This window comes from Zalophus californianus, chromosome 2 (assembly GCF_009762305.2).
Source record: "Zalophus californianus isolate mZalCal1 chromosome 2, mZalCal1.pri.v2, whole genome shotgun sequence".
NCBI classification, from domain to species: Eukaryota; Metazoa; Chordata; class Mammalia; order Carnivora; family Otariidae; genus Zalophus; species Zalophus californianus.
The window spans coordinates 58,472,662-58,525,153 of NC_045596.1; the positions used below are offsets into that span (position 1 = coordinate 58,472,662).

Below are 52,492 nucleotides of genomic sequence, written 5' to 3' on the forward strand. Positions count from 1 at the left end.
GCCTAAAAGAACACCATCAGAAGCATCTCAGGTAACTATACTTTGGATTTTTGTTTTAAAAAAGTAATTATAATAGTTACTATTAAAATAGCAAAGGTTGACCAATCATTTACCAAGAGCCATATAGACCAGTGCCAATCACTGTTCTAAGAACTTTATATGTATTAACTTATTTAATTCTCAAAATAGTTGCCTAAGTTGAGTGTCATTATTTTTCCCATTTTTCAGATGAGAGCATGAAGGCACAGATAGAAATGAGTTCCATAATTTACCCAAGGACCACCCAGCTCGTGAGGGGTGGAGCCACAATTTAAAATTCAAACCAAAGCTTGAGAGTTAACCAGTGTCCTGTTCTGACCTAACGTGACACAGTAGACAGAATCATTCAACTGAGCAATGGCTTAACAGTGAGGTTTCTAGGTATTAGGCTGGACCATACGAAAGTACATTTTTTAAGGTAAAAAACGGTTGAATAGCAATGATTTCACACGGTTCAATCCAACAGCCCAGTAACAAATTAATTTCATTGGAGAGTATGACAGATCTGCCTTATGTGAACTTGCACTTTATAGTGAATAACTTGCTCCTGAGGCCCACTTTAAAATTTAAATATTTGAACATAAACATGTTTCACCCATTTTGGTTGTAATATTTTGTGGGAAATTAAAAAAGATAGTATCAATTCTCTTTTTTAAAACAAATTGTCCGACTATTTTCTAGCATGAATTATTTTCATATTTTCCGAACTATGAGGTCTGTTCCCACTATGAAGTTTTCACTTACTCTTTGCCCACCTGATAATACCTACAAATTGTGCATTCAAGTGAGGAAGCAACTTCGTATCTCCTGTAAATTTGATCTTTTCAAAATGTGATTTGTTTTCATCCTAAATGGCAAGATTTTCTTCTGAAAGGTCTAAATTTGAGAGACACTTGTTGTATTGGTAATTAATTTAGGTAAGAAGTAGGTGTTAGGCAAGTGACTCTGAGGAGTGATGATGAAAAGCTTGGGACTTTGAAGTCTGAGGAGCTGATGACATCAGTGACAAAGAGAGGACTTGACAATATTATTGATGTGTCCTCTCCCCCAGCCCAACAGAAGAATTCAGAGTCCAGGACAGGCTGAATGATTTTCTTTGGTGGAAATTGCAGGAAGACAATCTAAGCAATTCAACATTCATTTGAATAGATTTCAAAAACTCATACCATTTTACAAACAGTACTTATATTTGTCTTTTTGTCTTTCAGCCTGCCCTGAGAATAAGAGAAAGAAAGAGAAATGAAGACCTAGAACTTATTCATCTGTTTTTCTTTTCTGTTGGTATAAAACCAACCCTCTGTCTAAAGAACACAAATTTCTTTAAACATTTTGCTCTTTTCTCTGTGCTGTAATTAATAAAAAATGAAAAGAATCTAATATTATTGTCCAGGACTGTTATTTTTCACAGATGTATTGCCATCCTGGAAATTTTGTAGGTTCTGTGAATGTCCCACTGTTCTCTCTTTTTCCACTTCTCTCTAGTTCTTTAGGGGCTAGTTGATTAAAAGAAACATTAATGATCTTCTGAGTTATGGATCATAAACATGCAAAGGAATATTTTAACATTATCATAATTCTGATAAAAGAATGAAAACAGGTATAGGCTTTTCCTTGCTAAGGACTAAGAAATGTGAGGGACAAAGAGGGTAGAGATGATTGTAAGGATGGTTAATTGAACTGGAAAAAAAAAACTGAGCCTCAAAAAAATGTAAGGCAGTTTAGGATGGCAATACATGAACAGTGTAAGAAGCTTAACCAGGTTGGAGAAGCCTTGTTGGAGGAGGGAATCAGGAGATCTGGATGAAGGTACAATAGAGAGTGAGCAAGATACAGAGGACTGAGGGAGCTCAAGAGTTAGCACGTAAAGTGTTCTTGTAAGAACTGAGATGTTACACTCAAAACTGAGCCTCTTGTCCCTGTTCCCAGAGGTAACCACTGATATCAGACAATTATGTATGAATTTACATACCTAAAGTCATTTATAGCCTTATTAATTTGTGTACTTTAGAAATTTTTATAGAATTGGTTTCATATGTACCTGCCATTGACAACCTGCTTATTTTCCCCTAATAATGATGCTTTATAGTTTCATTTTAGGTATGATGCTTGCAAAAGATTTTGGTACCGAGTTAAAAAAGTCTCCTTCCATTTTTGGAATGTTGCATCCCCCAGGCCCCCAACCCCCTAACCCTACCCATTCCCACCCGCCACCCACTTTAACCTCTCATCGCTGACTATATCAAATACTTTTCCACTTTGGATGCAATCATCACAAAGGTGGGAGGGATTCTGGAAGGGGAGAAGTGGAGATGGTAGGCACTGGCTCATCAAAGACCCTGGAGACAGATCTAGAAAATTTTGAGTAAGATGTTTTCACAGAACTGGACCCACACAGGACCAGGTCTGGGTGCCCTGTCTGGATGGCATTGTCACTCAGCCAGCAAAGGGGGACTTAAAACTTTTGGAGAAAGATGCTCCAAAACATAGAACTCTCAGAGTTCAGCTTCCCTGCTTCCTGAGGGGTCAGATTCCCCTGGGGAGCTCAGACATTTGAGTCTGAGTGGTCTAGGAGCCCAAGGCCTGCTCTACATCTGGCAGGGCAGCCTGGCAAGCACATTATTCTGGCTGGGTGGCTGTTGCAGTATGCCTTTGCTGCACAGTGCAGAAATTTGGGCCACCAGAATGGCGCAGACACACTAATGAGTGAGTGTGTGTGTGTGTGTGTGTGTGTGTGTGAGAGAGAGAGAGAGAGAGAGAGAGAGAGAAATGCTCTTCTCTTCCTTTCATATGAAGGAGCACATGATATTCATATGATTTATTGCCAGGGATGTTAGGATTGAGCACTGGTTAAGGTAGTGTTTGCCAGGTTTTTCCACTCTAAAGTTACCATTTTTCCCAAATCTAGCTTACATTCAAACTGAGGGAGGGAGAAGATGAAGTTCCGCGAAGGGGGAGTGTTGACATATATTATTTAGAATCCTTCTGTAGGAAAGATTTGTCACATCACTCCATTTATTTATTTATTTATTTATTTATTTATTTATTTATTTATCTATTCATTCATTCATTCATTCACTTTATATTAGTATGAATTCATGTATATTTACTTTGTACTTTGGGTTATAATTCAATGCTACATAATGTATTTTTTTGCTCAAATTATTTCAGCTTTGGCCTTTGTGAGTGCTTTTAGTTTGGCTTCTGTGTCCCTCTGACCTGCCCCCCATATTTTGTTTCTTGAGCACTTCTTTACTTTCTGGCACTTTGAGATGATCCAAGCTCATCTTGTTCTTTTCCCTTCCCCAGACCTGGAAACAGCCATTTCTTCAAGGAGCTCTGGTTCTATTGAATAGATAATGGTATTTAAACAATAATCTGAGCACTGTTGTACTTGTTAATGAGGTCTCACTGCTTCTAGACTCTTTCAGGGAAGAGAGCTAAGAAATGTGGGTTTGTGTATTAACCCATGTACACACACATACCTGTAATTATTCTGTATCATCTATCTATCTATCTATCTATCTATCTATCTATCTATCTATCTACCTAGAGTTCATACTGATGTCTCTGACTATTCCCAGAACACAAAGTTCATCCAACCTTTCCCTTTTTTTTAAGATTTTATTTATTTATTTGACAGAGAGAGACACAGCGAGAGAGGGAACACAAGCAGGGGGAGCTGGAGAGGGAGAAGCAGGCTTCCTGATGAGCAGGGAGCCCGATGTGGGACTCGATCCCAGGACTGGGATCATGACCTGAGCCGAAGGCAGACGCTTAATGACTGAGACATCCAGGCATCCCTCAAGACTTCCTTTCTTGCATATTTATTACTTCCCTTTTTGATAGTGAGAAACTTGGCTCCCATTACCTACCATGCATGTACTTATTTATTCAACCCCAGAATACAAAATTATTGACCCATACCTCCATATAAAACAAATTTACCAACTAGAGTACAGTGTCTATATGTCTTATAATTTCCAGTCAAAACCCTATTTTTCAAAGTCACTTAGTTCCATTTTTCTCCTACCTTCTTCAGTGAGGTTGTGACTGGCGAGTTTTGGGTGACTCACTCACTCACACTGGACACAAGATGAATATAGGGTCTGGGAGGTTGACTGATTTTTGGCTTGAGCTGCATGCATGGGCTTATCCAGCAGATTTTTCCTGTATGTGTTCCAATAGGATAGCCTCTGTCTACTATACGCAAAGGTGGTAGGTGGTGACAGGAGTCCTTTATGTACTCCCTTCCCCTGGCACCCAGGATAGTCACTCCAGTCCCTCCACAAACTCCACATCAAGTGTCATGTAGTCTTCAGGAGTGGACATGTCTATTTCTTCCAAGGGCTTTGGAGACAATTGTTCTGCAATGCCACTGGGCCTTTCCAGTTGATGTCTTCTCTTGCCTCTGTCAGTTTGGTTATATCATGCTCCCCTGCCAAATATCTTAAACTCTGCCAAATATCCTTTATAGGAATGGAATCACTCTTCTTGCTTCACCACAGGGCCCTCACCTATCATCCCTGTTTGTGGCTGTGTGTGGAAACCAGGAGTGCAGTTAACATTGAAAGAGATTGCATTCTAGAAATGCAGTGATTATGATCTAAGAGTTCAGTAGAAAATATGGGTGGAAGATGGGCTGATCTATGTTTATGCTAAGACAGTCATAATGATAAGTTTAAGGTGACCAGAGACTTGCATTTGTGGTTATCATCAATGAAGCACAATGATAACATTCAAGAGAATCACTGGAAGCCAGAATTCATGGTGACATGATGAATAATGCATCATTGTGAATAATGATGTAACCAATACTACATTAAATAGATGATAGTTGAGAACTACAGAGACAAGGAGGGAGATTTATTTGTTCCAATACAAATAGGCTCTAAGGGGCCATCACAATATGAATAATAACAGCACTGCCACCTTTTTCTTGAGATGGCAGATAGAAAATTAGCCAGGAAGGAGATGAATTTGAATAAAGAAGATAAACCAACGAAAAGATGGTATCTGGACCTGAACAGGAAGATATGCTCTCTGGACATTAGGAAGAATCTTCTTGTGCACTGACTGGACAATAAACAAGCATGTAAGTATCACTTTTCTCTCTATTCACTATTTTACATCTTAAGTAATAAATTAATATAATCACATGGGCTCATGCTGGTGTTGCATAAGTCCAGAAGACATCATTAATATGGACTAAGATGTGAAGAGTGCCACCTGGAGTTGAACAGCATGGGTCCAGTTATTTTTATCACTATTTTTAACATTATAGGGATTTGGTTTCCAAAAGGGTGGTTGACAGCGTGATGAGCACTGTTTTATACCGGATGTGTGGGCTAGGTGGACATTACACATGGAATCACACAGTTTTCACCCTTGCTTCTCACCTGACAACTCTCTTTGCTCCTCTTCAGGCACCTTATAAAGTGATTATCGTTCCCATCTCTTTTTTCACCTTCCATTCAAGATTCTAAGCAGTTTGAACTTCATGCTATTCCTTAACACGCCATGCTTTTTTATGGATGCTTTTTCCTTCTACCTGGGATGTCTTTCTCTCTCTTCTTTATCTGCTTAAACTCAAAGGTCACCTTCTTTGAGGAAATTTCCCTGCATTAAGTTAGTCACTTCCTTCCCTGATGTCCCTTCATTTTTTGAACTTGAATTATTATAGCATTCATCCTTTATTATAATTATGGTAGATTTTATATATTTTTAATAATATCTTTTATTTAAAACAGTATACTACTTTAAACATGTAAAATCTGAGACCTAGACTTGGAATTTGAACACACCTGGTGCTGACTCTTGAGAGCAAGCCCATTTAATGGTATCAGTTCACTTCTGTATCTCTCTTCAACTAGATAGTGTTTCTCACCAGAAGGGACATGAATTGGAAGTTCATGTGTCTCTCTTGGCACTTAACATAACCTGGTACATAATGCATATTCAATAAAAATTAGAGGAATAAATTGATTTATGCTAAGGGCTATAAATATTCTAAACTACAAATTATGGAATTCTGGCTTACAATAATTTCTCGAACTTCCAAAACAGTAGATACAGTAAAATGAATTTTATGCGAATTTGAATCATGCAAGTTTGTGCTTTAAGATAATAATAATGATACATTTTACTTAAAAATGTGAAATAAGGGGCACCTGGATGGTTCAGTTGGTTAAGCAGCTGCCTTCAGCTCAGGTCATGATCCCAGGGTCCTGGGATCGAGCCCCGCATCAGGCTCCCTGCTCAGTGGGGAGCGTGTTTCTCCCTCTCCCTCTGCCTGCCGCTCTGCCTACTTGTGCTCTCTCTCTCTCTCTCTCTGTCTCTCTGTCAAATAAATAAAATCTTTAAAAAAATGTGAAATAATGAAGATTACCCCAAATTATGATACCTCAAGAACTGAAAGTTCTAGTAATGTCCCATATGATGGTGTCAGTTTTGCATCAGCTCAATTGATCTAAAATTATCCAAATTATCTCTCAGGTGAGTAACTGAAAAATAAGTACATGAATACTTGTATGACACCAAAGAAAGTGCTTTAGCATTTTGAGATATGTCTTTTGGGAAAAGTAGAATATCTTTTCTGACTAATAAATTTGTTTTTGTTTATAAAATGTTACATATGATGGTTGACCTATAGATAGATGCGTTTCGTCCACTTAATTCATGTGAACCTCGTGTAATTTCTTTAGCACTGGACTATTAGCAGTTACCAGGACAACATCTGAAAAATACCTCATGTAAATGAACAGATTCTTTTTCCATATTTACCTTTTGTCTACACTCAGGTCTTACTCAGTTCTGTCTGCATATTTCTTCCTTTATTCACTTAGTCAATTGATACCTGCACCCTAAGGGCTCGTTCCTTAAAGACCTTGTCTTAAGAATCTCAAGGGAGGAATTGAATTAAATACAGTGTCACTGGAAACTAAGGAGCATTATCCCTGGGGGTGTAGTAAGTGGCAGAGAGGGGAAGTCCATCCTGTTTGGGTGGATGAAGGCTCTTACCCACTTCTGGCAAAGTAATTAGTTTGGTGATGTGAGGGGCCACACAGCCGTGTATCAGGAGTCACAAGCCCTTCCAGTGATGGAAGGAGACATCAACAAGGCAGAAGAACACTCTGAAGTCTCAGATATGACTAACCCATGCCTTTGGGCTTGGCCTTTGGGCACAAGAGTAGAGGCTATGAGGGAGTAGCATGCAGAGTTAGCTCCAGTGGCTATCAAGCAGAATATGTGCCAAAATTAAGATGACTCTGCATTACTGGAAAGACGATCCCTTGATTTCTGTTTTTTAAAATTGCAATAAGAAAAAAATGTAGATCACCACCAAAAATACCCAGATATTGGATCCACTGCTTCCTTTTAATGCTGAGGGATTAGCTCTTCTATATTCTGAACAGTCTTGGATAAGAGAGCTGACTTCTCTAACTTTGTGATGGGGTGGACTACAGAGTCATTGCCTGAGACAAAACTGACTCAATGCAAGGATGATTGTGAGATATTGAGGAGGAAATGGGAGGTCTGCTCTGGTCTGTTTTATTACCTTTCTCATGACAGAAATTGCGGGGCCACAATGCAATCCGCTCACAAACTCCTTATCTCCTCCACAATACTGGAAACACGTATGTTCTCATTCTTTTTTAGGAACATCAAAATCAAGCAACATTGCCTTAAATAAAGAGGACTTGTTTAGAAATACAAAGTCTATGTTCTGGGAAGCAGTGTGATTTGCTTAAGAACAATAGATAATAATTCTAGGTTTTTTATTCCATATATTTTCTATGAGAAGAATGTATATTTACAGGTGTGTGTGTGTGTGTGTGTGTGTGTTAGTCTGCTCAGGCTGCCACACAAAATACCATAGCCTGGGTGGCTTAAACTGAAATTTATTTTCCTGTAGTTTTGGAAAGTCCAAGATTCAGTTTCCAGTGGGTGCTCACTTCCTGGCTTGCAGATGGCTGTCTTCTTGCAATGTCCTCACATGGCAGGAGAGAGAGAGAGAGCTCTCTTGTGTCTATTCTTATAAGTACACTCACCCCATGATGAATATCCTACCCTCATTACCTTGTCTAAACCTAATTACCTCTCCATCTCCAAATATCATCACATTGGGGTATAGGGCTTCAACATATGAATTTTGAGAGGACACAAACATTCAGTCCATAACAGTTATATGAAATCTCTGGATCATGTAGATGATTTTTCTACATTTCCTATGACAATGAGCCATTTCTCAACCTTGCTATGGAAAGGAAGTATCTAACAATTACCCTGATGATGGCAGAAGGCCGAAGACTCCCTTTGCTATTACTCATAATGTACCATGGCTATAGCAGCTGGGAAGAGAGGGGCCACAAGTCTTTCTTCATCAGAGAAAGTATATGCCATTGCCAGAAAGTACATAGAAAGTGCTTTTTCTGTACAAGTTATTGTGCTGGGACTTTTGGGAGATGGTCTCAAAGTACGATGGTTTCCCTCCAGTAGTTTATCATCTGTTTGAGTATGTGGGCCAGCTCAGCTGTTTCAAGGACCCATAACTAGCCTGGCAGGAGCAGCAGACCCATATAAGGAGAGATGCTTTTAATGGAACATAAGTTTTTGTGAAATGTATTTCCAATTGACCCTTAACTGACTTTGCTCTATCTCTGCTTGAGTCACACTGATGTCTTACTTCAACTTGCTGACCTTGTGACACTGTGATCCTTTCAAGCTGGGCAGGCAGATTGCCAGGTTTTTCTGACTCTGATCCTCTCACTTTGTTCTTGGTCTAGGAGGGAAGGAAAACATGTTTTCTCCTTGAAAACCAGAGGCAAAATCCCTTTGATGAAGGAATGAAGGAAAATACTTTGATAGCTTCTTGGGGCGTGCATGGGCAGAGGGAAAGCAAATGTGAAAGGTGGCCTCCTCCTTCCAAAGCATGATTTAGACAGGCTCAAATTAAACACAGGGAGAGATGATATGCTCTGCCTGAAAACAGCAATAAGAAGGGGAGTAGGAGGCAGAGTTAGATGAGAAAAGATAAGAAAGGAGCAGGGGAGAGAGCACAAGAAAACAGGAGGTTGGTCAGGGCTCTACGAGGAGTCAGGTGGTGTTGATATAGCTGAAAAGTCCTTTTCATGTTTGATTTCAAGTTCTTTGATACAAACTTGTGTTGGGGGCTCTTTGAAAAAGCGATCGGGGGATACGCAATATGGGGTGCAAGACAGGGAAGAGACAGCATGTACAGGAGAGAAGATAAAGTACAGGGAAAGAGCATTTAGCAGCACCAGGGGATAAGAACCAGAGGTTTCAAGGATAAATGTAAGCAGTCTTCCCCTACTCTTGGATTCTTAGAAAACTGGGGAGGGTGATGGTGGCAATTCTGGTTGCTCGCTATAGGTAGGATAGCATGGGGCTAAATGTAATTAAGTCTGAAGGGACAGGAGGACCCAATTGGACTGGAGGTCTTCGAAGACATTCCTCCTACTGGAATGTGGGTTGTGTCTGCTCCGTGGAGTTTGTTTTAAGCTACAGGACTTGCAGCTAGACTCATCAGCTTCCTCCCGAGACCCTAGGTATTGTCCTCTCCTTAGATCTGTCCCAGGGCCTCTAGACTCTAAATATCAGAGAAAATATAAATGCCAACATAAGAAGGGTATTTGAGTCAAATGAATGAGTGAGGACAGTTAGTACATAAATCCTGGCTGCAACAATCTAATTCAGTGCCATGCATTTCCTACTTATAAAGGTCTGCTTTGTGCCAGACAGTGTCCTAAGCATTGTAGGAGTGACCAAGAGGGGTCCTTGAATCCAAGAAGGTCAACTATTTAGGAAGAATCGCATAAGCTTACAAACATGATAGAAGGTCAAAGGAGTCCCATGTGAAAACAATCTAAAGGTGAGAGGTTTTTTTTTTTAAAGATTTTATTTATTTATTTCAGACAGAGAGAGAGTGAGAGACAGCACAAGGAGTGGGTGGGAGGAGGGGCAGAAGGAGAAGCGGACTCCCCGCTGAGCAGGGGCTCGACCCAGGGTCCTAGGATAGTGACCTGAGCCGAAGGCAGACGCTTAACTGCTTAACCCACTGAGCCACCCAGGTGCCCTGAGAGGGTTCTTTTCTAGTTAGGGAGGAATCAGATATACATTCATGGAAAATTATTTGATACAAATCTTAAAGGATGGATAAAGTTTTTACAAGCATTGATGAGGAGGGGAAGTGACATAAAAGATAAAAGATGAAAACCAAACTTTCAAACAACTACCCACTCAAACCCACAAAGATCAAAATAGATCCCAGAAGAATAAGGCATCTGGTATTGTCTGAGGGGAAGGCATTTTTCTAGTAACCACATGTACAGCTTAACTGCTTGGCAGAAGAGTACATCTAATACTTAACACTGATAGCAATGGTAATCACGATAATAATTATGGTTATTGAAAAAGTGTCTTTAGGTATCAGATATTTTTAATACATTATTTCATCTATATATAAAAATTCAGGGGAAATATTATCATTTCATTATAAAGAAAATTAAGAATCAGAAATTATTTGCCTAATGTTATATGACTAATAATTGGCACAGCCGAGATTAGAATCTGTCTGATACCAACATCCAGTTTATCATGCTATGTTTCTTCGGAGCATTTTCATAGATTTATGAAAAAGTAAACAGAATCAGCAATGGAAAAGTGTTTAACCTGAACTGTGTACTCAGGGCTACACTTTGAGCAATGACACATATAGATCAAGGGTTGTTTGCAGTTAGTAGGCAAACTGTGGTTCAAAGCTCTTCTTTTTTGTTGTCTCTTAAAAGAGAGGGTACCTCTCTTCACGATGATCTCATTTTCTCCTCCAATCACATGGCTACAAAGACCCTCTACAAGTTGATGATTCCTGAATCTCCATCTCCAACCTTGATCTTGTCCCAAAGGACAAGGAGCACTATTTAACCGCCCATCAACTTCTCCATCTGGAGGTCTTCAAGATACCTCCACACGCAAAACCAAGGTGTTCTGCTTAATAATTACACTAAGTCAACAGGCTAAAACCCTGACTTTTTGAGTAAACTGGCCACTCTGTCTTAAGCTCAGTAAGCTCATCCCAAACTGAACGTGTGTTCAGTAAGTAAGTCCCTGTGGTTTTCTCTCACTCATATCACTTGACTCTACCCACAACTGTCATTTTCCATTAGCACTACTCTCAGCCAGGCTGCTTCCTGGACCACTTTATTGCACTTCCTAAGTGGTCTCCTTCATAGTCTTGTTCCCTTTTATAACAAGAGATGGTTTCAAAACACAAATGTGATTTTTATCAGTTCCCTCTTTAGTCTGTCGTTCTCTTAGGATGAGGTGTAAACTTGATATAAAATGTCTTTGAGATGGGACCCTGCAAACTGTGCCAGAAATTCCCTTTGCAGAGTAAATTTCCCCATCTTTAAACCTTTGTGTTTCATTGGAATTGCATTTTGGGATGCCTGGATGGCTCAGTCGGTTAAATGTCTACCTTCGGCTCAGGTCATGATCCCAGGGTCCTGGGATCAAGTCCCACATCAGGCTCCCTGCTCAGCGGGGAACCTGCTTCTCTCCCTGCCTGTGGCTCCCCCTGCTTGTGCTCTCTCTCTCTCTCTCTCTGACAAATAAATAAATAAAATATTTTAAAAAAAGAAATTGCATTTCTTCCAGTTCCTTAAATACGCCACGCTCCTACCTCCGGGCCTTTGCACTGCTCTCTACATTTGTCCGGGACATTCTTCCCTCTCTTTGGCCCACCTCCATTTTTTCCTCCTGGTCTCCCCTGAGAGGTTACTCATTCTGTGAAGCCTTCCCTAACCCCCCTGAAAAATATCAGGTGTTCCTCTTTTCACTCCACTTCTCACTGTATCCATCACCATGTTGTGATTGCCGACATAACTGTCTGTCTCTTCTATTAGGTGTAGTTCAGTGAGAGCGGTGATGGCGCCTGTTACTTGTCAAGTAAACTTCCCATTCATTTGATGGTTTCCGTTCATTTTTTGTTCCCCATGGCCACCCTAGGTTTCATCTCCTAAGGAACAGGCTAACAGAAACAGTCCTTGCTCTTTACTCCTCACTGAGAAGTTTTGCTGATTATTCCCATCAAAGAACAGTGTCTGGTATGCAGACTTCACTTTTGAATGAATACATAAAACTTCCATTTATTAAGTTCTACTCGGCGCAAGACCCTATTCTGAGCCATTTACATTCATTAATTAATCTTCATTCAGTCACGAAGGAGGCATTATCACTACCTTCATTTTATGGATGATGAAAATAAAGCTCAGAAGGATTAAATAACTCACTCGAAGTCATGCTGGGCTAAGGGGTAGGGCAAAAATTCAAACCGGGTGCCTGAGCTCGCTTGTCTAACAGTGACACTGTACTCCCTTTCTGATCACAGGGCAGGGAAAAGCAGAAACCTGCTCCGGAAGGCAGAACATGGAAGGAGATCAAAGGACGGCACCAAACCAGCTCATTATCACAAGAAAGATTCAAATAGGACCTGGACTGACAGTGAGTTGTTAGTCCTGGTTTAGTCTTGTCAGTCCTGATGAGTCAGTGGCTGACAGAATACGTCTCAGCTTGATGTGCACCTATTATTTGTAGCTATGTGTCTGTTTATTATATTGAAATAACCATGTTTAGTAAATGCCTACTACTTGCCAGGCATTTTGCATATGACCCTCTAATCTTTTGATGAAAGAATGAGATTAGATTGTCCAGCCTTGCAGATTATATATATATATAATATATAGTATCAGATAATAATATAATAATAATCAGATTATATATAATATATAGTACACATTAGCATAAAACTTGAAATATGGTTTGCCAAGTCACAAAGATATCAGAGCTTATAGAATCTGAGATTTGCCAGATGCACTTGCATCCTCTACCTTCAATTCCTGTCTTTGAACAAATACATTCAGCATTCATTCAGTAAATGTTATTAAGGGTGAATTACGGACCAGGCACTGTGAAAGGCTTTGGGATATTTTGCCCCTGCCTAGCAACACTGTTTACAGTTTGTTCCATAAAATGCGTTCAGTTCTTCATAATCGATGCTGTTTCTTTCATATATTTGAGTAAAGAGTCCTCTTCAGGGTAGTAGGGGAGTGGGGACCCACTCATACGCAAATGGGCAGACAAGGTCAGCCATGCCTTTCACTACGGAGGAAGGAACAAGGTTTGTTCCCGTCAGCGTGTTCCTTAGGAGACAAAACCTAGGGTGGCCACATGTAGCAGAAAATAAACAAAAATTATCAATCAAACAGGAATTTTACTTGACCAGCAATGAAGAACTTATCTTGCTATCCTAAATCTTTGTATCTCCTACCTCCCACCCACCTCCCCTCTGGTGACCATCAGTTTGCTCTCTAGAGTTAAGAGTCTGCTTCTTGGTTTGCCTCTCTCTCTCTCTCCTTTTCCCTTTGCTTTTTGTTTTGTTTCTTAAATTCCATGTATGAGAGAAATCATATGGTATTCATCTTTCTCTGACTTATGCAATATATTTTTTAAAAAATTCATTCAATTTTTTACACTTTATTTTTAAATTTTATGATCAACCTTTCATTGAACAAGTTTTGAAAGAGAAAAAGAGTGAGGAAGAGAAATTCACTTGTAATTCTACCATTTGGAGAAACCCAGTGTTAAAACTTTGTGATCTTCTATACTGTTTTTTTTTTTTTGGAGCAGGGGGAAAGACAGAGGAATTACAAAAAATGGGATTATTTGATATCTTTTCCCTGTTTTTTACTTAGCGACATACTATGAGCCTATTTCCATCCATATCATTAAATATTCTTCCACAAAATTATTTTGATGGCTGTGTATTACTGCACTCAATGAAGGCACCATATTATTTATTTTTACCTGTAGTTCATTATTTTTTTAATCTTAACTTTGGAAGAGTGAATAATCTGTGAAGTTTTTAGAAAATACTGACATGTAGGTCTCACCTCCAAAGGTTCTGATTTAATTGGTGTGGGGTGCAGTCTAGGCAATGGGGATTTTAAAAGTTCCTCTAGTGATTTAAATGTGCAGCTAAAATAGAGAGCCCCTGACAGACAGGGCAGATAGGGGAACTGCTCCTGGAATGAGGCAGGTGTTCTTAAGTTTTCCGTAGTATTAACATAATCATTCTGAGTTGCTGAATGAACAGTGCAACTGATCTACTTCAGTTTGAATATACATGCAAAATTATTTTGTAACAAATAAAATTATTATAGGGCTTCGTTCACCAGAGTGTGTGCTCAAAGTTTTCTGTTAAGCCATACACAGTATACTATACTTAAAAATGGACCTTACTGATATAAAATCAGGTGGAAAGGATTTTTGAGCTAAACAACATAATAATCAAGCAATGTATTCTTCGGTGAAATCTGCGTTGGTCAAATATGGTGTCCAGTGCTTGGCATATGATAGGCATTCAATTAATATTTTTTAAATGAATGATTACATTTAGTTGAATTTCATGAGAAGTCTGGAGATTTTATCTTTATGGCTCCATTAACTTTTTAATTTGAAAGGAATTAATTATTGTGCAATTTAGGAGAAAAAGATTTCTTTAAACATGCTGTAGATTGAGAAGAGTATTTGTTATATTTGCAAAATGGGATGAACTTGCAAGTATTTTCCCCCTTTTTCCCCTCCCAAAAGAAGTCTGTGTCCTTGAACATAAAATGCAAATAATCCCTGTGCTGTTAATTATCGACAAGTTGTCCCATTTGCAACCTAAGGAAATAAAGTAACAGATATCCCCATACACTAACAAAAGATTACTAATTAACAGGCATTGCTTGAGAAAGGTATAAAAGAGTTACAGCATGATTTTCAATATTCTCCCCCCCCACCTTTGCCAACAACAAAATAGCAATGAAGTGGGTGGTATCAATTTCTTTAATTTTCCTACTAAATTGTTCTGAATCCAGAACAATGCATAGAAATGCATATGGAATAGGTAAGATATTTTGTGTTTTCTTTTTTGTCTTTTCTCTATATCAAAGTTCTTAAATTTGCATTTAATCATTTGTCCTGATTTATTTATACTTACTGTTCCACATGGAGGAAAAATATTTAATGGTGAATATCTTTAAATGAATGATAAACTTGTGACTTTACAAGAGGTTTACAAAATCATGGCAGTGCTTAACATTTTTTATGAATGGCTTATATAGTTAACATTGAATTAATGTTTTGTACATTATTTAATTGGTATACATATTAACTTTGAAATATGTGTATCTATATTATATCTCTATCTAGCTCTATATATGAGTCTATAATCCTGGTTCCTTTACCTACAAAACCCCCTCAGACTGGTAAAATAAGTAACATCTTTGTTCTTTACTTCCGAATAATGGACCATTATTTGACTAAAGAAGAAACGGTGTGACTGGGATGTAAATAGGCAAGTGAACTGTGGTGTAATCATGTTCAAAGGAGGACTGAAATTTTTTTTTTTTTAAAGATTTTATTTATTTGACAGAGAGAGACACAGCAAGAGAGGGAACACAAGCAGGGGAAGAGGGAGAAGGAGAAAAAGGCTTCCCGCCGAGCAGGGAGCCCGATGCGGGGCTCGATCCCAGCAGCCTGGGATCAGGACCTGAGCCAAAGGCAGACGCTTAACGACTGAGCCACCCAGGCGCCCCTGAAATGTATTTTTAATCCTCTGATTTCCAAGCCAATTAGAACATCGCAGTACAGGGGGAAACCAAACAATTGGATCTTAGTGCTAGCTCTACCATAAATTATTCTCATTAACTTAGCTATTCCTTAGTCTCCTAGTTTTCTCAAGTACAAAATTAAGGTGTTTGGATAGATGCTCCTTAATGTCTTCTCAGTTGTATGGTTCTAAAATTGTATAGTTCTAACTTAAATACAAAATTATATAGTTCTAAATTGTTCCAAAATTGTATAGTTCTAACTTAAACACAAACATTTCTGTGTAACAATGTTCATTTTTCTGGTGCAGTTGCCATTTCTCATGGAGTTTATTTTGCTTTTCAGCTTCCATTTTGGATTCTTCCCAATGTTCTGCAGAAATGAATTTAGTTGACCTGTAAGTTTTGCTCACATAAATGCACTTCAAATATGAAGCAATGATAATTTTCGTGGGGGTAATTAAATGAAGTTGGATAGCCCCATGATTCTGGAAAGTACAAAAGCAAATTGAAGACGTTTCTTATATTGAATATCAAATTGATATTGAAGAGGTTGAACTGTTGGCCCATGCCTTAGATATTAACCTCTAGATTCCTTTGAAACTCCATGGGAAAAACCAAATCAGATTTTAGAAACTCAAGATCAGTATCAAATCAGTGGTGACCACCATCTATAAATGTAGGAATTTCCCACATCAATACCGATAGGTTGATATTACAGTATGCTCTATTCTGAATACTATGTAAATCCTAGTAGCAGATAATAGAAGTAAAACATTCTACTTTCTGTTATTTGTAGAGAGTGTTTTTCTTTTGAGTGCTGTCCATTCCATACTCCTGAAGTTTCTAATAAGGAATTTAAAGTAGTAAGTTACTGCTACTACTTGCACCCAGAAACCTGTTAAAACAATTCTTTGGGTCAATCCATGAACACTGTCTTGGATCAGATCTTGATCACGCTGGGAGTCAATACAGGCAGAGGTTTAATGAGCAATTCTTTGCTTAAATTTAAAGCTATAGAATATAGATGTCCTCAGTTATAGCTACACTGCAGTGGGTAGGTGACCACAAAAGCAGGAACCACTCTTATGGGAAATCTACTTTGATTTTTTAATAGATATATGTGTATTTTAGGGGGACGGGGGCAAAAAACTGGCATTTCTTTCTGGATGACTAGAACCTAATTTCACATAAATTTTTAGCAAAAGTCACCCCCTAAACAGGTCACATAACAGAAAACCAAAACAAACAAAAACCACTCCTGAGCAAAAGCATTTGACATGTCTGTTCCTTAAGCATTCATATGTATTTTTGTTTCAGATCTACCATATTTTTTGCTCAGTTTGTTCAAGAAGCCACTTACAAAGAAGTAAGCAAAATGGTGAAAGATACACTGACTGTAATTGAAAAATCCACTGGCAGTGTGCATCCTGTAGAGTGTTTAGAAAACCAGGTGAGAAAACAGGGATATGTTCATGAACAGGTAAAGATCCAATTTAAAGGTAAATTAAAACTCCCGAAGGAGAGCAGTATCAAAGCAGAATCTAGTATTACTGCAATTTAGGGATATATCTAAAATAATAATAATAATAATAACAACAATAATAACAATAATAATAATATCCCACTGTGGTATTTGACCAAAGTTTAGCAGGCAGAAGAGCAGACACAGGGAAGACATGAGAAATACATTTAAATATTTGAAGAGCTGTTGCATGAAAGAGGAACTGGATTAACACTGAATTGCTGAGGAGGGCAGAAAAGAGTGGGTGCCTGTTGTAAAGAGACAATATAAGCATCGTGACTAAGAGCTCAGGTTCTGAAATTCGAGTATCTGGATGACCATGAACGTGTTACTTAACTTCTCTGAGATTTAGTTGCCTTATCTATAAAATAAGGAATAATAATAGCTTCCATTTCAGGGTTGTCATAAAGATAGATATAATAATAGTAATAGAAGGTACTTTTTATTAATCACACAACATGACAGGCATTATTCTAGAAAGTGTTACATATCCATTGATAATAAAAATATTTTATGACCTAGAACATAGCACTGATGAATCAGGTCGATGTCCAGTGAGCCAAGAAACCCTTGCTGGGCTCACTGGTAGAATACCCGCTTTGCCTACAAATATAAATTTATTAAATATTTACAATAATCCTAGCAGATAAATGCTATTCTTCCAGTTGAGGAAGCTGAGGCACAGAGAGGTAACTTTTTTAAGGGAGCCCAGAACCAGGATTTAAACTTAAAAGCCATCAGGCTCCAAAAGTACCACCTTTGGTGGCTTCGTTACCCTCTACGCTTATAGTGAATGTGAGGAACACAGCACATACTGAGGGTTGCCAGGATTAGCAAACAAGCAATAACAAAATATGAAACTCACTTAAATTTGAATTTCAGTTAAACAATGAACAGTTTTTTAGTACATCTTAATGTAGAAGGTCAATAAATTATAGTTATTATTGTTTATTTTATCTCAACGGAGAAAACTAGGAATTTTATAATGATCAGAGTGACTCAATTATGGGACAAAAGGCCCAAAGAATCTTCTGTCATGATGGAATTGATGAATGGCCAAAAGTCATTATATCTGGAATATTGTAGAGGAGATGCCCTTTTAAAGATATAAAATATTTTCCAACTCTGAAATTGATGATTTAATTAAACTCCCTGTTTTGCATCTTTATTTTTGGCTTGTCTTGCTAATCTAAAAACATGTATAAATGAAGCAAAATACATTCTATATTGCAATTTTATGTCCAATGAGGGGTTCATGATAATGTTATAGGTTGATGATTTATCATTGTAAACTTAAAGGCATGATTTTTATGTGGATTGGGATTTGAAAGTCTTACTTAAAATTTCTAGGGTTTCCTAAATTTTAGCAGTTATAAAAGCTAAATAAAACTTTCCTGAGAAAAATGAAGCCTGTATTTCTCAGAGGCATTCTTTAGACTACTGGTGTCATCATCTGATTTTGGTAAAATTAAGGCAACAAAAGAAGTGGTTTATGTATTTTTTAAATAGCTTCTAGACATCATGGAGCCAAACTGCTGATAATATAAAAGGGAAAAATAAAATATTTCAAATATTTTTTTGGGGAAATAAAATACTGCATGGCCTTTTTAAGATAAAGTAATTTTGTCTAATAGTCATGTGTATTTCTCAAAGTTGGAAACCAAAATTCCATTTCCAAAAAGGCATGAAAGAAAGCTTTCATAGGCTGAAGTTAAATATATTGGGATTTGTATAGGGAATTGTTTTTTAATCTGTAGTTCTGATTTTGGATATTAGAAAACTTCTCATGTGTTTTACAGAATTTCAAAGTAAACTTAGTTGTCTTTCATTAAAAGCAAATCTTTCTTGGGATGCCTGGGTGGCTCAGTGGGTTAAGCGTCTGCCTTCAGCTCAGGTCATGATCCCAGGATCCTTTGATGGAGCCTGCTTGGGCTCCCGACTCAGTGGGGAGCCTGCTTCTCCCTCTCCCTCGGCTCCTCCCCCAAGTTGTGCTCTCTCTCTCACTCGCTCACTCTCTCAAACAAATACATTTCAAAAACATACAAACAAACAAACAATAAAAAAATCCAAATCTTTCTTATAGCTATCTGTCTTTCTGGAAGAAATTTGCCATGAGAAGGAAATTTCTGAAAAGTACGGACTTTCAGATTGCTGCAGCCAAAGTGAAGAGGAAAGACATAACTGTTTACTAACACACAAAAAGGCTGCTCCAGCATCAATTCCACCCTTCCAAGTTCCAGAACCTGTCACCAGTTGTAAAGCATATGAAGAAAACAGGGATATGTTCATGAACAGGTAAAGATACAATTTAAAGGTAAATTAGAACTCCCGAAGGAGAGCAGTAAGCAGAATCTAGTATTACGGCAATTTAGGGATATACTCTAAAATATGGAGAAGTGGCAATAACGCTGCACCTGCTGAGGTCCTGCCCTGGGAAATTAGGTGAGCCATTTTAAGTGCAACTTTGTTTCCACAGCATGAGTGGTAGATGTGGTACAGACCACACACCAGACCCACCAGTTTTTCCCTTAGTCTCTTGAGATGTACATTTTTCCCCCTTTTAATCTTTCCATTTTAGCTTGCCTAAGAATATTTTAGTACCACACAAAGTGATTCCTTCTGGAGTCAAATATTTGGTGTTTCATGTTCACCGAAATGCCTGGAAATAAAAAAATTTTAGAGCTCCAGGAAGGTTTAAGGCTAGCCATTACCGAGCACTTAGGATGTTGGACCATGTGTTATTGGCACGTCTGATTGGGTTAATGATCATGACCTGCCTTTGAAGTCGTTTGTCCTTTTTCCTGTCATTCTTCCTCCCATTTTGCAGATGAGGAAACTGAGGTTTAGAAGGTTAAGATAATTCGCACTGCGGACTGAGGGCACAGTGCTAGTACAAGCAGGGACTTGAACTCAGGTTCTCCGTTGGGGAATCCTATATCTAACTCTCCATCACGTCTGTCTTGCACGCTGCTCTCTTGCACGCCTGAGCCAGAGAAATAGAGAGCCTGCCCTTAGACCATCTCTGCTATGGAGATTGTCAAGGAGGATGATTCCATTCTGTACTGAAGAAGAAGAGAAAATAACAAACCTCCACCTTTCTGTCTTACTTAGTGGAGGTCTGGATTTACTGACCCCCCAAGCATGTCTGAGTGTGCTTATTGAAAAGGACACCTTGATAAGAATCATATTCAGCATTTCTGCCTATTTGGTTCTCATAATAAAATACGGTATTGGTGGTCAGATTGTTTCTCCCCCCGGGAACCTCTAGTAAGTAAAATTTTTCTCAGCGTGTGGAAAAAAATGTGGCTGTTTTCTGACTCTTTAAGCAAATTCTAGAGTCCAGTTTTAGCAGTAGTCCTATTTTTATACGTTTGCAAACCTTACAGCTCCTTTTCATTTCATAGGTACATCTATGAGATAGCAAGAAGGCACCCTTTTCTGTATGCACCCACAATTCTCTCTTTGGCTGCCCACTATGGCAAAATAATTCCACATTGCTGCAAAGCTGAAAATGCAGTCGAATGCTTCCAAACAAAGGTATTCTATTTGTATAGATATCTGAACTAATACTTTAATCTAGCTATGACTCATTAAAACCAAACAAAGTTAAAATTGGAAATATGCTTTGCATGCAGAATACCATGTTCAGAATTGAGCATATTTCAGCAGTCTGATATTCTTTGGGCTAAAACAGCCGGACTTGCTGCTTTGTATTCATTCCTTTGGCCAATAATTATTATAAGACTAAGGACGGGAGATTGGGGGTGGGGGGAGATGAAAGAAGACAGGGGTATGGGTGATAACATAAGCGAAAGAGAGGGGACTAAGAGGTGAAAGAAGATGTGGTAGGAGGAGCAGGAGGAGAAAAGGAGGTACGGAAGGAGGGAGAGGAGGAAAAGAAAACAAATACTTTAAGCTCATTATTTCTTTTGGTCCTTAGAACAAATTTGAGGTGTAAACATCATTATCTAACAAAAGGAAGCTTCGGCTTAGAGAAGTGAGTAGCTTTCTTAGGTTTGGAGAGCTAGAATAACACCCACACGTAATCACTTGCCACCAGAAGTCCTACAAGAAAAACTTCCTAAGAACTGTGACTATTCCCAGAGTGTCAGGCTGTGACATTCTTTTTTTGTGATAAAGCAAACGTTTAAGAAATTATCAGGTTCCGATTTGTTTAAAAGTACAGTTGTTTACTCATTATCCCAAGTAAGAAAGTTATAATGTTCTTGTTTTGAGGTATTTGAAATAAATCTGTCTGGCTTCGATGTGTATAAACTAACCTAAAAGAAAGAAAGAATGAATAAAGTTCTGTACAAATAGAACACATCTATAATTTTAGTAAAATTTTTTATGGTTTGATGTTTTACCTGTATTGGTTGTTTTTCTAAATATTAGCACCTGCAAAGGAAAATACATCCTTTCCTGACAACTTGTTTCTTCTGTATCTAGACAGCATTGATTATAAAAGAATTAAGAGACAGCAGTTTGTTAAATCAACATATATGTGCAGTAATGAAAAATTTTGGACCCCGAACCTTCCGAGCCATGTAAGTTTAAGCGGTATCTAGGGAAGAAGGTGAGATCTGCAAAACGACCATTTTGCCGTTTGAGCTCATTTTTCTCATTGTCACTGTTGTAGAGAATGAAGGTTCCTTTGATGAGAGCTAATGTAATTACGATCATGAAATCCCAGGATTGGAAGGAAGCTAACTGAGAGTCTGCTGCTGAACACTTTTTAAAGCCTACTTAATTTACCTCTGTCTCATATTCTATCTTTGTTGTTAGGATAAAGAGGAATACAAAAAAACCCCAGACAGTTAATCATCTAGCTCAACCTCTTCATTTTTACATGTAAATAAACTGAGACCCAGAGCGATGAAAGCCATTTACGCAGGACCACACTGCAAGTCAGCAGAGCCCAGTTTTCTAGGTCCTGATCAGGATTTTTTTCCCTTACTGTCTGCTAGGTCAGTGATCTTGAACTGTCTGTCTCCTGACAGCTGAGACTGGGACACCAGATGTAAAAATCAGACTTACCAATGGTTGAAGGCGGTGCTACATGGCATGGCTGCCGCTAGCTACGTGCAGCTCCTGAGCATTTGAAATCTGGCTGATGTAAATGAGGAACCGTGCTCCAGGTGGAAAAGACATACCAGATTTTACAGACTTAGTATGAAACAGAGAATGTGTAATATCTTCTTAATAGGTTTTTATGTTAATTGCATATTGAAATAACTTTTTAAAAGAATTTTTTAATTCACATATAGTTGACACACAAAGTTACATTAGTTTCAGGTGCACAACGTAGTGATTCAACTTCTCTCTACCTTACGCTATGCTCACTGCAAATGTAGCTACCATCTGTCACCACCCAACACTATTATACCATCACTGACTCTACCCCCCATACCGTGCCTTTTATTCCCATGACTTCTTCATTCCCTAAGTGGAAGCCCGTTTCTCCCACTCCCCTTCCCCCATGTTGCTCAGGCTCATGCTCATACCCCTTTTCTCTGGCAACCATCAGTTTGTTCTCTGTGCTTATAGGTCTGATTCTGTTTTCTGTTGGTCTACTCATATGTTTTATTTTTTAGCTTCCACAGAAGAAGGAAATCATATGTTGAAAAGGTATTATTTTTGCTATATTGGGATCAAAACAAATATTATTAAGATGGATTTAACTGTTTTTTACCTTTGGATGTGGCTACTAGAAAATATGAAACTACGTCACTGGTTTAAAGTGCTCTTCAACTTTTATGATGAGACATTTCTAGTCTAGGAAAGTATCTGAGATGCTAATGGAAGAGTATTAAGTCCATGCATTCACAGTTTATTTATTTGTTTGCTTGGTAAATTGTACATTTAAACATACTATACACAGTGGAGATTTGGGATAAAGTTTGTAGTTGTGGAGTTAGTTCCACGACTGCCCGAAATTTTTTTCTTGGAATAGGTCAGATGTTGCTTTAACTACCTTCCAACGCTATTGGAAATGTAGATTGACTCATGAATTACTAACAAAATATAAATTAAAATATTATTATAATGACTATATTTATCATTTACTATCCGTAAGTGATTACACTTAAATGTTACACATTCATAAAGAAAATCTACTCTTATCAGAAGCAGCAACACCACCAGTTGCTCTAGGGAGTAGGGCCTTCATCTAGACATCTCTTAAAATGTAAGGAAATATGTAGAAGTCACACGACTTTTTCCTTCTTACTTCCCTTTTGGGCCACACACTACGTGGCTTGGCGTGCTGACATGTCTGGATGTTTAGTCGGCTCTACTCTCTTGTCTCACTTCATTGATTTGCACACAGACACCCCTTCCTGTAGTCCCACAAGTGTGTTTTTCTCCCAAGTAAAAAATGATTGTTATTCTCCTGGAATTTTCTCTTTCTTACTTGTGTGTCCTTTTAATTTTTTCCTGCCCACTCACTAAGGTGATTCCAAACACCCAGCATCATAGATGAGCAGCGAAAAGATAGAGTTCATCCCAATTCACGGGAAAGGTGTTAAAGACAAATAAATCCTGTCCAAACTATTTGTGGGGACAGGTCAATTTAGAAAGCCATTGCCATGAAAGATTGGGCTGGAACTGACAGGACTTAGAATGCTTTTCCTTTTCTTTTGGGACAGCAGGAACACTTCATTCAGTTCTTTCTCTTCGGAGCAGCAACTACTCTAATACTCTAAGTATTATTTAATGTTGGTAGATAACCAGGATTGACTTCTATTTCTTTCCCTCCTTTAGAACGGTTACAAAACTGAGTCAGAAGTTTTCCAAAGCTAACTTTACTGAAATTCAGAAACTGGTCCTGGATGTGGCCCACATACATGAGGAATGTTGCAGAGGAAACGTGCTGGAATGTCTGCAGGATGGGGTAAAGAGGGGTAAAGAGTCTGCAGGATGGGGTAAAGAGGGGTAAAGAGTCTGCAGGATGGGGTAAAGAGGGGTAAAGAGTCTGCAGGATGGGGTAAAGAAGTTCCACTAACTTCTCTTTCTTTTGCTCTCATTCTGAATGGGAGAAGGCCGTTTGAGTTGGTCGCAGGGTAGGGTAACTAGCTGGCTGAGGAAAGTCACAGACTTCTTGATAGTGAAACTGAAACCATCTTCTGTTGATCCTTTCACTTAAGAGATGTTCTCCTCTCACGAGACAAGTGCCCCGTTCATTCATTCTTTCTTCTGAAGGAGATTGTAAATTCCACATAGGATCTTGGTGGGGGAGGGACAGACTCTTTTAACAAATTTGTTTTTCCATCCATTTATTATTTCATTTGACAAATATATATTGAATACTTTCTGTGTGCTAGACACTGTGAAGGACACTTGTTATGAAGGCACAAGCTAAGCTCAAGGAATTTATAGTCGGAGAGAGATGAGCCGCTTGGGGACTGTCTTCTGTTTACTGTTAATCTCCACAGGCTGACAGCAGGATGCCTGGCACACAGAAGGGGCTCTATTATATCTATCACATAGAGGTATCTATCATATGAATACAGCAAAATAGCACAAGAAACAACAAAAATAACACAAGAAACTGTTCTACAAGGTACAAAGCTAACACGCTAAAGAGAGGTGTGGATAGAGGGCTCTAGGAGAATTAAAAACCAAAACCCAAAAATCCCCAACACAGAATCCTCGAGCATGCCATAGTTAGTCACCATTTAAGCAGCGTAGCATTCGTCTATTTTGGGCCAACCTTAGGCTTCTTTGATACTGTACCTGAGGCCCGTCTATCCCCAAATTACTCCCTCTCCAGTCCCTGGTGAGACACCTTCTTCTCCAAGAAGGTTTAAAATTATTGCTCTTAGATATTCAAATGGCTCGAAAATCTAGTCTTGAACATGGTTTCCAAAAGATCGAACGTGAGGATAAAATGCTTATTTCAGCCGGTCCCTCCGCAGTTTGGCTGAAAGAGTCCTGGAAGGCAGCCGGAAGCTGAGGCTGGAAGAGGCCTGAGGGGCACGGTCTCTGAGCACGGGCAGAAATCCTGGTGTAAGGAGCCCGGGGAGATTCCCAGAGACAGATTTCCGATTTCATTCATTTTTCCTTTTAAAAGTTTTTACCTGCATAGTAGGCACCATAATAAGAACTATTTTGTTTTTCTTTGAAGTTAGTTTTCTTGGTTTTAATCGACGATTTTACTAATTTCTATAGGCACTTAAAAAATTATTTTTCCATTTTTGGAGCTCATAACCACCCTTTTCCTTTAAAATGGCAAAATTAATTTCAGTATGGTATGTAAATTGATTTTAACGGTTGAATAATGCTTTCTAATTGTCCCTATTGAGAATGCATAGAATTTTTAGTCGCGTGACAGGGATATGTAAGCTCGGCTTCATTCTGGCCACTTAGATGAGCTGCCATGTCATTATCTATAGCCTGCCCTCTGGAGGCCACAGTGGGTCACTGCAGATTGTTCTGTTAACAATGGAGCAGAAAGTTTGCTCTCCGTATTAGGACGTCAACAGCGAACGTCCAGTAGCAAATTTCAGTAGTCGTAGAAAGATATATACCAATGTGCATGTCATTTGGTTTGGAGCGTATATTTCTCTCTTGTTTTAAAAATCTTCCCTATACAATAAAATAGGTTTTAGTTGACTACTATGAAAGGAAGAATTGAACAAACAGGGGTAAGTGAAAAGGAGTGAGGAAAGGCAGACTAGGGAGAAAGCACTAAAATGGGAGACAAAGTAAAATGCCTTCTTTCTGTTCCTTCCTTAGTTCTCTGCTTCCCTCCCCCTTCCTTCTCTCCCTTCTACCCTTCCTCCCACCGTTCAATCCTCCCTCCCTCCCTTCCTTCCTAGAATTGGCCCTGAAGTCCCACCTTAAAGAATAAACCTTTAAAACCTATACTTCATTTTTCCTATTACAGGAAAAAATTATGTCCTACATATGTTCTCAACAAGATATTCTGTCAAGCAAAATAGCAGAATGCTGCAAATTGCCCATACTTGAACTTGGTCAATGCATAATTCATGCAGAAAATGATGACAAACCTGAAGGCTTATCTCCAAATCTAAATAGGTTTTTAGGAGAAAGAGATTTCAACCAATTTTCTTCAAGGGAAAAAGATCTTTTCATGGCAAGGTAACACACTCGGTAAATGTATGTTCACATAAGTAAAGATTAGGATGTAGTTGACAGCTTTGTGTGGCTGACGTGGGGAATGATAGCTATGGTTTTTGAGCTCAGTATGTGAGGGTGATACTAGAATGTAGAGTCAAAATATATTAAGCAGGTAAGTAGGGAATAAGGAAATGGGATCTATCTTATACTGATGAGACTTCCACTATATTAACTGAAGTTATATTTTATTTTGTATCAATTTCTCTGGGATCAGAAGCATTGTCATCTTTGTATGGATTACTCATAGAAAGACCACCACTGAGCTTCCAAATAAGATCCGAGTATTTTGTGATAAGAAGGGCTCATGGTTAAGAATGTGCTTTTTCATTGTGCATGTTTTAAGAACTCTCCCAAAGTGTAACTCAGTAGATAATGGTAGATAGAAGGGCTTTTATTAGAACAGTTTATTTGCTATTTATTTAATGTACGTTCTTTTTTTGTAAGAAAATCAAAACATACGTTGAGACACTTGCAGTATAGTAGCTAATTGTATCGATATAATTGATAGCACATGTTCTCATTCTGTTTGCCTTTAAGGGAAGCAAGCAGTCAAGTTAATACATTGCCCTTTATTGTACAGTGTGTATCTATGGACACCATCAGAGGAGAGATTTTTGCAACTCTTAGGATATTATGCCTAATGATCTCCAAGGGTCTTTATAAATTTAAGAGTCTGGTTCTAATGTAAGAATGAATATAATGGCCCAATTTTCTTTTTAATATTCCCTAAGGATATCACTCTATTGTTGCTTTCAGATTGGACATTCACACATCGTTTGCTAAATAAAATTACGCAGACAGGAACAAAGTCCAGATTGAAGAAACCTGCACTGGCAATTTATTGGTGGCAGAACTAAATATGATTTACTTCTGTGACTTGGAAATACAATTAGTACATCCAAGAATTATCTTGGATAATTGACCCACCCACACGTCCAATGCTAATTGCTTAACAGAAACAGTTCTTCACTTAGAAAGGTTCTTTGCAGTAGAAATTTTCTCAGCTGAGAATGATCTTCCCCCAGATCTTTATGTAGCTTCCTTCACCCAGGTTCTGTTCCAAAGGAGTGGTCCAAAGAGACATTTCTTTTTTTTTCCCCCCTTTAAATTTTTTATTGTTATGTTAATGACCATACATTACATCATTAGTTTTTGATGTAGTGTTCCATGATTCATTGTGCATAACACCCAGTGCTCCACGCAGAACGTGCCCTCTTTAATACCCATCACCAGGCTAACCCATCCCCCCCACCCCCCTCCCCTCTAGAACCCTCAGTTTGTTTCTCAGAGTCCATCGTCTCTCATGGTTCATCTCCGCCTCCGATTCCCCCCCCTTCATTCTTCTCCTCCTGCTATCTTCTTCTTCTTCTTCTTTTTTCTTAACATATATTGCATTATTTGTTTCAGAGGTACAGATCTGTGATTCAACAGTCTTGCACAATTCACAGTGCTCACCATAGCACATACCCTCCCCAGTGTCTATCACCCAGCCACCCCGTCCCTCCCACCCCCGACCACTCCAGCAACCCTCAGTGTGTTTCCTGAGATTAAGAATTCCTCATATCAGTGAGGTCATATGATACATGTCTTTCTCTGACTGACTTATTTCACTCAGCATAACACCCTCCAGTTCCATCCACATCGTTGCAAATGGCAAGATCTCATTCCTTTTGATGGCTGCATAACATTCCATTGTATATATATATCACATCTTCTTTATCCATTCATCTGTCAATGGACATCTTGGCTCTTTCCACAGTTTGGCTATTGTGGACATTGCTGCTATAAACATCGGGGTGCACGTACCCCTTCGGGTCCCTACATTTGTACAAAGAGACATTTCTTAACGAATGCTGTCAATCAGGAGTCACTTTTCCCCTTCTGTTGTATCTTCTCTTCACTGATTTATCACCACTTGAATTTGATGACGTATTTCTTGCTTATTCAATTCTGTATGCTTTATTTATTCAATAATGTATGCTTTTAAGAGGTCAGGCATTTTATCTTATACATTATTGAATCCTTCCTGCTTAGAGAAATGCTTGCATAGAGTCGGCACTGGAAAAACATTTGTTGAATGAATGACTGTGAAGCTCATAATTGAAAAACCCAGGTGAAGAGTGCAGAAGAAAACAAAATACCATTTTAAAACAGTTGGAGGGATTGTTATTTGTATTAATGGTTTTACCATGCATATAGTTCAAGTCATAATTTGATTTCCAGGTTTATGTATTTGAATTTTAACTTTTGCATGCCATATAACACAGGAATAAATTGTCTCTTAATTCCAATAACATGGTATATTTTCCACACATATTCCAGATTTACTTATGAATATTCGAGAAGACATACAAAACTTGCTGTCCCAGTTGTTTTAAGAGTCGCTAAAGGATACCAGGAGTTATTGGAGAAGTGCTCCCAGTCTGAAAACCGTCTTGAATGCCAGGATAAAGGGGTAAATTGCTCTAGCTTTAGGGAGAGTCTGAAAAACTGCTGTAATGGATATTATCCATTAAAAATACTGTTTTTTTTTGAGAGCATCTAGTTATTAACTAGTAGCTAACGAGTTATATCTATTGAGTAGTCATCTAGATATTAAGTAGTTATTAACTAGTAGTCAACAACTAGTGGCCTACTTTAGAAGTAAAAATGTTAACCAAAAGTTCCTTGACAGAAAAAAAAATAATATTCATTGTTGAACAGTTCCAGAAAAGCAGGAATTTATACAGAAAGAACTGTAGTCCTTTATCCAAAGATTGAATTCTGTGTGATTCACAAAATTTTAATCTCCCCAAAGTCCATTTGCTTTAATTCTCACAATTCACACTTTATTATCCTTAGTATTAAAAAACCTCTAAAATTGTTTTTTCTAAGATTGGTGTCATAATAGAATAATGTATTATTGATCAATTTTTACAAAGTTTTGTGTTCAGGAAGAGAAAAAAGTATGTGATAATGCTTGTATTTTCAGGAAGAAGAATTAGAGAAATACATCCAAGAAAGCCAAGCATTGGCAAAGCGAAGCTGTGGCCTCTTCCAGAAGCTAGGAGAATATTACTTACAAAATGCGTATGTTTTTTGTTTTTTGTTTTTTTAAACAATATTCTTAGTGATTTAAAATGACGAAATGGTGAGGGAAATAGCAACCTAAATTAGTCACCCAACACTACTCTAGTTTCAGCCCCTGTTTCAGATTGGAAATCAGTGTAATCTGTTCACCCAGTTTCCCTTGGGAGAAGGTGGGGATCCCCATTTCCGTCTTTTAGGGAGGAAGAAGAATGATTTGTGAAGGTCTGATCTTTGGTACTGGCCTTGGCTTCCCCAAATCATGCAGATTCTTGCAGAAAAGCTATTTATTCTGTTGCAGTCTGTCATCGTCAAAACATGGAATAGATCAAAATTACCATCAGTGAAGCTTTGAGGTTGGGAATAGAATTCAGCCTATCATCCAGCGTTTGTTTGTGATATGTTGATAGAATAGAAGTACAGGGGGTGGTTGTTAGAGTAAATGCATCTCGAAAGGTGGTCCCAGTACCATGTGGATAAAACAAATGAGCTGACTTCATGGCTTCTGATACCAAAAGAGGGTCTTTGAGGAGTGAGGAGTCCCAAAACTCATGAATGACTCAGAACTTGGTGAAAAATGCTTCTTCCAGGTTTCTTGTTGCATACACAAAGAAGGCCCCTCAGCTGACCCCACCTGAGCTGATGGCCTTCACCAGGAAAATGGCAACCGCAGCAGCTACTTGTTGCCAACTCAGTGAGGACAAACAGTTGGCCTGTGGTGAGGGAGCGGTGAGTGGTTTGTTTAGTCCCATTGTTTCTGTCCCATGTGGCTTGAAATCGTCTCATGATTCCCACCTAGGGCAAATGGTAAAAACCACTGTGGAGATGGTTTTACCAGGCTTGTTCAACTCATTACAGTTGGAGAGGGCATGAACTCAGCTCTGAACAGTTGGCATGTGGCTGGGCCACCTGTCCTAGTGCCGCTGGTGTATCCAGCACTGTCTGAGCAAGATTTATGGATGGGAAAGATATAACAACCAACAAGTCGTTCAATTCATGATGTCTTCTTTTTGTTCACTATATACTTTGTTGTTAAAAAGAAGAAGAAAAAGAAAACCAAGGAGTGAGCCTACTGGACTTCAAACTCCCCTACACCTTGAGGCCCTGCATCTCACCAGCCACCTTTCCTAAACCAACATGGAGACCATCACTTCACCCTAATAACAACATAGCAATTCTTCAGGATTATGCTAAAGACCCACACTGCACTTCTTTTAAAAAATGTATTCTCTCATTTAACAATTATACTACTCCCTTTTGAAATGCCCCATTATCATCTTCATTTTATAGATAGAGAAAATGAAGCTCAAAGAAGTTATGTTAGGACCAATGTCTCCCAGGTAGGAAATGGTGGGGCTGATATTTGAATGCATATGCACCTCTTTCCGGAGCCCAAGCTCCAGCACCCAAGGCCATACCTTCTTCAGAATTTCCTTGCTTGTCTCACACACCTCCACTGCTGCTATTATCCCCCTGCATCTAGTTCACCCACGTATCTGAGTTACGCCATTGTGCACCCATGAGCACTGGCTTTGGTCTAATGGACGCAGTGAAAAGAATGTGAATTGAGTTAAAAAAATAGAAAGCTTCACTTCTGAGAGATGAAAATTAGTCATTTTATTTTCAGCCATACTTACATATTTGCCTTTTGTAGTATAATCTTACTATATTAGGGACATTTTCCCCCTTTAACAAGGTAAAGAATATAGAGCAGGGTAAGTCCTTCTGAATAATAACATGACTTTCTAGTTAGTAATGCCAGTCATCTTTACTTTCTAATGTCACTAGCATCACATGTAAGACTACAGGCTGAATTTTCTTTCATTATTTTTTCCCTTAAAATCACAATTGTGAACAAAGTTGTACATTTGTTGTTTCCCTTTTCCTCTTTTTCCTTTTTCTGATGCTGAGGACTTATTTGCCAGCTAGTAATCGTGTCTTGGAATTTTCCACCAAAAGTTAGGAGTGAAAGGATTCCTGTGATTCAGCATCGTCTTCATCATTTATTGAATTCCACACATTGAGAGGCTGCAGGGACATAGGACGTTGTGACAGATCAGAAGTGTAGGTTCTGGAAGGCTCCTGCCCACATCCTCCTCCCACTTTCACCACTTGTTAGTCGCGTCACTCTGGAAAGCGAGTTATTTCTCTAGGCTTCAGCTTTTTCATCTGACATTTGGGAATAAGAATTGTTACCACCCACACTGTCTTAAATGAGGTAATCCTTGTAACTCATTCAGCACTGGCCTGATATATACACACAAAACCTGTTGACCCTTATTACAAGTTATTGCTAGGTGTTTAAGAAATATCTCTGTCATGTGGGAGGTAGGAGGATTTTACATGAGGAAAGCCTTAAGACACAAACACACACACACACACACACACACACACGCACACACACTTTGGCCTTCTTTCTTTTCTTTTTTATTTTTCAGATTTATTTATTTATTTTAGGGGGTGGGGAGGCGCAGAGGGAGAGAGAATCTCCAGCAGACTCCGAGCTGAGCACAGAGCCATAGATGGGCTGATCCCAGACCCTAAGATCATAACCTGAGCGGAAATCAAGAGTCAGACACTTAACCGACTGAACCACCCAGTGCCCCGGCCTTACTTCTTTTCAGTTAGGATTATATATTAGCTGTATGCATGCATGTGTGCATGTATGTATGTATATGAATGGGTTAGGCTTGTGCTATTCTTACCTTCAGAAAGTGATTCTCTGGATCTGCAAAATAAAATAGAAAGCTCAGCTAGATATACATAAGAAATTTAAGCCATGTATTGATTTCCTAGGTCAGGGCAGATAATTTTGTCCCCTTTGGAAGTAGGTGTGTAAGTGGAAGTGTATTTCAAATAGCTGACAGAACTAGCTGAAAGGACTATCTTCAACATTATCGATGGAAAATCTGCCACTAAATGGTGAGGTTTATCCCAAACAAATGGGTAAAAAAGAATCCGCAATGTGGCAACACATGACCCTACACAGGTAGCAGATTTTTCTGTAATATTTATAAATTACTGGACATTAAAAATCGCAGTGATTCTCTGGAAACCTGAATCAACTTAGTGGCTAATGCTGAGTTGCTTTGCTGTCTTCTTTCTCATTCTCCTAACCAGGCTGACCTTATTATTGGACAATTATGCATCAGGCACGAGGAGACTCCTGTAAACCCTGGTGTTGGCCAGTGCTGCACTTCTTCATACGCCAACAGGAGGCCGTGTTTCAGCAGCTTAGTGGTGGACGAAACATACACCCCTTCACCCTTCTCTGCTGACAAGTTCATCTTCCATAAGGATCTGTGCCAAGCTCAGGGTGTAGCACTGCAAAGAATGAAGCAACAGTAAGAAATTGTCATTTGCTAGCATGGAGAAGACCAACAACACTAAATAGTAGTTGAGATTTCTGCCTTACACACCCAACAATCTTGGGCTCATTAGGAGAACATTGTTGCCCCAAAGCACTGAAAGTGGCTTTTAAAATAGTTTTGTCTCAGTGTCTTCACAGCCTGCTTGGAACACAGGTCTGGAAAAATTCACAAGGGCAGACGATTTTTTGTTTGTAACAATAGTCTCCATTGTAACTATTGTTGTGATACATGTTGGGACTGAGGGAAAGCGGGCAATCTATTTTGGAGAATTGGGATATGTCTTGGCAGTAAGTTTGGGTATTTCCATTCCAAAACACTAGAAAAACACCATTGAGCCTTTTTTCACACTGTTTACTTTTTGAAGAGAATAACCATAATATTTGATTCAACCATGAAATATGGGTGTTATGAGATGGAATGCACATTTCAGTTCATTGTGTGGGGCATCCTGTAATGGGGTGATGGTAATCCAAGTCAGTGGAACTTATGTTCTCCAAATTCCCATGCATTTTAATACCCACTTGCTTTGGAAATGGTCTTCCTTCATTTCGGAAAACCTGTTCTTCCCTTTTCTGTTGTCACAATCTGTGTCATGTTCTGAGGTACAGTTAGAATGCTGCCTCCTCTGACAAGTCTTCCTGCCTATTCCCCGGTCAACATCAATTCCCATATGAAAGTGTTGCTAACTGAGTAGCTCAGATGATTGGTGGAGCCAGTGCTCAGGTAACGGTGTGATAATTATGGATGGCAGGGGTTTGGAAATCTGGGCCTTTGAGTATGGATAGGATGTACTCTAGAGTGGAGAACTGGAAAGGGTATTCCAGGTAAGTAAGAAAAAGACTGTATCTTACTACACGTAAGCACGGTGGGACTATAAAATCATGTTTCATCTATAATCTGCACAAATCCAGACCAGTAGAACACCCGTCTATTTCTAGCCTCAGTCTTTCTGATGAAGGCACTGGACAGAGTAGGGGTTGTGAGTCTGGTGATGGGTTGATGGAGTAAGGTTTGGGGGCAGAGGGTTGAGAGGGCCCTAAAAATTCTCCACTAGGAAGGCTTTAGAAAAATACCTTTGCATAACAGATTTCTCTTTTATTTTGTTTAAATTATAGATTTCTCATTAACCTTGTGAAGCAAAAGCCACAAATAACAGAAGAACAACTTGAGGCTGTCATTGCAGATTTCTCTGGTCTACTGGAAAAGTGCTGCCAAGGCCAAGAGCAGGAAGCCTGCTTTGAGGAAGAGGTATGTGCAGCTCATTTTCACATTCGAAATCCTTGGGAGGGCCTTTTCTGTAATGCATAATGAAAAGAATATTCCACTAATCTATAACTTGAAAATAATGCCAGAGAGATTTAAATTTATTTAGAAATAGATTAAAGGATTTTATGATATTTAAGAAATAGTCCCAAATTTCACACTAAATGTTAGGAAGAAGCATAATTTTCAAATATGTTAAGAGAATTAGTAAGTTTGATTTATTTCCTGGTAGAGAGAACTATAAAGTGAATATGTAATTAACTGAAGATAATTTAGACAGTTTTTGGCCTAAAAACTGATCAATTCAGCTAAATGGATTAAGAGGACTTAATAGCAAATTAATTGTGCAAACAAGATATTGGGGGAATATTTATAAAAAATATTTTTAAACTCATTTAGGAGCATACCTTGGTATTCCAACAGACTAGTAATTAGGAATTATCTTAATCTTATTATTTAGCAATTTTAACTGGATTTATAATTGGCTACATTTAGTAAGCCTTTATGTTACTCAATATATTTGAATATAGCATCATTATAATTTTATTTATTTTTTAAAATATTTTACTTATTTATTTGAGAGAGAGAGAGAGAGCACAAGCAAAGGGAGTGGCAGAGGGAGAAGCAGGCTCCCCACGAGCAGGGAGCCCAATGTGGGGCTCCATCCCAGGACTCCGAGATCATGACCTGAGCCGAAGGCAGACGCTTAACCGACTGAGCCACCCAGGCGCCCCGCATCATTATAATTTTAAAAGATATCCTATAATTCTGCCTTTTTGTCAAGTGTACATTTACCAGTATATGTCTGTGTTTTTAGTAGAAGAGGGTGGGACACCGATAACCAAATCAGATAAAACAAAACTGATAAAATAGGTTTGATGCAAACCATTTCTGATATATATGCTACAAAAAGAAAAATGTCCCTTGATGAGAGAAGACATTCATTTAGATAGAGAGATCATTAGCACATAGTGGCTATACTTTCTCTGCAAACCTTCCAGTTGCTATGACTAACATGTGGAGGAAGGTGAGGGGTGTGGTGATGATTGGTCACAATCTGGAGATTGGCATAGGAAGAACACACTATCTATATTGTAGGGGTGAGTGGATTCTTTTTTCTCTGACTTCCATTGTCCCAGCTTGTTGGCATCAGAGATGTACTTGAATTCACCCCTAGATAGTGGAGAGTTAACTGTGTAACTGACACAGTCATCCATCTCTTCGTCTGCTGATTCTTATTTGTTTATATTTTTCAGGGTCCAAAACTGATTGCAAAGACTCGTGCTGCTTTGGGAGTTTAAATTACTTCAGGTAACAAAAAATTCAGACAAGGATAAATATAATGATCATTCTCCCAAAGTACTGATCCATAGTGAAATATGTCCTGAGACCTACCATTAAATTCTTTTTTTTTTAAGATTTTATTTTTATTTACTTGACATAGAGAGAGGGAACACAAGCAGGGGGAGTGGGAGAGGGAGAAGCTGGCTTCCCGTGGGGCTCCATCCCAGGATGCTGGGATCATGACCTGAGCCGAAGGCAGACGCTTAACCAACTGAGCCACCCAGGTGCCCCCATTAAATTCTTTTCTTAAAAAATAAATGCAATGCAGCAGAAAGTTTATTTTAAAAACACTGGAACAAAGTTGTATCCACCATGGTAAATCAGTGACTCAACAACCTCAAAATTCTCTTAGGTTATTTCTTTTTAGGTTATTTCTAAAGTTTCAGCGAATGCCATCAGAAGATCTTCCCTTCTACTTAGTATTTCCCTCATGTAAAATAATAGAACCAGTTACCTTCTGCACCCATTCATTGAATCGGTACTTACCATGTTTTTGTTCTTATTACAGGGGGAATAAAAGAAGACAAAATAAGTCTTTATGGTTTGGTGTGAATCTTTTCCTTTAATTGTAACTGAGATAGTGCTTTTTGTGAATTAATGAAATGATGAAGACTTTAATGTGAGATTTCTCTATCACATAAATAAAGTATCTCCAAATTTTTCCTTTTTTCCTAGCCTGCTTATTTATGAAAGTTTATAGATGACCTTTAAAAATAGTTATGTATACCATTCTCTGAAGCAGATTCTGATAAAACAACATTGGGTCTTGGTTGTTATAGGAGATTAAAGCCACTCAAGGATGGATTTACAACCCTAAAGGCTAGATGCCTTGGTGCACGAAAAAGATGTTCAAGTTAAGCACTGTGATGCCAGGGCACTTTGCTCATTAAGTGACCACTTATGTATTAGAACAGATACACTGGAGATGAAAAAAGAAATTATTATGCTTTTATGGGATCCATCAAGAATGATACTACTAAAAATTTAACATCTACTTTTTTTCTCCATCTTGTTCAGTTCTTTATTCACAGACATTTTAAATATAAGTAAGGGTTTATTGTAGTTGTTTTGATGAAATATTAATATATTTAGCCGTTGATTTTTCTTAGTTCACAAGTATTTATTGAGCACTCACTGGGTACAAGTTCCCATTCTGGGTGCGGTCACTGTCCTCCAGGTGCTCCAGTCGAGAAGAAAGCAACTAATAGCAATGCAACGAGATTATGGTCACCATAGAGGTGGCAACAAATTGTGGAGCAAATCAATGGGTAGATGAGGCCAGTTCTGCCGGGGGAAAGGTTCACACTGAAAGAGAGACTTTAAGAAGAACCTTGAAAGACGAGTGGGCATTTGTCAGTTCACGTAAAGGAGAAGTCCAGTTCATTAGAGAGGAAAACATAGCCTATGACAAAACACGATAAAAGGTTTTAGGGCAGTACTAGGTGGATAGGAAGGGTATAGATCCAGAAGATGAAGCAAGATACATAAACTGTAGGATTGAGAAGATTTTCATGAGTTTTATTCCCAAGGGTTTGGACAATATCTTATAAGTAACGGGATCAAAGTGATATCTAATCAGAGAAGAGTCACCATGGTTAGTTTTTAGGAAGATAACTCATGAGATACGGAGGATGGGGAGTATGTGCGGGGGCAGGGGGGGAAGAAGAGGGGCAAGGTCAGCAAGTGGTGCACAAAGATTAGCCCATCAGTAGGGAGGCTGTTTATCATATTAGTTCTAGATAGAAATCTAACAATTACATTCATGCTTTGGCCTCTGCTCCAGGAGAAAACAAGTGCTCCAGACCAACACAATGAGCTTTCAGTTCTAACTCAATTGCTTTGTACTTGACTTTCTTCTTTCAATTCTATTGTCACATCTGTGGACCTTGTCTGATTTTGGTGTAGTTCTAAAAGGTATTAAATCAGAGATCACAATAAGGCAAGGTAGAATTCAATATAAAAGCTTTAAACAGGAAAAAATTTTTTATTATTAAGAGGAAAGTTCAATGAAGATAAAACTGTTAGGAAAATTTATGAGCCAAATGACATTTCACTGACATATATAAAGAAAGAAAATGATTGGAAACACGAGGACAAAGTATCACAAACACAACAGTAAACTGGAAATTTTAGAGCATTTCTACTTCTTTGGAAAAACAAGTTGGGTAAACCATAAAGTAGAAAAGTGCATAGTAAAAGTTACGATGACTTCCATGCTGCAAAATGCAGTGGTCAATTCTCAGTCCTTACCTGATTTCTTGCAGCACAATTTGACACATTTGATCCCTCTTTTCTCCTTGAAACATTTACCTACTTGGCATCTGCATTTTCTTCCAATCTTATTGGCTGTGTCTCAACGGTCTTCACCGCATTTTCTGCAACTCTTTGACCTCTAAATGTTGGAGTGTCCCAGAGCAACTCTTCCTGAATCTAAACTCGCTCCCTAGGCGATCTCATCTAGACTTAGTGTATTAATGCCATCTAGATGTTGACAACACATATTTATATCTCCACCCTGGATTTCTTCCTTTCTTTCCAGGCTCCTGTGTCACTTTCTCCCTGACATCTTCATGTTGATAATGCAGAGACAACTCAAACATAACACATTCCAACCTGGACTCCATCCTGTCCCAAACTTGTGTCTCCCTTTGTCTTGTCCATCCTTCTTTTTGCTCAAGCCAGAGTCATCTATGATTTCTTTTTCCATATCACCCTTACATTCAGCCTATGAGCAAAGCCTGTTGGTTCTACCTTCAGAGTATATCTGGAATTTGACTCTTTCTCCATACCCTTAGTACCAGCCACAATAATACCACACATGGATTCTTGCAATATCTTCCTAATTGGTCTCCCCTCAAGTATTCTTGACCAACCCCCAGCTCTGGTCTCAACATAGTAATTGAAATGATCCTTTACACCTAAGTACATTATACCACTTTTCCGCTTAAAACTTCTAATGTTTCCCATTTCACTCAGAGTAAAATGAAAAGTCTGTCCACCGACCCTACATGTTGATACCTTTCTGTCCTCTTCTTTCTCCTTTTCCATTGGGTCTTTTTGCTCAGGCACATGGCCTGCTTCTTTGCTGTTCTTCACGTTACCAATTCATTTCCTGCTCAGAGTTTTGCCCTTGTGATTCTTCTCGCTTGGAAAACTGCCCTCAGATATGTGGGGCTCACTCCATCACCTCCTCGGGCTTCAACTCATTATCATCTGCAGGATGATGCCTTCCTTGACTGACCTATTTTAAATTGTACCCCTTTACCTACTTCCACACCACTTATCACCATCTGACATACATGTGATTTTACTTGTTTATTTATTTTCTGTCTATCCACACTAGTGTAAGGCCCTGAGGAGAGCAAATTTTGTCTCTTTTGTTCACTTCTATTATCCTCAGCATACAGAACAGCTCCTGGAACATAATAAGCATTCTATAAATATTTGTTGGATATGTGGGTGAATCGCACATGCCATAGGCTGTATTTTTTTTTTATAACATGGTGAACTAGAGGGGTTGCTAAGTCCATCTTCTTTTTTTTTAATTTAATTTAATTTTATTATGTTATGTTAGTCACCACACAAAACATCATTAGTTTTTGATGTAGTGATCCATGATTCATTGTTTTCGTATAATACCCAGTGCTGCATGCAGTACGTGTCCTCCTTAATACCCATTACTGGGCTAACCCATCCCCCCACACCCCTCCCCTCTAAAACCCTCAGTTTGTTACTGGGAGTCCATAGTCTCTCATGGTTTGTCTCTCCCTCTGACTTCCCCCCCTTCATTTTTCCCTTCCTTCTCCTAATGTCCTCCATGCTATCTCTTATGTTCCGCAAATAAATGAAACCATATGATAATTGTCTTTCTCTGCTTGACTTATTTCACTTAGCATAATCTCCTCCAGTCCCATCCATGTTGATGTAAAAGTTGGGTATTCATCCTTTCGGATGGCTGAGTAATATTCCATTGTATATATGGACCACATCTTCTTTATCCATTCGTCTGTTGAAGGGCACCTCAGCTCTTTCCACAGTTTGGCTATTGTGGACACTGCTGCTATGAACATTGGGGTGAATATGGCCCTTCTTTTCACTACATCTGTGTCTTTGGGGTAAATACCCAGTAGTGCAATTGCATCAGTTGGGTCATAGGGTAGCTCTATTTTTAATTTTTTGAAGAACCTCCACACTGTTTTCCAAAGTGGCTGTATCAACTTGCATTCCCACCAACAGCGTAAGAGGGTTCCCCTTCCTCCACAACCTCTCCAACATTTGTTGTTTCTTGCCTTGTCGATTTTTGCCATTCTAACTGGTGTAAGGTGGTATCTCAATGTGGTTTTGATTTGAATTTCCCTGATGGCTAATGATGATGAAAATTTTTTCATGTGTCTGTTAGCCATTTGTATGTGTTCTTTGGAGGAGTGTCTATTCATGTTTTCTGCCCATTTTTTGACTTGATTATTTGTTTTTTGGGTGTTTGAGAAGTTCTTTATAGATCTTGGAAATCAGTGCTTTGTCTGTAGTGTTATTTGGAAGTATCTTCTCCCATTCTGGGGGTTGCCGCTTTGTTTTGTTGACTATTTCCTTTGCTGTGCAGAAGCTTTTTATCTTGATGAAGTCCCAAAAGTTCATTTTTGCTTTTGTTTTCACTAGCTTTTGGAGATGTATCTTGAAAGAAGTTGCTGTGGCCTATGTTGAAGAGGTTACTGCCTATGTTCTGCTGTAGGATTTTGATGGATTCCTGTCTCACATTGAGGTCTTTCATCCCTTTTGAGTTTACCTTTGTGTATGGTGTTAGAGAATGGTCGAGTTTCGTTCTTCTGCGCGTGGCTGTCCGATTTTCCCAGCACCATTTATTGAAGAGACTGTCTTTTTTCCATTACATATTTTTTTCCTGCTTTGTCGAACATTATTTGACCATAGAGTTGAGGGTCCATATCTGGGCTCTCTGTTCTGTTCCATTGGTCTATATGTCTGTTTTTGTGCCAGTACCATGCTGTCTTGGTGATCACTGCTTTGTAATATAGCTTGAAATCGGGCAATGTGATGCCCCCAGCTTTGTTTTTCTTTTTCAACATTTCCTTGGGGATTTGGGGTCTTTTCTGATTCCATACAAATTTTAGGATTGTTTGTTCCAGCACTTTGAAAAGTGTCATTGGAATTTTGATCAGGATGGCGTTGAAGGTATAGATTGCTCTGGGTAGCATAGACATTTTAACAATGTTTATTTTTCTGATCCATGAGCATAGAATGTTTTTCCATCTTTCTGAGTCTTCTTCAATTTCTTTCATGAGTGTTCTGTAGTTCCTAGAGTATAGGTCCTTTACCTCTTTGGTTAGGTTTATTCTGAGATATCTTATGTTTTTTGATGCTATTATAAATGGAATTGTTTCTCTAATTTCTCTTTCTACAGTTGCATTGTTAGTGTATAAGAAAGCAACTGATTTCTGTGCATTGGTTTTGTATCCTCCCACATTACTGAATTGCTGTATGAGTTCTAGTAATATGGGGTTGGAGTCTTTTGGGTTTTCCACATAAAGTATCATGTTATCTGCGAAGAGAGAGTTTGACTTCTTCTTTGCCAATCTGAATACCTTTTACTTCTTTTTGTTGTCTGATTGCTGTTGCTAGGACTTCTAGTACTATGTTGAACAGTAGTGGCGAGAGTGGGCATCCTTGTCATGTTCCTGATCTTAAGGGAAAGGCTCTCAGCTTTTCCCCATTGAGGATGTTATTCATGTGGGTTTTTCATAGATGGATTTTATGAACTTGAGGAATTTTCCCTCTATCCCTATACTCTGAAGAGTTTTAATCAGGAAAGGATGCTGTATTTTGTCAAATGCTTTTTCTGTGTCAATTGAGAGGACCATATGGTTCTTCTCTCTCCTCTTATTAATGTGTTCTATCACATTGATTGATTTGAGAAGGTTGAGCCACCCTTGCATCCCGGGGATAAATCCCACTTGGTCGTGGTGGGTGATCCTTTTAATGTATTGATGGATCCTATTAGCTAGGATTTTGTTGAGAATTTTGGAATCCATATTCATTGGGGTTATCTGTCTGAAATTCTCCTTTTTGATGGGGTCTTTGCCTGGTTTGGAGATTAAGGTAATGCTGGCCTCATAGAATGAGTCTGGAATCTTTCCTTCTGTTTCTATTTTTTGAAACATCTTCAGAAGAATAGGTATTATTTCCTCTTTGAATGTTTGGTAGAATTCCCCAGGGAATTCATCAGGCCCTGGACTCTTGTTTTTTTGGGAGGTTTTTGATCACTGCTGCAAATCTCCTTACTGGTTATTGGTCTATTCAGGTTGTCAATTTCTTCCTGTTTCAGTCTTGGCAGTTTATAGGTTTCCAGGAAGGCATCCATTTCTTCCAGGTTGCTCAATTTATTGGCATGTTGGTAATAATTTCTAATAATTGTTTCTATTTCCTTGGTGTTAGTCATGATCTCTCCCCTTTCATTCATAATCTTATCAATTTGGGTCCTTTCTCTTTTCTTTTGGATAAGTTTGGCCAGTGGTTTATCAGTCTTAATAATTCTTTCAAAGAACCAGCTTCTAGTTTTGTTGATCTGATCTAATGTGTTTCTGCTCTCTAATTCATTGATTTCTGCTCTAATCTTAATTATTTCTCTTCTAATGTGTGGCTTAGGCATTGTTTGTTGCTTTTTCTCTAGTTCCTTAAGGTGTAGAGTTAGTTGGTGAATTCTGGATTTTTCTATTTTTTTTTGAGTGAGGCTTGGATGGTTATGTATTTCTCCCTTTGGACAGCTTTGTAGCATCCCATAGGTTTTGGACCAATGTGCTTTCATTCTCATTGGTTTCCGTAAATTGTTTAAGTTCTTCTTTGATTTCCTGGTTGACCCAAACATTCTTGAGCAGAGTGGTCTTTAGCTTCCACGTGTTTGAATTTCTTCCAATTTTTTTCTTGTGATTGAGTTCCAGTTTTAAAGCATTATGGTCTGAGAATACGCAGGGAATAATCTCAATCTTTTTGTATCAGTTGAGTCCTGATTTGTGACCCAGTATGTGGTCTATTCTGGAGAAAGTTCCATGTGTGCTCGAGAAGAATGAATATTCTGGTGTTTTCAGGTGGAATGTTCTGTATATGTCTATGAGGTCCATCCGGTCCAGTGTGTCATTCAAAGCTCTTGTTTCTTTGTTCATTTTCTGCTTAGATGATCTGTCTATTGCTGAGAGTGGAGTATGGAGGTCTCCTACAATTAATGTATTGTTATCAATATGACTCTTTATTTTGGTTAACAGTTGGCTTATGTAGATGGCTGGTCCAGTGTTGGGGGAGTAGATATTTACAACTGTTAGATCTTCTTGTTGGATAGACCCTTTAAGAATGATATAGTGTCCTTCTGTGTCTCTAACTACAGTTTTTAGTTTATTTATTTTTTATTTATTTATTTATTTATTATTGTTATGTTAACCACCATACATTACATCATTAGTTTTTGATGTAGTGTTCCATGATTCATTGTTTGTGCATAACACCCAGTGCTCCACGCAGAACGTGCCCTCTTTAATACCCATCACCAGGCTAACCCATTCTACCACCCTCTCCCCTCTAGAACCCTCAGTTTGTTTTTCAGAATCCATCGTCTCTCATGGTTTGTCTCCCCCTCCAAATTCTTCCTCTCCTGCTATCTTCTTCTTTTTCTTTTTTCTTAACACATGTTGCATTATTTGTTTCAGAGGTACAGATCTGTGATTCAACAGTCTTGCACAATTCGCAGCGCTCATTGCACATACCCTCCCCAATGTCTATCACCCAGGCACCCCATCCCTCCCACCCCCCACCACTCCAGCAACCCTCAGTTTGTTTCCTGAGATTAAGAATTCCTCATATCAGTGAGGTCATGTGATACATGTCTTTCTCTGATTGACTTATTTCACTCAGCATAACACCCTCCAGTTCCATCTACGTCGTTGCAAACGGCAAGATCTCATTCCTTTTTATGGCTGCATAATATTCCATTGTGTATATATACCACTTCTTCTTTATCCATTCATCTGTCGATGGACATCTTGGCTCTTTCCACAGTTTGGCTATTGTGGACATTGCTGCTATAAACATTGGGGTGCACGTACCCCTTCGGGTCCCTACATTTGTATCTTTGGGGTAAATTCCCAGTAGTGCAATTGCTGGATCGAATGGTAGCTCTAATTTCAACTGTTTGAGGAACCTCCATACTGTTTTCCAGAGGGGTTGCACCAGCTTCCATTCCCACCAACAGTGTAGGAGGCTTCCCCTTTCTCCACATCCCCACCAACATCTGTCGTTCCCTGACTTGTTAATTTTAGCCATTCTGACTGGTGTGAGGTGGTATCTCTTTGAGGTTTTGATTTGGATTTCCCTGATGCCGAGCGATGTTGAGCACTTTTTCATGTGCCTGTTGGCCATTTGGATGTCTTCTTTGGAAAAATGTCTGTTCATGTTTTCTGCCCATTTCTTGATTGGATTATTTGTTCTTTGGGTGTTGAGTTTGATAAGTTCTTTATAGATTTTGGATACTAGCCCTTTATCTGATATGTCATTTGCAAATATTTTCTCCCATTCTGTCGGTTGTCTTTTGGTTTTGTGGACTGTTTCTTTTGCTGTGCAAAAGCTTTTTATCTTGATGAAATCCCAATAGTTCATTTTTGCCCTTGCTTCCCTTGCCTTTGACGATGTTTCTAGGAAGAAGTTGCTGCGGGTGAGGTCGAAGAGGTTGCTACCTGTGTTCTCCTTTAGGATTTTGATGGACTCCTGTCTCACGTTTAGGTCTTTCAACCATTTGGAGTCTATTTTTGTGTGTGGTGTAAGGAAATTGTCCAGTTTCATTCTTCTGCATGTGGCTGTCCAATTTTCCCAACACCACTTGTTGAAGAGACTGTCTTATTGCCATTGGACATTCTTTCCTGCTTTGTCAAAGATGAGTTGACCATAGAGTTGAGCGTCTGTTTCTGGGCTCTCGATTCTGTTCCATTGATCTATGTGTCTGTTTTTGTGCCAGTACCATACTGTCTTGATGATGACAGCTTTGTAATAGGGCTGGAAGTCTGGAATTGTGATGCCGCCGGCTTTGCTTTTCTTTTTCAAGATTCCTCTGGCTATTCAGGGTCTCTTCTGGTTCCATACAAATTTTAGGATTCTTTGTTCCATTTCTTTGAAAAAAGTGGATGGTATTTTGATGGGGATTGCACTGAATGTGTAGATTGCTCTAGGTAGAATTGACATCTTCACAATGTTTGTTCTTCCAATCCATGAGCATGGAACATTTTTCCATTTCTTTGTGTCTTCTTCAATTTCTTTCATGAGTATTTTATGGTTTTCTGAGTACAGATCCTTTGTCTCTTTGGTTAGATTTATTCCTAGGTATCTTATGGTTTTGGGTGCAATTGTAAATGGGATCGACTCCTTGATTTGTCTCTCTTCTGTCTTGTTGTTGGTGTATAGGAATGCCACTGATTTCATATCCTGCCACTTTACTGAATTCCTGTATGAGTTCTAGCGGTTTTGGGGTGGAGTCTTTTGGGTTTTCCACATACAGTACCATAGCATCTGCATAGAGTGAGAGTTTGACTTCCTCTTTGCTGATTTGGATGCCTTTGATTTCTTTTTGTTGTCTGATTGCTGTGGCTAGGACTTCTAATACTATGTTGAATAGCAGTGGTGAGAGTGGACATCCCTGCCGCGTTCCTGACCTTGGGGGAAAAGCTCTCAGCTTTTCCCCATTGAGAATGATATTCGCTGTAGGTTTTTCATAGATGGCTTTTATGATATTGAGGTATGTACCCTCTATCCCTATACTCTGAAGAGTTTTGATCAAGAAAGAATGCTGTACTTTGTTAAATGCTTTTTCTGCATCTATTGAGAGGACCATATGATTCTTGTTCTTTCCTTTGTTAATGTATTGTATCACGTTGATTGATTTGCGGATGTTGAACCAACCTTGCAGCCCAGGGGTAAATCCCACTTGGTCATGGTGAATAATCCTTTTAATGTACTGTTGGATCCTATTGGCTAGTATTTTGGTGAGAATTTTTGCATCCATGTTCATCAAGGATATTGGTCTGTAATTCTCCTTTTTGATGGGGTCTTTGTCTGGTTTTGGGATCAAGGTAATGGTGGCCTCATAAAATGAGTTTGGAAGTTTTCCTTCCATTTCTATTTTTTGGAACAGTTTCAGGAGAATAGGTATTAATTCTTCTTTAAATGTTTGGTAGAATTCCCCTGGGAAGGCATCTGGCCCTGGGCTTTTTTTGTTGGGAGATTTTTGATGACTGCTTCAATTTCCTTAGGGGTTATAGGTCTGTTCAAGTTTTCTATTTCTTCCTGGTTCAGTTTTGGTAGTTGATACATCTCTAGGAATGCACTCATTTCTTCCAGGTTATCTAATTTGCTGGCATAGAGTTGCTTATAATATGTTCTTATAATTGTATTTCTTGGGTGTTGGTTGTGATCTGTCCTCTTTCATTCATGATTTTGTTGATTTGGGTCATTTCTCTTTTCTTTTTGATAAGTCTGGCCAGGGGTTTGTCAATCTTGTTAATTCTTTCAAAGAACCAGCTCCTAGTTTCGTTGATCTGTTCTACTGTTCTTTTGGTTTCTATTTCATTGATTTCTTCTCTGATCTTTATGATTTCTCTTCTCCTGCTGGGTTTAGGCTTTATTTGCTGTTCTTTCTCCAGCTCCTTTAGGTGTAGGGTTAGGTTGTGTATTTGAGACCTTTCTTGTTTCTTGAGAAAGACTTGTATTGCTGTATACTTTCCTCTCAGGACTGCCTTTGCTGTATCCCAAAGATTTTGAAGAGTTGTGTGTTCATTTTCATTGGTTTCCATGAATTTTTTTTAATTCTTCTTTAATTTCCTGGTTGACCCATTCATTCTTTAGTAGGATGCTCTTTAGTCTCCATATATTTGAGTTCTTTCCGACTTTCCTCTTGTGATTGAGTTCTAGTTTCAAAGCATTGTGGTCTGAAAATATGCAGGGAATAATCCCAATTTTTTGGTACCGCTTGAGACCTGATTTGTGACCTAGGATGTGATCAATTCTGGAGAATGTTCCATGGGCACTAGAGAAGAATGTGTATTCCGTTGCTTTGGCATGGAATGTTCTGAATATGTCTTTGAAGTCCATTTGGTCCAGTGTGTCATTTAAAGTCTTTATTTCCTTGTTGATCTTTTGCTTAGATGATCTGTCCATTTCAGTTGGGGGGGGTGTTAAAGTCCCCCACTATTATTGTATTGTTGTCAATGTGTTTCTTTGCTTTTGTTATTAACTGCCTTATATAATTGGCTGCTCCCATGTTCGGGGCATAGATATTTACAATTGTTAGATCTTCTTGTTGGATAGACCCTTTAAGTAGGATATAATTTCCTTCTTCATCTCTTATTACAGTCTTTGTTTTAAACTCTAATTTGTCTGATATAAGGATTGCCACCCCAGCTTTCTTTTGGTGTCCATTAGCATGGTAAATGGTTTTCCACCCCCTCACTTTCAATCTGGGGGTGTCTTTGGGTCTAAAATGAGTCTCTTGCAGACAGCATATTGATGGGTCTTGTTTTTTAATCCAATCTGATAGCCTGTGTCTTTTGATTGGGGCATTTAGCCCATTTACATTCAGGGTAACTATTGAAAGGTATGAATTTAGTGCCATTGTATTGCCTGTAAGGTGACTGTTACTGTATATTGTCTGTGTTCCTTTCTGACTACGCTGCTTTTAGGCCCTCCCTTTGCTTGGAGGACCCCTTTCAATATTTCTTGGAGGGCTGGTTTTGTGTTCACAAATTCCTTTAGTTTTTGTTTGTCCTGGAAGCTTTTTATCTCTCCTTCTATTTTCAATGAGAGCCTAGCTGGATATAATATTCTTGGCTGCATATTTTTCTCGTGTAGTGCTCTGAAGATATCATGCCAGTCCTTTCTGGCCTGCTAGGTCTCTGTGGACAGGTCTGTTGCCAGTCTAATATTTCTACCTTTGTAGGTTACATATCTCTTCTCCCGAGCTGCTTTCAGGATTTTCTCTTTGTCTCTGAGACTTGTAAGTTTTACTATTAGATGTCGGGGTGTTGTCCTATTTTTATTGATTTTGAGAGGGGTTCTCTGTGCCTCCTGGATTTTGATGCCTGTTTCCTTCCTCACATTAGGGAAGTTCTCTGCTATTATTTGCTCCAATATACCTTCTTCCCCTCTCTCTCTTTCTTCTTCTTCTGGGATCCCAATTATTCTAATGTTGTTTCATCTTATCGTATTGCTTATCTCTCGAATTCTGCCCTCGTGATCCTGTAGTTGTTTCTCTCTTTTTCTCAGCCTCTTTATTTTCCATCATTTGGTCTTCTATATCGCTGATTCTCTCTTCTGCCTCATTTATCCTAGCAGTTAGTGCCCCCATTTTTTATTGCACCTCATTAATAGCCTTTTTGATTTCCACTTGGTTAGATTTTAGTTCTTTTATTTCTCCAGAAAGGGTTTCTCTAATAACTTCCACGCTTTTTTCAAGCCCAGCTAGTATCTTTAAAGTGATGATTCTGAACTCTAGGTCCGACATCGTACTAATGTCCATATTGAGTAGGTCCCTGGCTGATGGTACTAGTTCTTGTTCTTTTTGCTGAGGTGATTTTTTTCATCTTGTCATTTTGTCCGGAGGAGAATAGATGAATGAGAGAACAAAATGCTAACCGGTTAACAACGTCCCCAGCAAATATTCTCTATACAAATCAGAAAAGACCTGAAACTAGGGGAAAACAAAGGGAAAGAAAGAAAAAAGAAAGAGAGAGAAAAAAAGAAAAAGATAAAAACAAAAAAGAACAATACAAAAAAAACAGAATATGATCAAATATGATCAGGCTAGTGCACAGATCAGTGCCACACACTAGATTTTGGGTGTATTTTGGTCTGTTAGAAAAAAGTGCCTCCTAAAATTTTAAAGGAAGAAAGACTTATCTATGTACAAAATAAGGGTTGATACAATGAAGGGATGGAAGATGACTGTAAAGATGAAAATTATACAAGATTTGAGAAAAGGAATTGATAAGAAGTTGTTTGAAAAATGAAAGAAGACGGTTTAAAAAAAGAAGAAGAAGAAAAAAAAGGGAGAGGATGTGATCAGGCAGGAGACTAGAATAAAGCCATACACTAGTGATTTAGGGTATATTTTGATCTATTAGAAGAAACTGTATCTCAAAATTTTAAAGAGAGAACAACTTATATATATATGCCAAAAATAAGGGTAACTGCTATGAAGGGATAAAATATGACTCTAAAAATGAAAAATAAAAAATAAAAAATAAAAAAATCCCTTTTTTTAAAAAAAAAGGGATTGATAAGATGTTGGTTGAAAAGGGGAAAAAGAAAAATTAAAAGAAAAAGTTAAAAAAAAATTAACTTTGAAAAACTAATGAATCATGGTAAAAAAAGCTATGAATTCTATGTGCAGTATTCCCCTAGCGCTGGAGTTCTGCTGTTCTCCTTGATCGGTAAACTTGGTCTTGGCTGGCTGTTCGTGCTGATCTTCTGGGGGAGGGGCCTGTTGCCGTGGTTCCCAAATGTCTTTGCCGGAGGCGGAATTGCCCTGCCCTGGTTGGTCCGGGGTAAGCAAGCTGCTCTGGTTTGCTCTCAGGAGCTTTTGTTCCCTGCAAGCTCTGGTACAGCTTTGGAGGACCAGGGTGAAAATGGTGGCCTACCAATCTCCACCCGGAGGAGCTGAGAACTTGGGGCCCCACTCCTCAGTGCGCCCCCAGAGAAAAGCAGTCACTCCCGTGTCCCTGGTCTCCGGCCGCACTCCGTGCTCACCCAGCCTGTGACCGAGCATTTCTATCTCTGGCACCCGACCCCATGTGGAGTCTCCAAACCCAGCAGATCCCTGTGGTGCGCTCCCGTACCACTCCTCCCCGGGGAGGAAGGAGAGTCTCCCCAGCTCTGCCTCTTGTTGGGTCCCTGCTGGAGGACCAGTGGCCCGACTGGGTCACGGATCACAGTTTATGGCAACCCCGAGCTGAAAGCCCACGCCTCGGCTCTGTCTCTGCAGCCGGCTTCCCCGCTCCAATACCTGGGAGCTCTGCCACACTCAGGCACCCCCGGTTTTTCTGTGACCCCAAAGGTCCTGAGACCATACTGTCCCGTGAGGGTTCCACCCCCCGCTTAGCCACTGGAGCGACATCCCTCAGCGGAGCCGACTTCTAAAAGTTACGATTTTGTTGTCCGCGGCTCTATCACTTGCCAGAAGCAGCCGACGGAGCCCTTCCCCGCCGTCTGTCCTCCCGAATATCGCCTCGGATTCACTTCTCTGCACGTCCTACCTTCCAGTAAGTGGTCGCTTCTCTGTTCAGAGAGTTGTTGCTACTCTCTTCTTTGATGTCCTGTTGAGTTCTTAGGTGTTCAGAATGGTTTGATCCCTATTAACTGAATTCCTGAGACCAGACGAAATCCAGGTCTCCTACTCCTCCACCATCTTGCTCCGCCCCCTCCCAGTTTTTAGTTTAAAATCTAATTTGTCTGATATAAGAATTGTTACCTCAGCTTTCTTTTGAGGTCCATTGGCATGGAAGATGGATCTCCATCCCTTCACTTTCAGTCTGAATGTATCTTTAGGTTCAAAATGAGTCTCTCGTAGACAGCCTATGGATGGGTCCTGTCTTTTTATCCAATCTGCAACCCTGTGCCATTTTATGGGAGCATTTAGCATCAACCTTTTACGTTGAGAGTAATACTGAAAGATGTGAATTTATTGTCATCATGTTGCCCTTGAAATCCTTGTTTCTATAGATTTTCTCTGTAAATTTCTGTTCTATATCACTCTTGGGGTCTTTCTCCTTTTATAGAACCTCCCTTAATATTTCTTGCAGGGCCAGCTTAGTGGTCACATATTCTTTCAGTTTCTGCCAGTCTTGGAAGCTCTGCATCTCTCCACCCATTCTAAGTGACAGCCTTGCCAGATAAAATATTCTTGGCTGCATGTTCTTCTCGGTTAGTACCCTGAATATGTCTTGCCAGCCCTTTCTGGCTTGCCAGGTCTTTGTGGATAGGTCTGATTCTGATGTTCCTCCCTCTGCACGTAAGAAATCTCTTCCCTCCAACTGCCCTTAGGATGGTTTCCTTGGTTCTAAGATTTGCGAGTTTTACTATTACATGCCGGGGCATTGGCCTGTTTTCCTTGATCTTGGGAGGGGTCCTCTCTCTGCCTCTAAGACACGAATTTTTGTTTCATTCCCCAGATTAGGGAAGTTCTCAGCTACGATTTGCTCAAATATATCTTCTAGTCCTCTCTCTCTCTCTCTCCACCCCCTCAGGGATCCCAATAATTCTGACACTGGAACGTTTCATGTTGTCACTTATTTCTCTGATTCTGTTTTCATGGACTTTGAGTCGTTTCTCCCTGGCCTCCTCTTCTTCCTTCTTTTCTATCAATTGGTCTTCTACATCACTAATTCGTTCTTCTGCCTCACTTACCCTAGCTGTTAGATTATCTAGATTAGATTGGATCTCATTGATAGCATTTTTAAGTTCTGCCAGTTCAGCTTTCATTTCTGCCCTTAGAGACTATATTTTGCCATTAATTGATTTCTCCGTTCTAGCTATCGTCTTCACAACTGCTACCCCAAATTCCATCTCCGACATCTTGGTTATATCTGTATCCATTTGTAAATCTGTGGCAGAGGTCACAGTCTCTGAGTCTTTCCTATTTTGGGGGTTCCTCCTCCTAGTCATTCCATTGAGGGGTGGTTGAGGGAATGTACAGAATCCAAATTATTGACCACAACCCAAGCAAGATGCACCTGTTTTATAGGGACCTTAGGGTTGTTGGCCTCTTGTTCTCCCAGCCTGTCTTCTGGGGGAGGGGCCTGCCATGCTGTTACTCAGGCAACCCTGTTTGGGCAGAGTTGTCGTGCCCCCTGTGGTGGGGGATGTATTCAGTGCAAACCGGTTTTGGGGGGCTTTTGTTCTCTGGTGCCTTACCCTGATGGCTTTCCACATCTCTTCCAAGAGTCAGAGCAGAAGAGATTGTTTCCAACCCTCTGCCTCAGAGCAGAGAGATCGCAGTCTGTTCTTCAGTGAACTCTCCAGGCCACACTATCTCCATTTCTGTCCGTGCTGCTATAAACTGCAGCGTCCTGGGTTGTGTGCCCCTCAGCAGTAGTCCCAGTCCTTGCCTCCAGGTCAGGGCACGTCTCTGCCCTTTCTGTTTCTAAAACCGCTAGCCACCCCCAGTTCACACACTTGGCCTGCTGCTCTGGGTTTCAGTCTGAGGGGCTGCCCTAACATCCTTTCCCCGCCGCTACTGGTCTGCTAGTCTGTGCCCTGTCCCCAGAGCAGGAGACTTGTGCTCACAAGGGGTGCAGGATCCCCATGACTCCCTCCCCCTTCTTTTTATTTTTGGATATCTGCCTGTGGAATCACAGCTCCCTGCTTCATACCTTGAAGCCAACCGCCTCCGATATTCTGTTTTTAGAGATCCAAATATATCTTCTTACCTCTCAGGCTGATTTTGTGGGTGTTCAGAGTGGTCTGGTAGATATCCAGCTCAGTTCTGGGGGACTGGGTGAAATAGGGTCCCCTACTCCTCCGCCATCTTTTCCTCCTTTGCTAGGTCCCTCTTCTAATGGTCACACCGGGAAGAAGGAGAAACATAGGTGTGAGAAATTAATATATAAACATGAGAAACCACTGAGGAAGTTAAAGTCTCTTAAGATCTGGTGTGTGTAGCAGTCTAGGGCAGCTGGCTTCAAAGATGGTGGCTAGGTGATGGGGGGAGGGGTGGATTTTATTTATTTATTTATTTCTCACATTTTTATTTACATTCCAGTTAGTTAACATACAGCATAATATTAGTTTCAGGTGTAGAATTTAGTGACTGAACACTTCCATACAACACCTGGTGCTCATCACAACAAGTGCCCTCCTTAATCCCCATCACCTATTTCACCCCTCCCCCTACCCACCTCCCCTCTGGTGACCATCAGTTTGTTCTCTAGAGTTAAAACTCCTTCTCCCCACCCCCCATGTTCATTTGTTTTGTTTCTTAAATTCCACATATGAGGGAAACCATATGGTATTTTTCTTTCTCTGACTGACTTATT

At 39.3% G+C, this 52,492-nt stretch overlaps 2 protein-coding genes across 2 annotated transcripts in view; both read left to right on the forward strand.

The window, feature by feature from the left end:
- The window catches only part of ALB (albumin), a 16,857-nt gene extending 15,441 nt beyond the window's left edge, over positions 1-1,416 (forward strand). The window contains exons 14-15 of the mRNA XM_027599171.1: positions 1-31; positions 1,248-1,416. The exon at positions 1-31 is cut by the window's left edge and continues 36 nt beyond it. Coding sequence (XP_027454972.1) covers positions 1-6 — 6 coding nt within the window. The 3' untranslated portion in view covers positions 7-31; positions 1,248-1,416. The remainder of the gene's footprint in view (positions 32-1,247) is intronic.
- Positions 1,417-14,826: 13,410 nt separating this feature from the next.
- LOC113925111 (alpha fetoprotein) lies at positions 14,827-36,081 on the forward strand. The gene is made up of 15 exons (XM_027599645.1): positions 14,827-15,007; positions 16,057-16,108; positions 17,031-17,163; positions 19,319-19,530; positions 20,640-20,772; positions 21,685-21,782; positions 23,998-24,127; positions 26,123-26,337; positions 28,699-28,831; positions 29,348-29,445; positions 30,033-30,171; positions 32,563-32,786; positions 33,929-34,061; positions 35,333-35,387; positions 35,929-36,081. The coding sequence occupies exons 1-14, from the start codon at positions 14,923-14,925 to the stop codon at positions 35,375-35,377; spliced, it is 1,830 nt and encodes a 609-aa protein (XP_027455446.1). The 5' UTR covers positions 14,827-14,922; the 3' UTR covers positions 35,378-35,387; positions 35,929-36,081.
- Positions 36,082-52,492: the final 16,411 nt, after the last annotated feature.

Bases quoted from the DNA above. Each gene is read 5' to 3' on its own strand.
- LOC113925111 (XM_027599645.1), top strand. From the start codon at position 14,923: ATGAAGTGGGTGGTATCAATTTCTTTAATTTTCCTACTAAATTGTTCT. The intron at 16,109-17,030 runs GTAAGTTTTGCT...TTTTTGTTTCAG, and splicing joins GAAATGAATTTAGTTGACCT to ATCTACCATATTTTTTGCTC. The intron at 30,172-32,562 runs GTGAGTGGTTTG...TCTCCTAACCAG, and splicing joins TGGCCTGTGGTGAGGGAGCG to GCTGACCTTATTATTGGACA.